Raw genomic sequence first — 72,089 nt, forward strand, 5'->3', positions numbered from 1 at the left:
GGCAGACTATATATTTCCAAAAATATCTACAGCAGTATTTCCAATCCTATAAACTGTTCCAGAATCTTTCCATTTCTTATCATGAACTGGGTCTACTTCTCCCCTTGAACCAAGAGTAGCTTTGTAACTTCTTTGATGAATAGAATGTGGCAGAGTGACACTGTTGACCCCCAATCCTAGGTCATATGGGCAATATGGCTTCCATCTGACTCTTTCATGAGATACTCCCCCTTGAAACCCAGCCACCATGTTGTGAGGAAGCCCAGGCTATGAGGAGAGGTAGTAGGTACATGTTTTGGCCCATATCCCCAGCTTAGGGTCAGCCAACAGCCAGCACTGACCACCAGAAATGTGAGTAAACAAGCCTTCAAATGCTCCCAGACCTAGTGTTTGAGCAGCCCCAGCTTCATTAGGTTGAGCAGAGGTGGCTATCTCTACCAAGCCCTGCCCAAATTGCAGGTTCATGAGAAAAATAATTATGGTCGTTATTATAAGCCTTTATGGGTTGGTTTGTTACACAGTGACTGGTAATAGGAACATTCACAACCATGTCATAGCAGAAATCACATGGTTATGACACTGCTCAGGGCTCTACCACCATTAAATAAATTAGTATGTGTAAAGTACTTGAAACAGTTTCTAGCATGTAAGGAACTCTCTAGGAAACACATTCATTTAGATTTTGATCATTACCTTTATTTTTATTATCAAAATTTCAGCTTAAACATCACTTCCTCAGAGAATCTTTCTCTGGTGCCATTATCTCCCCACCGTCTGGGGACAGATGGCCTTCAGTTTTATTTATTTGTTTTTTGTCATGTGTCACTAAATTTAATTAGCTTATATACTAAAAAATTTGCTTACTTATTTACCTGTGTCTCTCACTTTACTTTTTATACTTTTAAAAATGTGATTGAATACCTCTGTATACGCTTACTTATTTACCTGTGTCTCTCACTTTACTTTTTATACTTTTAAAAATGTGATTGAATACCTCTGTATACTAGCTGGAAGGTAATGGCCTTAGTGCAGGGAACTTAGGATCTCACCACCCTGTCCTTGGGTTGAGCAGACTGCAGGGTGGTGGACAGACAGGTGTGCTATCCAGACCATCCATCAGTGGAGGACTTCTTTCCCCAAATGCTAGAAGTGCTGTCTGCAGACAACCCTTGGCTGTCGGCCACTTTCAGAGATGGCCTTAGCTGTAGAGCTTCCCAAAGTCATACTCATTTTGGGCCAAATTGGTGGCAGATGGTGGCAGATAAAAAGGCCCAGCCATCTCAGGTAAAGCTGGGATAACTCTGACAGGTCATTCTAGCTCGAGAGCTGCCCATGGATGTACCCAGGCTGTCACTGGGCCTGCATCATGGGTTGATTTCTCCTCTGGCCCCTTCTCCTCCTTCCAACCCCCTCCATGAGGTTGATCCCTAGGTCACCCCTCAGTCAACAGCCTGCACCCTAAGTTCTATCTCAGAGTCAGCTTCCTGGGAAGCTCAGTCTAGGACAGCAGAGCTTAAGGGAGATGGGCAGTTGGTGTTTGCAGGGAGATTGAGATATCTGGGGCCCCCATAAGAGGAGACCATCTTGGATGATACATGGAGCCTCCCTGCTGACAGGAGTGTCCTTTGCAGTAAGAGTGGGAGATGATCTTCTTCCCTGGTGGCAGGTGTTCAGCAGAGCTCCTTCTGTTCTTGGCAAACATGTAAGAGAAGTGAATGCACAGGGGGAGGAGAGAGCCCTGGTCAGCTGCCAGGCTTTTATATTTATTCCTGGAGAAGTGGGCTGTGAGTGCACACTCCCACAGAACAACAGAGCTGGAAGGATCCAGGACTTCACCATGCTTCTCAAATATTTCTTCTCAAGTACCTCAAAGGGAAAGGAAGGTGAACTCAGACCCCTGGTGCAAGAAGACAGGTCATGTTTGCTAAATGACATCAAATATACTGAAGGAGTGTGTGGGTCCTCATTTGAGAAGCTTGGATCTGGATGAGAAATCCAAAGCCAAGGCCTCGAGCTCCATCTGGCTGGGGTCTGACAGAGGTCAGGACTTGGAATGAGGCTGGGTCAGGGCTTAATGTGGGGTCAGAGTTCTGTTAGGGACCAGGATTCAGCCTGGGTCCAGGAGTTAATCACAGGTCAGGATTAGAGCTGTCTGGGACTAGGATTGTCTGGGGCTAGGTCAGGGTTTGATCTAGGGTTAATCAAGTCATGATTTAGCTGTGGTAGGAGCCAGGACTCAATGTGAGGCCAAGATCTAGGACTCATTCTAGCATCAGGGTCTAACCCAGTCTAACCAATCATGACTAGTGATGGTTCCATCTAAGGTCATGAGCACAAGCTGGAACCTCATCTGAGTTCCTTGCGAGGCTTGCTCAGGGCTTGGCCTCAGTCCAGGTATGGGCTTGATCTTAGGCTGAGTGTAGCCTGGCATCAGGACTCAGTCCTGGAGCAAGCAGCTAAGCCAGCCTGTTGTTCTGCAGCAGACTCAGCAAATCACAACCTGTGGGCCAAACTTAGCATGCCACCAGTTTTTATAAATATAGTTTTATTGCAACACATCCACACTTATTTGTCTACCTTTTGCTTATGGCTGCTTGCACGCTATGACAGCAGAGTGCAGTAGTTGGAACAGAGATTATATGGCCTGCAAAGTCCCAGATATTCACTATCTGGTCCTTGACGGTAGAAGTTTGCCAACCCCTGATCTGAAGGCCTCTCTGGCATGAGAAAGCTAGATCATGCCCTAACTCAGTGTTGGGAGCCTCCCTAAAGGTTATGGTGATGTTTAAGAGACCACTCAAAGGACCATGGAGGCCTGAATCATGGTCCTGACAGCCAACTGACTAAGGTTTTGTAGTCTTAAAATCCCTGTTTGGCCTTTCTCCACGAAGGGTGCTGTCAGGGTGTTGCCCTACCACCCGACAGGTAATCCCTATCTGTACATTTTTCTTTGCAGCTTCCAAAGTAGCATTTCCATCCACACTCTCCCTTGAGCCATCTTCTCTCAATGTCCCCACCTATCCATCCCATGACCATGGTGCTCTTATTGGCTGCTGGGGTGTCTTCTGCTTTTAGTTGGAGCTGGAAGGACCTGTGAGGTCAGTTTTGTCCCAGTGAAACACTACCTTGGCCCAGCTGAGAGTGCAAAGGGGTTGAACTAGAGACATGACTACCTGGCAGGTACCCCCATCACCTTCAGCTACTTTCCCTTCTTCAAACACACATACTCTGACAGGCCATGCTAGCTCCAGAGCTGCCCGTGGGTACATCCAGGCTGTCACTGGGCCTGTATCATGGGTTGATATCTCCTTCCTCCTTCTTCCTCCCCGTCCCTTCCATGGGGGTTGATCCCAAGGTCACCCTTCAGTCAACACCCAGTATCCTAAGCCCCATCTCAGAGTCAGTTTCCTGGGAAGCTCAACGTGTGACAGTTGAACTTAAGGAAGACAGACAGTTGGTGTTTGCTGGCAGAATGAAGTGTCTAGGGCCCCCAGCTCCCAAGGCCCCTTCCTGTTGCTCAATCTTAAAGAAATGGCTGCCTCCTCTGAACCTCCACCTACCTTTCTTACATGGGTTGTTATTTAGTTGCTAAGTTGTGTCTGACTCTTTTGCAACCTCATGGACTGTATGTAGCCTGCCAGGCTACTCTGTCCATAGGATTTCCCAGGCAAGAATACTGGAGAGGGTTGCCATTTCCTCCTCCAGGGGATCTTCTTGACCTAGAGATAGAATTCACGTCTCCTGTGTTGTAGGTGGATTCTTTACACTGAGCCACTGTATGGATCAGCATTCAAAACCTCTGGATGGTTTGGAGAGGAGTTCTGGAACTGAGGACCTGATTCATTAAATGTACCCACTCATCTGGATTCTCCAAGCTGTTCCCGTGCTGTGTGGAATCATCAGAGAGATAGATGTCTTCATAAGGCTTTGGTCACTAAGATCACCATCAGACACTGTTTATGTGTTTTTCTGACCACCTTTCTGCAGAGACCCACTACATGAATCGTTCTCACCCAAATCATGTCCAGGAGGTGTCTCACTGCAGAGGTGCCTGTTTTGTTGTTGCTCAGATTACTTAAATTATATGCTTAGTTATAATTCCTTGGCTATCTAGAGCATTTCGGAGCCGATTTCCATGTCTGATGCAGTCATCTTCAGGGCCTGGTGGTGTCCTCTCTAGTCCTCATCCTAGTAGTTCTCATTCTGCTTTGACGTTAAGAGAGTATGTAATTGTGTGTAGGGTAAACTGCTGGGGAGATTTTTCAAAGTCAACACTACTCTAGTTCCAAAGAAGTAAATAAACACTTGGTGTACTGAGCTGGTCATATGTGACCATAGCTAGATTACATTTGGGGCTCTATCCCCCAACACTCAATGATCCCTCCTCTATCTTCAGCTTCTTTCAGGCAGCAGTAACTCTCTCCGTGGCCCCCAGCTGCTAGGCCTGTGTCTTCACTGAGGGAAATTCTCACATCACTTTAAGCCCAATGCTTTTCAGGAACATGAGTTTGGGGTATAATTTTGCTGGTGTAAATGGTGTGTACACGGGCCCCAGATCTGCCTCTAAGCTCACCCCATGGTCATAAGCAAGGTTCTCTCCTCTGTGTAGGATGGAAGTGTTGAGGAATGTTTAGGTGTCAGTGCCAACACGTTTGGGTTCTCTGTCAGAGCTAGGGGGAGTTTCTTGATCTGGCTGTGGTCAGAGCACTGAAGAGTTGAGAGACAAGCAAGGTGAGCACAGGAATCAGCCAGGGTGATGGTGAACTGGCAGGAGGTGGCACAGCTGGGTGGGCTAAGGTTACTGTGACACTCAGTTCATCAGTCTCCAAGCAACGAGGGTGATGAGATGGAGGTGGGAGACCCAAAGTTTAAGGGTTACTGAGTCTAGCCCCTCAGTTTACAGATGAGGAGACTGAGACTCAGGAAAGGAGGGACTTGCCCAAGCTCACAGAGTAGGGCAGAAGCTGAAGCGGGACTGGAATCCAGGCCTCCTGACTCCCATATGAGAACGGCAGAGAAGTGGACAGGAGAGGCATAGGGACTTTCTCCTCCCTTCTCAACCCTTCATGCCTGTCATTTAGCTGTGGCCACATGAACGATCACAAAGCCCTTGATGTCTGGGAAGTGGGGGCTGACGAGGTCTACTTGCAGTTGCCGTGGGCCGCTCTTGAAGGGGGTGATCTTGAATTGGACTGAGGCCTTCTCTTGGGGCTCCAGGCAGGGCACACTGGGCAAAGAAGATGGGAGAAAGACCATCAGTCATGTCTCCTTCCTGAGCCTGGTCTGCCAGTCCATGGCTCTCCAGAGCCCTCAGGATCAAGGTCATACCTTGTGGCTTGACATTCAAGCCTTTCAATATGCTTTCAACTTAGTTGTCCCTTCCACTACTTCTCACTTATTTCAACCAGTCAGGCTAGTCTCCTCCCTGTGCCCTGAACATACCTTACACTTACCCTCCTCTAGGGTTTTGGATGGATTGTTCCTCCTACCTAAGGTTCCCTCCCCATTCCAGTTACACCCATGGCCCAGATTAACTTTTTCTTCTTCCAGGAGACCTTCCCTAACAACACCAGCCATGGAGACCTTTGACTGGGAAGGTCTCCACCCTTCCTGATACCTGAAAAGCTCCCCAAGTCATCATTTAAGACCCAGCTTAAATATCAGTTCCACCGGGGCTTTCCCCTGGTCCCACCCCACTCCCACTCAAAGGCTGCCTCTGAGCCCCTAGATTTTGGGGAATCCATCCTTTTGCACAAATCACACTGTCTTCATTTGAAGGGCCATATGTTGCTAGAGTCGTTCTCCAGGCAGAACTTCATCTGTTCGTCTTGGTGTTTCCAGCAGTTGACATATGGGTCAGGGTACAGGACCATAAGAGTGTGACTGAGTGAATGAATGAAAGAATGAATGAGCGAATGAATGACTGGGAATGAATAAGCAAATAAGTGAGTATATGGGTAATTCAAATATGTGTGAATGAGTGAATGAATGTATTAATGAATGAATGAGTGAATGAATAGGTAAATAAGTGAGCAAATTAAAGAAATAATATGGATGAATGAACCAGTCAAAACTGAGTTGAGTAGATAAATGAATGAATGAGTGAAAATATGAATAGGAGAATGAATGAGTGAGTGAAAGAGAGAGTAAATGAATAAGAGTGAGTAAATGAATAAATAAATGGGTAAATGAGAGAAAATATGGATGTGAATGAGTGGATGAGTTACATGATTGAATAAGTTAAATGATTAAATAAATAAATGAAGAAATGAAAGACTAATGTGTCTAGGCAGTGGGCTGGTTTCTCCCTCTTCCCCTTGGTGGCCCATTTTATAAGGAAGGCAGCCCTCCCACCCCAGGCTGACACTTAACTCGATGCTGAGCTGTCCCTGGAGAAGGCCACTGCCCTCCACCATTAGCATACAGTCTTTCACTCTCTCCGAGAGAGGGTTAAGCACCATCACTTCCACTGCAACTGCCATCCCCACCACGGCTGGGCCAAGCACCTAGAGGGACAATATCCATAAGTCATACTCCCTCCTCTGCATTCTCCCAGGAAACCAATGATCCTGGCTGGGTCAGGGAATGGGGAGTTAAACTTGTCTATCCTTTGCTTCTACCTACCCCATCACTGAGACCTATCATTATATCCACCCCCCTCCATTCACACCACTTGTCCCCACCCTTGAGAGCTGAAGTTAGAGCTAAAAGAACAAATCCTTAGCCTCTGATGCCCTCCTTCAGATCTGAAGGGGGCCTGCCAGGAACAGGTGGCAGATTCAGACAGTTGTCACCTTGATGGTAATGAAGTCCTCCAGAGTAATGTCCTTCTCCACCAGGAGCTTCTCTCCTTTGGTCACAAGGCACATGGCAGCCAACAGGATCTTCTTGTCCTCTGTAAGGTCTTCCTTATATTGAGAATAAGATATTGCAATTGGGATCTTTTTCTCTGGAAGGGAAAGCAGATGTGGGAATTGGGAGTCCAGTGTTCTTTTTCAAAGAACCCAGAAGAGGAAGGGAAGGCTCAATTCATAGTCACACTCTATGAACCTTGCAACCAATGTGAGACAGTCATTATTATCATCAGTTCACAGATTAAGAAACCTGAGGCTCAGAGAGGGTAATTTCTTGTCCAATGTCACATAGCAAGTACATCAAGGAACCAGGATAAAGTAGGATTCAAATTCAGGCCAGTCAGCTACTGTGACACCAGACTGTCTCTCTAAGAGCTTCTGGAGATGTGTTTAAAATTCCCTCAATCATTTCAAATGGAGATATCACAATCCATCAATGATTCATCCATCAGGAATTCACTCACTGTTCAATGAGCACCTACTATGTCCCAGGTGCAGAGAAGAAGGAGGCCAAAGGCCTCCCTCAAGCTTCCTACTCAATGAGGAGGCCAACTCCTTACAGCTTCTCTAAATCCTCTCTCCCCATTAAAGCCCAGTTCTAGTCAGGGGGCTTCCCTGGTGGCTCAGATGGTAAAGCACCTGCCTGTAGTGCAGGAGACCCGGGTTCGATACCTGGGTTGGGAAGATCCCCTGGAGAAGGAAATGGCAACCCACTCCAGTACTCTTGCCTGGAAAATTCCATGGACTGAGGAGCCTGGTAGGCTCCAGTCCATGGGGTCGCAAAGAGTCAGACACAACAGAGCAACCTCACTTTCACTTTCACTGTCTAGTCAGGACCACCAACTGTGGAAAGCCTTCACTGATTCACTTACCCAATGATCTTGTGCCCTCTGCCTTTGGAGCGCCTATGGTTCTGACCATTTCTGTCTCTCATCAGCCACAAACTCCCTGCTTATGTAATCTCTTCTTTTGAGCATGTGTCACACAGGCCATAATAGGTGACTGTTAGTCATATATATATCTGATCACTGTATATTTTTTCTTTAAGGTACAACACATTCTTTACAGTTTGCCTAAGCTCTACCATCCCCTACCGCTCTATCGCCACTGCTTCCTTTATTTTTGTTTCCTTCCTGTCCCTAAAGGCATCTGAGTATTCAACCTGTGGAAAAGATCCATAAATGTTTCAAACTCTCTGTTCCTCAGAGCTTTGCATATAATACATGCTTCTTGAATGATCCATGAGTCAAAGTTCTACCTTATTTTAACAGGTTCTCTAAGTCTAGCAGGTCATTACCAGGAGAACCTTTACTACAACAACAATAATAATTAATAATTTTAAAAGCTAAATTTTACTGAGAGATTAAAGTGTGCTAGGTACTTGCAAGCACATTCATGGATTAACTCATTTAATCCTCACAACAATTGCATGAGCAAGTAATATTTTCTCCATCTTATAATAATATTAACAATACTGATGATCACTACCATAAATTAAATATTCTTTAGTGGTAGGAATTGTGAGAAATACTTTATATATGTTATATCATTTGCTTCTTATATGGTGGGAGATGAGTGGTTCTCAAAGTGTGGTCCTGGGGCCAGCAGCATCAGCATCTCTAGGGAACTTATTAGAAGTGCAAATTTTAAGGCTGCAGAGTAAAGAATCACCAGATGCTCCCAATTATGCACATGAAGAGAGCTTTGGATATTAGTTCAGACCATGGGAGAAGGGAAGAGAAAGACTGTTCCATACAATATTCAGAACAGAGCTTCATTAAGTTCTCTGGATCATGAACTCCATTGACAATCTAATAAAAGCTGAGACTCTTTTCATTAACAAATGTTCTCAACAGTCCCATCAACCATTATATATAACTGATTACTATAGACTACTTCATCCAACAAGAGCAGAATACACATCCTTCTCAAGTTCATATGGAATGTTCCCCAAGAATGATCACATTCTTGGCTATGAATAACACATCAACAAATTTTAAAGAATAAAATTTACACAATGTATCCTCTCAGATCACAATAGAATTAAACTTGATATCAGTAACAGAAAGACAGCTGGATGACTCCAAAATATTTGGAGATTAAGCCACATACTTCTAAATGACACTTAGGTCAAAGAACATACTTCAAAAAATTTAAAAACATTTTGAACTAAATGAAAATATAACTTAATTTGTGGAATGCAGCAAAGCATTGCTTATGTAGAAATTTGTAGCACTGAAGACAGATATTAAGAAAGAAGAAAGACCTAAAATCAACAAATCTTAAATTTCCATCTTAAGAAATTAGAAAAAGAAGAGCAAATTAAATCCAAAGTAAGCAAAAAAAAGAGAAATAAAATTTAGAAAAAATTTAAATCAGAAATCAATAAAATTGAAAACAGAAATCAAAAGAGAAAATCAACAAAACCAAAAGCTGTGTTCTTAAAAAAAAGATCGATAAAACTGATAAGCCTCCAGCCAAGTTAAATAAGAAAAAAAGAGAGAAGATACAAATTACTTACAACAGAAATGAAAAAGGTGATATCACTATAGATCCCATGGACATTAAGAGGATAATTAATATTATGAAGAACTATTTGCCCACAAATTTTATAACCTAGATGAAATGTACCAATTCCTTGAATAGATTATTATCTGCCAAAAGTCACAGAAGAAGAAATATACAATCTGATATTTCTATTTCTAGGTCTATTTCTATTTAAGAAATCAATAGTGAATCAAAGAATCAATAGTGAATAACCTTCTAAAACAGAAAACATTGTGCCCAGAAGAGTTCACTGGCAAATTCTTCCAAGCATTTAAGGAAGAAATGACATCAATTCTCTACAAACTCTTCCAGAAGATGGAAGCAGAAGGAATACTTCCTAACCCATTCTATGAGGGCAGCATTACTCTAATACCAAAACCAGACAAAGACATTACAGGAAAAGGAAATTATGGACCAATACTTCTCATGAATGTTGATGCAAAAATCCTCAACCAAATGTTAGCAAATTGAATCCAACAATGTATAAAATGAATTATATATCTCGACTAAGTGGGATTTATTACAGATATATGAGGTTGGCTCAACATTCAAAAGTCGACTAATGTAACCTATTACATCGATAGACTAAAGAAAAAAAGTCACGTGAACATATCAGTAGATGCAGAGGAAGAATTTGACAAAATCCAGCACCTATTCATGACTAAAACTCTCAGAAAACTAGGAATAGTTGAGGAAGTTTTCAACTTGACAAAGAACATCTACATAACTATTACTCTAAAAAAAAAAAAACCTGCAAAAACCTGCAACTAACAACATACTTAATAGTGAGAAACTCAAAGTTTTCCTACTAAGAAGGAACAAGGCATGGATGTCTCTCTCACCACTCCTTTTCAACACTGGACTAGAAGTCCCAGCTAAGACAAAAAGACAAGAAAAGGAAATAAAAGTTATATATATTTGGAAGAAAGAAATGAAACTGTCTGTTCACAGATGACATGATCATCTATGTAGAAAATCTGAAAGAATCAGCAACAAAAAACTCCTCGAAGTAATTATACTAATTACTAATTATAGCAAAGACACAAGATATAAGGTTAACATACAAAATTCAATCACTTTTTAAAAATACCAGCAATAAACTAGTGGAATTTGAAGTTAAAAATGCCACTTATATGAGCACCAAAATGAAAAACTCAGGCATTAATCTAACAAAATATGTCAAAGATATACATATATGAGGAAAACTAAAAAAAAAAACAAAAACTGATGCAAGAAATCAAAGACTAAATTAATTAATGGAGAGATTTTCCATGTTCATGGATAGGAAGATGCAATACTATCAAGATGTCAGTTCTTCCCCACTTGATCTACAGACAAGGCAAACCCATCAGAATCCCAGTAAGTTATTTAATGTATTTCAACAAATTGATTCTAAACTGATTTATGTGAAGAGGCAAAAGACCCAGAATAGTCAACATCATATTGAAGGAAAAGAAGAACATCAGAGGATCAATATCACCTGACTTCAAGACTTAGTATAAAACTACAGTAATCAAAACAGTGTGGTATTGATGAAAGAATAGACAAATAAATCAGTGGAACAAAATAGAGCCCAGAAGTAGATCCACACAAATATAGCCAACTGATCTTTGACAAAGGAGCAATGCAAATAAAATGGAGGAAAGATAGTCTTTTTAATACGTAGTGCTGGAACAGCTAGACATCCACATTTAAAAAAAAGATTCTAGACACATACCTTATACACTTCATGAAAACAAAATCAACATTGATCTTAAGCCTAAATGCAAACTGTGAAACTATAAAATGTCTTGACAATAACAAATGAGAAAACCTAGATGATCTTGGGTATGATGATGACTAATTTTTTAGATACAACACCAAAGGCATGATCCATGAAAGAAAAAATTGATAAGTTGCACTTGATTAAAATTAAAACTCCTGCTCAGTGGAAGGACTGTCAAGAGAATGAGAAGACAAGCCACAAACTGGAAGAAAATATCTGTAAAATATACATCTGATAAAGGACTATTATACAAAATATACAAAGAAATCAAAATTCAACAATAAGAAAATGAACAACATGATTAAAAGATGAGCAAAAAAATCTATACAGACAACTCACCAAAGATGTATAGGTGCACAAGAAAAGATACATCATACATCATTGTGAAATTTCAAACTGAAACAACGAGATAGTACCACATACCTATTAGAATGGCAAGAATCCAAAACACTGACAACACCAAATGCCAGAAAAGATGAGGAGCTCTCTGTGAATGAGGAACTCTCATTCATTGATGGTGGGAATGCAAAGTGTTACAGTCACGTTGGAATATACTTTGGCAGCTTCTTAGAAAACTAAACATATTCTTATCATACTGTTAGCAATCATGCTCCTCAGTATTTACCCATATAAGTTGAAAACTTATCTTCACACAAAAACCTGCACATGGATGTTTATAGCAGCTTGATCTATGATTGCCAAAACTTGGAAGCAATCAAGATATTCTTCAGTAGGTGAATGGGCCAGTCAACTGTGATATATCCATATAAAGGAAATTCACTGATAACAAGAAATGAGCTGTCAAGCTATAAAAAGCCATGGAGGAATCTTAAATATACACTTCTAAGTGAAAGAATCCAATGAGATATGGCTACACACTATATGATTTCAACGATATGACATTTGGGAAAAGCAAAACTATGGTGACAGTTAAAAGATCAGTGGTTGCCAGAGATTTGAGGAAAGGGCGGGAGAAGTGAATAGATGAAGAGCAGGGAATTTTAGGGCAGTGAAACTATTCTGTGCGATATTCTAATGTTGGATACACGTCATACATTTGTCAAAACCCACGGAATGTACAATATGGAATGAACCCTAATGTAGACTCTGGACTTTAGTTAATAATAATAATGTACCAGTATCAATCAGTTGTAACAAATGTACCACACTCATGCAATATGTTAGTAACACGGGAAGATGGGAGGTTGTGAGGGAATATATGGAAACTCTTGGGACTTTCTGATCATTTTTCTGAATCAAAAACTGCTTTAAAAAGCCTGTTAATTTAAAAATTATAAATTTTTAATAAATTACACATATTAATAGTTATACCATTTAGCTTAGTAATTCCATTTTTGTGAATCTATTCTGAAAAAAAAGCACTCAAAAAATCTAGACCAGAATACAGGAATTTTTTTTACCAGAGTGCTTACTTTAGAGTTTTTTAAAAAATAGCAGGATGGGGGACACATGTACACTCATGGCTGATTCCTGTCAATGTATTGCAAAAACCACTACAATGTTGTAAAGTAATTAGCATTCAATTAAAATAAATGAATTAATTAAAAAATAGCAATAGATAATAAGTACCTTATAGAAGGTAACAGATAAAATAAATCACCATATATTTATTTACAGACTATACATCTATTAAAATGATGTGAGTGAAGAGCTTATAAAAATATTTAAATTACAATGTAATATGAAAAGAGCAGAGCACTAATGAGTGTTTGTGATATCACTAGAACTGTTTTTCAAAAAGCAACAGGCTTTAAAAATTTGGAAGGAAAACATGTTAATTTGTAGGTGGGTGGCAGGATCATAGGTGATCTTTTCCTTGTGCTAAATCTTTAATGAATATGCATTACTTTTAATAAGAAAAAAAGTCAGGAAAAAGTGTATGTTAATTAATATTTCCTTGTGAAGTGTTATTTTGTGGTTTAGTTTTTGTGAAAAATAAGTGAGAGAAAAGCAAAAAATATGGGACACCTCCTTCACATATTTTCACACCTTGTCAAGAAACACAAGCTTCACTTACTGGAAAAGTGGTTCAGAGAACAATGTCTTTGTTTGATTGAATCCTTAGGGTTCAGAAAGTATATGAGAGAGAGAGGGAGAGAGGGAGAATGTATGGGACGAGAGGAGTGGGGAGAGGATTTAGGGTGGTTGTAGGTTGTGGCTGATGCCTGCAGAATTCTCAGGACAGGGTCTCATGTATGTAGGCACCTAATAAACACCTCTTACTGGTCTCTTGAGAAACACTGGAGCCAGATGAGCTCCAAACTTTGTCGGATTTTAAAAAGGTAACACAAGACATATTCCACATGTTATGAAATGCTCCCAGCAGGTATTTATGCAGTGGGTAAGTATTCAAACTGAGTGGAAACACTTGACCATTCCGTGTTTGCCACTAGATGATTGTGAACTTCTATTATTATCCTTATTATTCAGTCTCTCTGAACCTCAGTTTTCTCATCTGCAAATGCTCAGAAATATCCCCTTCTCTCCTGGGAAAAGGGGCTGGGCCAACCAGGTTCCATCCAGCTGGGGCGTTCTTACCTTCTTCTGGCCCTAGCTTCACGGTGTGGGATTCGTGCAGGATCTCTGCCACTGGCCTGCGGGTGTAAAGGATGGTGGCACCACTCAAGTTGACTTGGACCCGCTGGGCCCGGGAGGTGAGGCTGGTCAAACACAGGGCCAGCTTCAGGTCATGGCCCAGCACGGGTGGCTCCAGCACCTTGAACTTGCCGGTGATGCTGGGCTTGGTAGCAGGCTCCAGGAGGTCATCACGCCAGAGACCACGGCTGCCCCCTCTGCGGACCCGGGCCCTCCTTCCAGAGGCTTCCACACTGAACAGCTTCTTCATGGCATTGCTGTACACCTGCCTCTCCTTCCGGGACCCTGCAGGGCATGGGACATCATGAGGCAGGCACCCTCTTCTCTGCCACCTGTCCCAGGGCCAGCTCTTCTCATTGCCCTCTTCTCTAAGCACAACCACTACTCCATCCCCACTTTAATTTACCATGGCTGTCGGAAGTCTCAAATTGGCAGCCCAAAAGCCACATGTAGACCTCGGCCATATGCATTGTGTTTGGATCTGGGACTACTTAAATAAATTTTTAACCAGTTACCAACTTCAGATTAGAAAATTTCACATAACAGTAGACATTAGTAGCTCTTTGACTTATGGATGTGAAGTCTCATATAATAAAGATAGCTGACACTTTTGTAGACTTACTATGTGCCAGGCACTGTAGTTCTAGATGATATATATGTGTGTATATATATGTATGTATATATATATATATATATTTCCTTCCTGGCCCAGGATGAAGATACTATTATCATCCCAATTTTACAGATAAGGAACCCAAGGCACAGGAAATGAAGAAAACTTGTAAAAGAGCTAAAATTTGAACCCAGGCAGTCTGGTTCCAATTTCTGTATTCTTAATCACCCCCTCTTCCCAATCTCTCCATGGCAGTCACGGTCTCGAGCTGAGGAAGCTGTGCTTTCTCTGGAAGGGGACATACTCGCTGGTTCTCCACAGTCTCCACCTGTAATCCTCCTGCTGCTGGTCTGCCCCGCTGGGGTGCCGCCTGCAAGGTCCTGAAGACATGAGTTAGGATCCCTGATCTCCTATTTTCCCTGTTGCTAGCACAGACCTCTCTTCTCTTTTTTAATCTCCAGACCAATATATGACTGGTCCACTGGCCCACTTCCAACCCCGGGATGTCCCACAGGTGCCTCCGACCCAACCAAATATGCCATCTTCTGCCTGGCAGCATTCCCATGCCAGCAAATGGCTCCACTGTTTACCCAGCATACAAGTCAGAAACCGGACATGTCCTCGACTCTTCCCTCAACCTTACCACCCACAACTGGTCAGGCGATAAGTTCCTCCCAACATCCTCACTGATCTCTCGAATCTGCCCCCTTCTCCCCTCACTCCTTTCCCCTCAGACCACCATGTAAACTGTCTCACCCTCAGGTCCGTTTGCCGCCAGGTGACTGGGAACTTTATTATCATTCACAGTTCCTCCAAGTCTCTGTTTCCCGTCTATGAAATGGGGACAAGAGGTGCACAGGCGAGGCCTAAGCACAGAGTTCAGGAATCTTCCTCCTTTCTGGAGGATGTGGGCTCCACGTCCACTCCAGTCTTTTTCTGCCCTCATCTGTTCAAGACCCAACTCTGACGGTTCCTCTCCCTTGAGCTCTGGGCTGTGCTCCCTCCCAAACGTTCTTCCAAGTATCTCATTACTGTGTGGCCTGGGCTTGAAGGGACTCGTGTGGGCCTAAAGGTCATGTCATGTTTTGTTATTAAAATTTATGTGAAGTTTTCAGTTTCATCCATAGTTTACTTATAAAATATTTTTACTAAGAAAATGTTTCCTTTCTCCGCCAAAAATTCTAATGTGACTTTCTCAGGGAGGCCTTCTCTGACCACCTGATTTTTTTAAAACAGCTTTATTCAGATATATGTTAACTTGCCAACACACAATGTACAGATTTAAAAGGACACAAGCCAATGTTTTTTAATACATTCACAGAGTTGTGTACCCATCACCACAATCTAATTTCATAACAATTTCTGTCACCCTTAAGAAACTCTATAATCATTAGTGGTCACTTCCCATTCCTTCCTGCCCTGCCCCAACCCTAGGCAACTGCTATGTTAATTTCTAATTTGCCTATTCCGGGCATTTCACATAAAGGGAATCATACAGTATGAGGTCCTTTGTGACTGGCTTTTTTTCACTTACTATTTTTAAGGTTCATCCATATTGTAATACATACCAGTACTTTATTCCTTTTTATTGCTGAATAATATTGCATTATATGGACAGACCACATGATGTTTATCCATTGATGTTAGGGTTGTTTCCACTGCAGCTGTTTTGAACAATGTTGCTGTGAATGTTCATGTGGAAGATTTTGGTGGATGTTTGTTTTCATTTCTCTTGGGTATGTATCTGAAGTGCATCTGCTCGCTGGTGTGGTACTCTGTGTTTAAGTTACAATTGTGAGGAACTGTCAAACTGTTTTCCAAAGTGTTTGCACTGTTTCACATTCCCACCAGCAGTGTATGAGTGTTCCAAGTCCTCCACAACCTCACCAGCTCTTACTGCCTGTCTTTTTGATTATAGCAGTTTTAGTGGATGTGAAGCGGTATGTTGGTGTGGCTTTGAATATTATTAATGATGTTAAGCATAATTATTAATGATGTTAAGCATCTTTTCATGTTTTTTGGTCATTTGTATATTGTCCTCAGAGAAAGGTCTATTTAAATCCTTTGCCCATTTAAAAATTGGGTTATATATCTTTTTATTATTGAGCTATAAGGATTATTTATACATTCTGGATACAAGTCCCTTATTGGATACATGATTTGAAAATATTTTCTGTTCCATGGGCTATCTTTCTTCTTTCTTGATGGTACCATTTGTAGTACAAGTTTTTAGTTTTAATGAAGCCCAACTTATCGATTTTTTCTTTTGTCATTTGTATTCTTGATGTCATATCCAAACAGGCTCTGTTAAACTCAAGCTTATAAAGACTAACTCCTGTTTTCTTCTAAAACCTTATAATTTTAGCTCTTTGATATAGATCAGTGACCCATTTGAGTTAATTTTTGTGTATGGCCTGATGTAAAAAGCCAGGTTTATTCTTGTGCACGTGGATAATCAGAGGTCCCAACACCATCTATTGAAAAAGGCTATTCTTATTCGCTCTTCACTGAATTGTCTTGACATCCTGTCAAATTCAATTGAGCATAACTACAAGGGTTTATTTCTGGATTCCTCATTCTTTTCTATTGATCTCTATGTCCATTTTCATGATCGTATCACACTATCTGGGTTATTGTATATTTATAGTAAGTTTTGAATTTGGGAAGTTTGAGCCCTCCAACATTATTCTTCTTTTCCAAGATTGTTTGGTTATTCTGGGTCTCTTGATTTCCAAGTGAATTTTAGAAACAGCTTGTCAATTTTGGTAAAAAAACTCAGCTGGAACTTTGATAAGGGTTTCATGGAGACTGTAGGTCAATTTTGGGGAATTGCCATCTTAAAAAAAACTTTCAGTCTGTGAAAATGGGAAATCTTCCCATTTATAATTTCTTTCAACAATGCTTTGTAGTTTTCAGTGTACTAGTCTTGTTCTCCTTTTGTTAAATTTATCCTTAAATATCTTATTCTTTTTTTGCCATGCTGTGTGGCTTGCAGACCCTAAGTTCCCTGACCAAAGGTTGAACCCAGGCCCCACCAGTGAAAACACCAAGTCCTAGCCACTGGACAAACTGCCAGGGAATTCCCAGAGTACTGATATTTTATTCTTTTGGATACTATTTTAAATGAACTTGTTTTTTTAATTTCATTTCATATTATACATTTTTGGTATCTTGAAATACTATTAATTTTTAAAAATTGATTTTGTTTTCCACAATTTTGCTGAAATCATTTATTGGCTCTAGTTACTTTTAGTCGATTCCTTAGAATTTTATGTGTACAAGATTATATCATGTGCAAGAGATAGTTTTACTTCTTCCTTTCCAATTAGGTTTCTGTATCTATTGAGATGATCATGTGGTTTTTGTCTTTTTTTCTGTTGTCATGGTACATTATATTAATTAGTTTTTAATATTAAATCCATCTTACATTCCTGCCATAAATCCCTTCCTCATGGCATATAATCTTTTTTATATGTTGCTGGATTCAGTTTGCTAGTATTTTGTTGACAATTTTTGCTTCTATGCTCATAAGGGATATTGATTTCTAATTTTCTTTTCTTGTGATGTCATCATTTGGTTTTGGTATCAGGATAATACTAACCTCATAGAATAAATTGGAAAATGTTCCCTCCTGTACTATTTTTTGAGGAGAAGTTTGTGAAGAATTGGTATTTAATTCTTCTTTTAATGTTTGGTAGAATATTCACCAGTGACATATGGGCCTGGTCTTTTTTTGTGTGTGGTGGGGGAGTTTTTAATTACTACTGCATTCTCTCTACTTATAAACTTATTCAGATTTTCTAATTCTTCCTGAGGCAGTTTTGGTAATTAGAGAAATTTGTCCATTTTATCTGAAGTTATCTAATATGTTGGTATATAGTTGTTCACAGTACGCCCTAATGAACTGTTTTATTCACCACTCTTCTGACACCAAATGTGTGGGAGTTTCCCATATATATGCAAGAAGGAAGGAAGGAAGAAGGGCAGAGTACAGAAGCCGAGAGACAGATAGCAGACTAACAGAGAGGGAGGGAAAGGGTGGAAGGGGAGTTCCCTAGGGGCTGGTCACTGGGTCTCTATAGATCAGCCTCTGAGATCCAGCCCCACAGTCACTGGATGCACTGTCCTCTGCCTGCCTGGCTGGCCAGGTCCTGATCAGCATGTGCTAGGTCTTCCCTCATCACAGGCTGCCGTGGGCAGAATAGTGTCCCCGTAGATGGTATGTCAAAGTCCTAATCCCTGGTACCTGCGAATATAACCTTATTTGGAAATAGGGTCTTTGTAGATGTAATTAAGACTCTTGAGATAAGATCATCCTGGATTTAAGGTGGGACTGAAAGTCAATGATTGATGTCATTGTAAGAGAAAGGAGATGGTGATTTGAGACACATAGGAGGAAAGAAGGAGGAAAGATGGAGGCAGAGACTGGAGTGATGCAGCCACAAGCCAAAGAATGCAGGGGCCACCAGTAGCTGGAAGGATCAAGGAAGGACTCTCCCCTTAGAGACTTAGGAGGGAGTATGCTAACACCTAGGTTTTGTACTTCTGGCCTCCACAACTGTGAGAAAACAATTTTCCAATGTTTTAAGTAGCTACATTTGTGGTAATTTGTTACGGCAGTCCTAGCAAGCAATATGCAGGCTTGGAGGCAGATGGCTGAACTGCCAACCTGGCTCCCCTGCACTGCAAGCCCCTGGGACCAGCCTCTAACTGAGATCTTGCCTGTGTGCTTAGAGCCTCTGACTAAAGATCAGTGGGGGGAAACTGCCTTCCTCCACTCTACTCTAAAGCCTGTTGCAGAAAGTCCACCTGAATCTGAGGACAGCCAGTGTGTTCTTTGTAAATACAGTTTCCTTTGCTTGGAAAGCTGGTTCTTCTTTGCTCAGCATCCAGGCTGACTCAGGGGTAGGGACAAAGTGCATTGCCCCAGGGGCTCTGAATCTTTATGCTTCAGTGGATGGAGCAAGTAGACAGGCCTTGCCATTTCATCCATGGAATGGGATGCCTGTGGTTTGGATGAAGAGCACTGCTTAGAGTGAATCTGGAGTCAGGATGCAGAGGGTCCTGTCTTCCCAGAATGCCTTCCCAACCCTTTATCTCCTGGCTAAATCTCGCTCCCTTTAGATGCTCTTCATGAACTCTCCTCCCTGGCTGGATTAGCAACCCCTTCTCTGTGCTTCTTCAGTCTTCAGGCCTTCTCTACACTGTACTCATCACCCTGCACTGTCCTTACACCTACCAGATGGTGAGTTCTCTGGGCTCTTCCCTTTCTCCCTTGCCTCTGAATCATGCCTGATACTTAGGAGGTATTTTATATTTCTGGAATACATAAAAGAACCTGGCACAGTGCATGGCACATTGTGGGTACTCATGGAAGAGACAGCAGTCTAGCAGAGTGGAGGAGCAGAGGCTCTGAGATTACACAGAAGCTCTAGTTAGCACCCTGCTCTTCTAGGCTTTGGAAACTTGGAGAAGCTACTTAACCTCTCTATGATTCAACTTGCTTACCTGTAAGATGGGATATTTATGAATGTTAAATGAAACAAGTCATGGACATTGCTTACCACGATGCTTAACACAATTTAGATACTATTATTAGCCTAGATGTAAAATCACCTGCCCACAGTGGACAGTCAATCAACAGTAGATTACATTATAATTAGTGCAGCCAAGTGTAGAGGAAGAGCATGGTTGTGTTTCTTGGCTGAGTCCATTTTCCTCTCTGCACCTCTGCCTTTCCCTCTGTCAAATAAACGTTATACAAGTGTCTACCTTACAAGCTTGCGGGAACTTCTTTGTAAGCATTTGTTAAATAAAAGCATTAAGTAACATGTGAACATGGCCAGCCCACTCGGCACTCAGCAGTGGTGACTGCTGTTATTGTCATCACACAGCAGGGTGTTGATTTCTCTTGTGGCCGTGGCTGATGCTTGGGACAGAACACCCCAAAGACCTCGTATTCTAAGTTCTAGAAACTCCAGCAGATGGGACCAGGCATCAAACTGCGGGATATATGAGAGAAGTAGGAGTTTAGAAGAGGCCTTGCCACATACCACCCCTCTACTCCTCACCCCGTGACAGTGAGGAGAGGCCTGAAGAGGAGAAGGTCATCAACATCAAGGGCCATGTTTCTAGAGAAGGAACTGAGGGAATACGGTAGTGTGTGTGTTTATGTGTACATGTGTGTGCATATATGTGTGGGGAGGTGTTTACAGACAGAATCAATGTTAAAGTTTGGGGTGTTTGCAACAGAAGGAGCTGGCTGGTAAAGGCTGGCAGTGCCTACAGGACGGGGAAGCTGGCATTTCGTTCTGGTGGCATTTCATTTCATTCAGCTCATTACTGAGCTGTGTGTTTCCCTGAGCACAGAGGCGAGAACCGAAGGAAGATGGCGAGTGGATCACGGCCTGTCAGGAACTCTCTCCCCACCAGCTTCTGAAGGGGACACAGCAGCTGGATGAGTCTGGAGGCCACAGCCTCAGAGAGAAGCTGTGGAACGGCCAGTGGGGCGGGAGGGGGTCTGCCGCAAAAGGGGCCAGTGTCTCAGGAATCAGCAGTGCCTGGGGCTGGCACAGGCGTGAGTGTTGAGGCTGCAGGCTGTAACACAGCCACCACTTGTCCTCCCAAAGTTTCGGAGTGAGTAAGACAGCAGCACCCGCCTGCCTTCAGGCCTTGAATCCTTGCGCCATGAAGTCAGAGACATTACCTCTCTCCTCTTCTCCTTGGCCTAACACACTAGAAGACTCAGACTGGTGTTCTCAACTTGGCTGCACATTGGAATCGCCTGGGGTGCTTTTAAAAGTCCTGATGGTTGGGCCACACCCTCTAGAGACTGCAATTCAGTTAGCCTGGGTGCAGTCGGGTTGCTGTGATAGGTTAAAATGGCCATAATACTTTCTTTGCAACTCTTCTTATCAAGAGGTAGAGTGTACTTCCTGTCCCTTCCATCTGGGGTGGTTGTTTATTGTTTGACCCACAGAACGTATCAAAAGTAAGTTCTAAGTAAAGCCTCAAGAGACCCTGTAGCTTTAGATGTCACCCGCTGGGCACACTGCCGCCACGTGGCAAGCCAGGCTGGCTACTGGAGGATGAGAGGCCCAGTCAGCCCAGCAGATGGATGTGAGAACCCAGTGGACACCACGTGGAGCAAATGAGCCACCTCAGCTGATAGACTGCCCAAATAGTTGACCCAGAGAATCCTGAGCAAAGGGTAATTGTTGTTCAATCTGTATAACTAAGACTGTACCCTAGGTGACTCCGATGTACATTCAGTGCTGCAAACCATCATACTAAAGGGGAGATAGTGGAGGGTTGGAGGCAGCCCGAGCGCACTGTGTCCCCTCCTTATACAGCAGCCTTCTGGGGTCACCACCCCAGTTTGTGCTCAGAGGAGGGGAGGAGACTAGCTCTGATTCAAGTTTGAACTTGAAGTCTTGATTACCCAAACAACATTCTTTTAACAGGCAGAAATGGCTGAAAAATGCAGTCAGATCACAGCATTATTAAGGAACCTGTTACTTAGTGGGAAAAGGTGACTTTTAAAGTTTATAGCTGGAGGCAGCGACCAGAAAAAATACATGTATTTTGTGTTTTACCCCAACAAGCACAGAATTTTCAGTAAGCCAGTGATAAATTAGTGACCATGGCTTAGGCCTTGGCAGATGATAAACAGGAGTTACTATTATTATTATTTGGTAGGTCCTACTGCTATGTATCCTAAGTGTTCAATAAATAATACGTTACTATCATCACTATTATTAGTGATTATTATTATCACATGTCAGAATACCCGACAGAGTACGTGCACTATATATGTTAAAGGAAATGTAGCTATTGATATTGTCAGATGTGAGAAATCTATTTAGTAAACAAAGGAAGCTGTTAATATAAGCTAAAGACAGTTGGCTCAAAGCTGTCACCACCACATCTTATGAGAAAAGGCCTGGCCATGTTGCCCGTCTGCAGCAGCCTGGTCACTGGGGAGGCTGATGGAGGCCGCTCTACGCCCTTACCTTCCGGATACTTGTAGAGGCTGGTGATGTCCACGCGGGAGTCGCTGCCCACCGCCTTGGTGCTGATGCACCGCCCGATCTTCTTTGTGTCTGAGTACACACGCTCCCGGCTCTCATCCTCATTCCAGAGCCAGGTGATGTAGTCCGCGTTGACCTCCGCAAACACGAAAGGACCATCGTGAGCCAGATGCACGTCGCCCTCGCGGATGGCGGTGACTGAGGCCGGGCCACACCGGAACACGCCTGCGCAGGAGGGGTGGGCGTGAGCATCTCCAGGGGTCAGAAAGCAGGAGTCCGGGACCCACCCGGCTGAGCCCGTACCTTTGCTCTCCTCCTGGGGGGTGGCATCCAGAACCTGCCAACCATTGTAAGAGGGGCCCAGGTCCTGCCGGGCAAACCAGCTTTCATTCCAGACATGGAAATTCCTGCCGCAGAGAGAGGATGGGGAAGGGTGGCCTCTGGTGAGCAACAGAGGTTCCCCAGAGAGGGCAAGTGCCTGCTGCCAGCCAGACCCTGGGCCCTGCTCTGTGGCTGAGTTTGAGAACCGTCATTTAGCTGTATTGATGAATACGTATCATCCACACAGGTACAGACAGACCTGTTTTATCCCGCTTCATTCACTTTTTCCCGATTTATAGATAACTGTGTTTGTTTGTTTGAACAAATTGAGTGTTTATGGCAACCCTTCCTCATGTCTGTCTCGCCTGTTTTCCCAACAGCATTTGCTTACTTCCTGTCTCTTTGTGTCACATTTTGGTAATTTCTGCAATATTTCAAACTTTTTCATTATTATTATATTTTTTATAGTGATCTGTAATATTTGATGTTACTAGTACGGCTCTCTGAAGGCTCAAATGATAGCGTTTAGCAATAAGTACTTTTAAAATAAGGTATGTATATTGTTTTTTAGACATAATACTCTTGCACACTTACTAGACTATAGTGTAAACATAACTTTTATATGCTCTTTTGGATTAAAAAATTCACGTGACTCACTTTATTGTGATATTCACTTTATTGAAGTGGTCTGGAACCTAACTGGCAATAGCTCCAAGGCCTGCCTGTATGTATACATATGTGTCTATATCTATAGCTATAGCTATATCTATGTCTAGATCACCTATATCTATATCCTGTAGTTCAAGGTCCAAAAATACAACAGCAAATAAGACAGAAGATCCTTGTTCTCATGCAGCTTGCATTCTAAGGAAGGAGACAGATAGGAAGACAGGCAAAATTAAGTAAGCAGGTAATAAAACAATAAAGTAACAATAAATAAATAAAGCAATAAAGTAATAAATGCTGCGAAGAAAGAGAGGAGCTTGAGATAGAGAATAACTTCTGGAGATCTCTAAGTAAATGACATCTAAGATGGGACTTAGAGTGGAAAGAATTAGTCATAGGATGAGTGAAGGGAACAGTGCTCCAGGCAGAAGGAACAGCATGTGCAAAGACTCTTGAGACAAGAAAAAACTTAGGAACAGAAAGTATGTGTCTTTAGGCTATGTCAAGCACTACGGTAGGTAGGTTTCAGATTATGCAGAGTTCTGTAGGCCTTGGTAGGGACTTCAGGCTTAAGTTTCCCACGTTAAAGATGAGAATATGAGGCTAGGAAAAGTGACACCATTTACACAAGGTCACACAGTAGGAAGCAGCAGAGAGAAATCCTTATTGGCTTGAGTTAGTGTCTTTTGTCTTTACAGCTGGCCTTCAAACTGTTCTTTGGGAAAATATTATAAAAAGCCCTTGAAAGTAAAAGGGAAAACATGTGTAACCTGCATGGCGACAGAGATCCCAATAACAAAAGAATGGCCTGTCCATTCTGCATAAATAAAGAGAAGAATGAAAATGTTTTTGGTGCTACTGCAAAGAGAGGGAGTGAAAAGAACCAAAAATAGGAGAAGAAAAGAGGAGTAGAGAGGCAGAGAGATGGTCTGAGGCTGGACACCAGCTTGGGGGGAAGGCCCTGGGGAGCTGAAGGACATCCTAAGAAGAGAGATGCTGAGGCTGGCTGTGTTTCTTTCTGTACTGTATGCTCTTCACTATTCCCCTGCTCTTTAGAAAGTTGGTTTTTCTTGGCAACTTGCACATGTATGAACAGACATTTGGACAAGGTTATTCATGGAAGCCTTGTCTGTAAAGGCAAATGTTTGGTCCGGCCACATGAGGTGGTTAAATAAGCAATGGTTTTGCTGTCCAATTGAAAAGCAGGCCAGGCTTTTAACTTCTTTTCCATTCACTAGCTGTGTGGCCTTAGGCAAGTTACTTGATCTCTCTGTGCCTTGGTTTTCTCATCTGCAAAACAGAGACAACAGTACTACCTTGCTCACAAGGTTGTTTGGAGGAATACATGAATTTGTACACAGGTACGCCTTGGAAATATAGTGGACTCAGTTCCAGACCACTACAGAGATGTGGATAGCGCAATAAGGTGAGTTACACACGTATTTTTGGTTTCCCAGTGTGTATAAAAGTTATGCTTGCAGTATGCTGTCATCTATTAAGTGTGCAATAGCTTTCTGTCTAAGAAAACAACCTTCATACCTTAATGAAGCTGTTGAAAAAATGATGCTGATAGACTTGCTTGACATAGCGTTGCCACAAACCTTCAATTTGTAGAAAAATGCAATATCTATGAAGCACAGTGAAAAGAAGAGTAATAAAATGAGGTAAGCCTGCACTGCAGCACTTAGAACTGGGCCTGGCATAGACTGTGCTCACCGGGTATGGTGTTATTATGTTTAAAACACTGTAAAAATAAAGAAACTTTGTATGTACTGATATGGGATTGTTAAATGTAGTGCAAGATGAACAGTATTACATTATGTTGCTGATATTAAGTAGGAGGAGGAAGTGGGGGGTGCATGGGGACTGTGCATATGTGTGCCCCTGTATCTGCAGGGCTTCTCTCTGAAGAGATGTAAGAAACTAATTTTAGCCTTGCATCCAGGAGGATGGGAAAGCTCGAAATGGGGGAGGGAGACTTAACCACTGTAGCCCATTTTGTACCTTTTGAATATTAAAGCACTGAAAGTATCTTCTACTTTAAAAGATTAAAATGAGTTTTGTGAAGCTTTGTGTAAAGAGTTTTGTTCGAGCTGAGAGAGGAGCTTGTTTCCCACACAGCATAATGCACAAGCAGCTGACAGCAGCAGCAGGCTACAGAGGTGACCCTGCAGAGGCAGTCACGTCACAAGTCTAGGGGAAGGCTCAGAGTCCTGCAGAGTGGAGAGCTGGGGGTACAAGGTCATTCAACCTTGAGCCCCGTTCTTGGCCTCTGAGTTACATGTCCAGAGCCCCCTGTATCTCAGAAGAGTCATCCTGCTGGGGACCACCCCCTTCTCTGCAGGGTGCCTGTCACCCCTTCCAGAACTGGCTCAGACCTAGTGGAGCTGAGCTGCAGATCTGGGTGGGCCACAGGGTGCCCCTTGGACCCAATAGCCGGGGACACACCACATGCTGTCTTCCGTCAGGTCTTCCAGAGTTCGCCCGAAGGAGTCCACGTACTTGTCCACACTCAGGTTCCTGTCCGTGTCATGGGCTGAGTTAAAGTTGGACACAACCCGTGTCGCGATTCCCAAGCACCTGAGGACTGAAGAGCAGGACACTCACGAGGCTCCAGGAGAGGCCGGGACCCAGCCTCAGGGAGGGGTGGTCTGGCCTCCCCTAGCAGGCAGCCTGTCTCACGTCTGGCCATAGCCCCCTCTCTGTCTTTCCCAGGGCTGACTCCTGTCTCCAGGCTCAGAAACACCTCCATCTCCTGTACATTCTCTCAGGGGGCTTCGAGATTCACCCCTGCCACTCCCATTTGAATAGATGGGCTCTGAAGCTGACAGGACCTTGGAAGCTGTATAATAACCCTACAATAGCCATAATAGCCCATGAGGACATGGGGCCCAGGACCACAAGACTCTCTCAAAGGCACTCAATGAGCTTGAGAACCCTCAAAGATCAAAAGTTGCATAGATGAGGAATCTAGTTTCTCTCTTCATTAATCTGTCTTCTAATTCGCCATCACTAATAAAGACATTTTTGGTGTAGGGGAGGGATTCTTATGAAAATATGTGCAACCAAATGCAGTTGAGTTGACCAGGGGTTGGGGATCTTCTTTCTTGGGGTACCTGTGCACATGACTCCAGCGAAGACCCAGCACTGGCCGTATTTGACTGGCTTGAACCTGCCCTTGAACCACTTGTGCAGAATGGCCACGCTGCCACGCCAGTGCAGAGGGCTGATGCCGCCGCCGTACTTGCCCTGCCACTGGCCTTGTACCACGCCCCGGTCGTTGTTGCTGTTCACCTGGGCAGAGGAGGCCACAAGTCCACCATCTGGCAGGGCTTTCCCCTTCAGGAACTTCACCACCATAAAATCTCCAACTTTGGGCCACCCCATTATTTGGGGCTACTCCTTTGTTTTAAACTGTCTGAAAATTGGGGCCATCTGCTGTCTTAAACGGAGAAGGCAATGGCAACCCACTCCAGTACTCTTGCCTGGAAAATCCCGTGGACAGAGGAGCCTGGTGGGCTGCAGTCCATGGGGTCGCTAAGAGTCAGACATGACTGAGCGACTTCACTTTCACTTTTCACTTTCCTGCATTGGAGAAGGAAATGGCAACCCACTCCAGTGTTCTTGCCTGGAGAATCCCAGGGATGGGGGAGCCCGGTGGGCTGCCATCTATGGGGTCGCACAGAGTCAGACACGACTGAAGCAACTTAGCTGCAGCAGCAGCAGCTGTCTTAAAATACTTACCTTTTGGTGCCATTTATCATTTTCAACTACCTTCCTTTGGGATGGTCTATTGTTGGAAGTCAAATACAGTTTTTGAGCATTTCTTGTTTTAAGTGATCTGTTTTTGGGGACTGTTGGTGGTAATAGTTACAGAGACACTTTGTTGTTGTGGTTTTTTAGTCACTAAGTCATATCTGACTCTTTTGCAATCCTGTGGATTGTGGTCTGTCAGGATCCTCTGTCCATAGGATTTTCCTGGCAAGAACACTGGAATGGGTTGCCATTTTCTTCTCCAACGGATCTTCCCGACCCAGGGATCAGACTCGCGTCTTCTGCACGCATCTCCTCCACTGCAGGAAGATTCTTTACTGCTGAGCCAAATGTTTATTATGTGCCAGACACTGTTCTAAGGGCTTGCTGCTGCTGCTGCTAAGTCGCTTCAGTCGTGTCCGACTCTGTGCGACCCCATAGACGGCAGCCCACCAGGCTCCTCTGTCCGTGGGATTTTCCAGGCAAGAGTACTGGAGTGGGGTGCCATTGCCTTCTCCCTCTAAGGGCTTAGTATACACTATATTAATCTTTTAAACCTATGATGTAAATTCTATTATCTTACTTTTTTTCAGATGAAGAAACTGAGATGCATAAAGGTTAGGGAACTTGCTCAAATTGCACAGAAAGTTAGAAAGAGGTGACCTGCGAGTTCAGGACTTTGACTTGGGAGCCTGTCAAATCCCACAGGCTTGTAATGCTCTACTGTTTGGGACTGGTCACTGCTTTTGATTTTCTATGCTCCAACATCTCTCTGGAATCTTGAGGAACTGAGAATATCAAATATGAAAAAAACAGTTTTATCTGTTTTTGGAATCACAGATACCCAGGCACTGACTTTAATAGCTACTTGCTATAGAAAGAGTTAGTAGGCCCTGTGGCTACCTTCTGAGGAGGAAGCACTGGCCTGTAACAGATTAAAGATGGCACTCTTCCCACAGCAAGGTGGTTCCATGTACCCTCTCCCTGAATCTGGGCTGGCCTGTGACTGCTTTGACCAAGGACCATGGTGGAAGTGATGCTGCGCCTGTTCCCAGGCCTAGGTTTAATGAGACTGGTAGCTTCTACTTCTTTTTTTTAGAATAATTGCTTGGGGAGGCACCAGCTGCTTTGTCTGATTACCCTGAGACTGCCATGCTGTGAGGAAGCCCAACCTAGTCACATGGAGGCTCTACATGGACAGACAGAGTGATGACTGGCTAGCCCCAGCTCACGCAACCATCCCAGTCCAGGGGCCAGACATGACAGTGAGCAAGCACCTGGGCATTCCAGCTCCAGCAGACATAGCATGGAAGAGAAGCAAGGAAATTGACTGCTGGAACCAATGCCCTAGATATATAGTCCCCACAAACCATCCCAGACATCTTCAAGCATTCAGACACCCCAGCTGAAGCATCTTGGAACAGAGATGTTCTGTCTTCCCAGTGCCCTGCCAAAATTGCTGATTTGCAAAATTGTCAGCATAGTAAATGGCTGTTTTACACCACTGAGTTTTGGGATGGTTTTTTATGCAACAAGAGAGAATTAAAACAAGAGGTGATGGGAAAAATCTTAGGGTTGTTCCTGGGGTTTGGCCTGGGGATCTACAGAGGAGAGAGCATGCAGGGGTGGCAGGGCTCCTCACCATGGCGCTGATGGCTCTGGTAACGTAGATGGGGTCATGGCGGTGGGACACGTCGGTGGCTGGGTCATCTTGGTAACTAGGGGTTCGGTCCAGGATGGCGAGGCAGATGTTCAGGATGTCCTCCTCAAACTGTCCCCAGAGAGGCTGCTCTTAGAGGTCAGAGTCACACTCACACTTCAGACCCTCTCACAACCTCCCCCAGTCATTTGTGTTGTGCAAGGGAGCTTGCCTACACTTCCTGCCCCTCACCCCACTCCAGGGACACCACAGAGGACCCCCAAGTCTCAAAAACCCTCCCTCAAAGAGCTACCAGGAACCAGATGCTCAGCCTTAATCACCTTCTTCCCCATGATTTTTTAAAATACACTTGAGTTAGTTGATAACATTTAAGAACTGGGAGATTTTTCACATATAAATTAAGGTTTCTGGTCTTTGAAAATTTGGAAGGTCTGGGAACCCTGGGCTGATTTTCCCACATGTTGAGATGGCGTTGCCCCTTAGATGGAATTAAACCTTCTAGAAAAAAAAAAAAAAAACCTTCTAGAATGTCATCCCTGCCCAGTCCCTGAACCCTCAATGCTTTCAACCCCTGCCACTCAGCCTGAGAGTCAAGGTTCTCTACTTGCCTGGATCTCTGGCAGACAGAGCTCCTCCACAGAACCTCTGCTCCTCCCTGACTCCCCTCCTCCACTGCTCTATCCGCTCTTCCTCTGCCTGTCCAGATCCTGCCTGACTTTGGGGACCCAACTCCAATATCTGAAGTCTTCTGTACTCCCTGAGGTGGTTTTCCTTGACAGTCTTTTAAATTCTTTCTACTGCCATCTATACCATTCTGACCGTACCACCCCCACCCACAACATTGCACCTTGCATTGTAACTGTTTATCTAAGCCAGTGGCTCTTGAAGAGTGGTCCCAGACCAGCAGCAGCAGCACCTGGTGACTTGGTTAGGAATACAAACTCTCAGGCCACATCAGACCTAATGAATCAGCAACTTGTTGGGAAGGCACATGGATCCCAGCCACCTGTATGTTTTAATGAGCCCTCCGTGTCCTTCCAGTCCACACTCAAGATTGAGAGCCCCTGATCTAAGCTATTTATGTGTACCCAATGTACCTACCCTTCCCAAGGACCCAGTGCAGGCCCTGGTACAACTAATAGTAGAGATTGGATAAGTGGGCTTGGTCTGAGAGTTGGTCTAGTTGTACGTCTTGGGAAGAAGAGGACACACAGAAGGGCTCCTGCACTGCCTTTTCTCATGTCCCCAGCCCCTCTTCTGCCTCTTGTGCTTCTCACCCCCCTTCTGGTCTGGGCCCCTGGAGACCTGCCCGAAGTTCCAGCCTTGGGCTCGGATGCGCTTCTCCACGCCCCGGAAGATGATCCCGCTGTCATTGAGCACATACTCTTGTCTCTCTTCCTCTGAGTCCAGGAACACATCATCCTCTGAAAGGCAGTGGTCAGGCCTGGCATGAGGGATGGGAAGGTGGAGCCCGGGACTCACCGGCCAGGGGAAGGGGCTACATCAGGCATCAGCTGCAGGATGGTGCCTAGAGGCAGCTGGAGCAGGAAGGGGCAAGAGGGGCTTGCCGGCTCCTAGGCTGCCCCCCGGCCAGGCCCTACTCCACCTGGCTGGTCTTTCCTCAGGCAGGGACCAACCCCACCCCAGGCCCAGATGGAAGGAATTTAGGAGTCCTGATGTCTTTGGATAACCCGACTTAATGCCGATTAAATATTAATAAGAATTGTCATTCAAGTTACTGCTTACTGACTTAACCCTTAATAAGAGTACTGACCCCAGTACTCCTTATGATGTACCTTGCATACTACAAGCATTAAGTGAAGTCGCTGAGTCATGTCCGACTCTTTGCGACCCCATGGATGGTAGCCCACCAGGCTCCTCGGTCCATGGGATTTTCCAGGCATGAATACTGGAGTGGATTGCCATTTCCTTCTGCAGGGGATCTTCCTGACCCAGGAATTGAATCCGGGTCTCCTGCATTGCGGGCAGACGCTTTACTGTCTGAGCCACCAGGGAAGCCCACTACAAGCATTAGCTCTATGGATTCTCACCATAACCCTAGTAGGTAGACACTCTTATTATTCCCATATTACGGATGAAGAAGCTGAGACTCACAGAGGGCAGCAACTCAGCAAAGCTGGGACTAAACCAAGGCTGTCTGATGGCTAAAGCCTGGTACTTACCCACTTTTAGGTCTTTCCTGCCATTAAGCCCCATCTTTGCCCCTGGCCTCCACGCGCTAATTCCTGTCCCTCTGGCATGACAGCTTTGGAGCATCTGCTACCAGCTTCCTCTGCCAAGGCCTGCCCCCATCTGGGCCCCAGGCTCTTGCCAGGCCTTAGCACTCATCTCCTTGCCCCTTAACCTGCCTCCCAGATTTTCCTGAAGGACAGTTTCTGGGTAAACCTCAGCCTCAGGCTCAGGAGCTCCTACCTGGGCACCATGGGTTGAAAAGGAGAACAAACTCGCCCAGCTTCCGGTCACTGTGTTTGCGGCGAGAGGAAACCCTGGCACTCAGCTGGTAACGGCCAATGATGGCATTGGGAGGGCTGGCAAGGCTGAAGGTCGTGATGTTCTCTGTCTGAGCCTCCTTCACTGCCATCCAGGTGTCACCCCGCTCCAGCTCTGACGTCTGGAATACGGCTTTGGTGCGGAGGGCTTCAGAAGCCTGGGGTCCTGGCAGAGAGGAGAGGGAATCAAGAGAGCCAGCCGGCTCCAGGAAGCTCAGCTCTGGAGAAATGGAAAAGCCACAGGCCTGGAAGGCCAACCTTCAGCACCTGAACTGCTGGACACTGCTGTGGGGAAGGACCTGACCAAGACACAGGAGGGCCAGTGGCAGAATGGAGTCCACCTCAGCTGTCCTGACTCCTGCCCAATTCCTGAATCGAGAAGGAAGGGACAAGCCTCTCTGAAACCAAAGAGTGCTTGAGGAACTTCCATACCCTCCCAGAACCCTGGGTTTCTTGGTGTGCATTGAATTCCAGAGTTGTCCTCTCACCTGTCCTACTGTCTGATGGCAGCACCTTCCAACCACATCCAGAAAGCTCAAACCTACAGGGACTTGTTTTCCGCAAAGTCTGGGCTGATGACCACAGGGTTTCAGGTTGCTGGTCACCAGACCCATCTTTAAGACTGCAGATTAGCAGCAGAATGCACTGACCAGTCAAGTACCTGTCTCCACGGTGAAGATGAGGGTCTCCTTGCTCTCCAGGGGTCTGTTCAGCTCCAATGTGAAGGTGAACCTCTGGCCCCTGCGGACCACCAGCTCAGAGCCGGGGTACTCCTGAGTGTGGTGTGCAGTGCCGTTGCTCAGCCGCTGCCAGTCCACCTCGGTGACTCTGATCCCTGGGCAGGGAGAGCACAAAGAGATGGAGATGGGACCCAGCTCTCGAACATTTCCCATTCACGCCTGGCTCACCTTCCGACAGCTTCATCCTGCCTGTCATTTGCTCTTGGAGTCACTATTTACCGGGTACAGTAGTTTCTGGTAAACTATGTACCAGAAGTAGTTATTCTCAGTTGTTCTATAGTGCTCATGAACTAACTAAGTCTAAGTTGATGTCCACTGGGCTAAGCTCTGAACTAGCCAGTACTGAACCATTGTTCCCTGGGCGAAAATACAGGGCTTGGTTCCTGTGAGCCTCTGGTCACAACTTTTTCATCAACTGAACAAAACATAACCTTGTTTTATGTGTTTCTGTTTAAAGACACCTTATTTAGTAAATTGTTGATTCATTAATATTGAACTCATGGACAACAGCACTGGAATTAATGCCAGAACAAAGCTTATCCAACACATGTATTTTCTCCATAAGGCATGTCACAACGTCCTGTGCTTAGGAATACTGGACAGCACTTCAGAGCTAAACTTGGAATCATTTTAAACAGCAAAAATCAGCAACAAAAGGGGCAAAAATGCAAATTACATAGCATCAGATAGACCGTGAAAGCCACTTGTCTGAGAGCTGAAACGAGAAGGCAGAGTGTGCTCATCTCTGGAAGGTACTCAACGAACATGTCTGGGATGAATGTAGATACCGGGGCCAAGGGAAGTGAAGCCACTTTCCAAAGGGCACACAATCAGGCTTGGGCCAGAGTTGAGTCTGTGAGCTGGTTTCCTACTTTTGACCACTGGTCCACTGGCTTTCACACTGTTTCCTTCATGACCCAATGAAGAAATAGTGTTACCTGTTGCCCTAGTGCCTGCAAACATATAAACACGTTCAGATATAGATAAATTGGAAGTTTCACTGATATTTTCCCTTATTTATTACGATGAGTAATGAATGCTGAAATTTTATGTCCTTTTCTGTCAAAGCTCTTGAGCCACAGACCACCAGGGACACAGTAGAAGTTGAACTAGTCTCGTGGCAGTGAGAAAGCTCCAACCCCCTGGGGAACCAGGAAGCGCCTCAGGAAGGGGGTCCTCAAGGGGGCTTATTGTGGGATTTGGGCTGTTTTTAGGTGGTTTTGGTGAGAGTTGAAGGAAGCAGGGCTTTGATCTGGACTGGATGCTGTCAGGAAGCAAGACAAGTCTATGTTTATCTTAATTATCCTTATGTAGAAGGTGGGAGGGACGAATGGAGGCTGAAGCTGTCAGTGGTGGAGTGGCAGCTTTCATTAGCCAGAATACAGGGTGTTTACTCATTCTAGGGTGTGGACAACGTTCGTGCTTTTGTCTAGGTTCACACAGATTATGGAGTGCTCTTTTTTGTCTTGACCAGTCACGGCCGCATTACATTGGTGGTGTTGGTGTTCTCTGAAATTGCTCATGTTCAACAGAGAACACCATGGCCACCTCCCAACTTCACTGAAGCCTGGCTAACATGCTAGGCTGGTTCTTGCAGTCCATGGCTGCTTTTCTCTTTTGATTTTATGTCCTTTTAAAAAGTTGATTTTGCTGCCTATTTGACTCATGGCCCACGATGGGTGCCTTCTGCTGTTTGGCAAACACTTAGTGTGTCCTGCCACAGTCACCTTCTACATCCTGGGCTCCCTCTACTTAGATTTCAAACGTGGCTACACATTGGAGACCTGGGAAGTGGGACCAATCCTGCTCTCTGGGCCCCTTCTTTAATGAATCCAAAGAGTTTCTTGGGCATTGAAATCTGAAGAATCTCTTCATGAGTTTGCAATTGCAGTCTTGGTCTAGAGCCCAGGATCTCATAGACTGAGCACTTCTGAGAGAAGAGTCCTCCTCTAGCTCTGACATTTGGCAGCAGTGGCACAGGGAACATTGCTAAAGAAAGATGGGGCCTTGCTCTAGAAGCAGCTTAAGTTTAATCCTCTTTATCAAGAGCCATTTCTAGTGCAGGTAGTTCAAGGGAGTGGCACTGACTATGGGAGATTTTTGGATATTTGGATGAACTTTGTTTGATTTTTGCAATGATGGCTTTTAGTGAAGAGAGACAGGATGTCAGACACCTGAAATGCCAAGGCTAGGATAGTCATTGCGAGTCCCATGCATCATTCAACTGCCTCGCTGGATATACATATGGAGAAACCTGTTTATTAATATCTGAGCCCAAAATCCAACTCTGTTTTCCATGTATATATTAAGTAAGTTTTGGTTTAAAATCTGCTGAATTCATTAGAATGCAACTATTGTATCAACTGGAAATTGCTCTTTATATTCTTTGGAACTTTCCCAAGTTCTTCATTCTAATTTTGGAAAGTCTTGACACAAATGTCAGTGCTATGTGCATTGAATCCCCACCTCAGGCCACAGAGGTGAGTCTAACTTGTTGCTGTTGGGTCCATGGTGCTCCAACACACAAAGTGGCCTCTGACCATCTCTTGTCTTCTGGTAAAGTGTCAACAAGCATTTAAATAACTAGAAATCCATTTCCTTTTATTTACCTTTTATAGTTAGGATATAATTTTTTGAAAAGTGATGTGTGAGGAAGGTAATATTCATCAATTTAACTTCAGGACAATGAAGGGACATTCTAAAATATTTATAATAATAAGAGGGTATTAGGGACAAGAGAGTTGATGTTTTCAATATCTGCTGCTGCTTAATAAATCTCAGCAGCCCTTGAAAACAATAACCATGTATTACCTGTCATGGTTTCTGTGGGTCAGGGATTCAGGATAGGCTCAGGTGGCCAGTTCTTGCTTAGAGTCCCTTGTGCAGATGCAATCCCATGTCAGCCAGGGCTACATTCATCTGAAGGCTTGACTGGGGCCAGAGGAGCCACTTCGACAGTAGCTCCCTCACATGGCTGGGAAACTGGTGCCGGACGTAGGCTGGGGACTTTGCCTCCTTTCCACATGGGTTTCTCCATGGCACCACAGAGTGTCCCCACGGCATGACACCTGCTTCAAGTGTCCAAGAAACCAAGGTGGAAGCTGCAATCTCCTTTATAACCTCACCTTAGGAGTTGCACATTGACACCTCTGCCATACAGAGGTACATGGATATGACCATCCTGTAAACACCATCTGCCACAGTTGGGGAGCATTGAAGTAATATCAAGTATTCTCTGCTGAAGAGCACCTGCCACAGGACTTTTGACTTTATTTTATTTGGTGCCTAGCATATAGTAAATGCTCAGTAATTGTTTTTTTTTTAATTTTTTTTAATAAATTTATTTATTTTAGTTGGGGGCTAATTATTTTACAATATTGTGGTGGTTTTTGCCATACACTGACATGAATCAGCCATGGGTTTACATGTGTTCCCCATCCTGAACCCCCCTCCCACCTCCCTCTCCAGCTCAGTAATTGTTGACTAGACTATTGAGTAGCTTTTATTTGCTAAAATTTTCCATGAACCAAGCACTTTTCTAAATGTTTTGTAAATATTAGCTGATTTAATCTTCATCAAACTTATGGGAGAGGTATTATTATTATTATAACTGAGGCTCATAGTCACACAGCTTATTAGTGATGGAGCTGGAAATCTGGCTTCTGAGTCTAGGCTAAGTTTCCTTTACCTTTGACCCCACAGGAATCACAAATCCAGAAGACCCAGACTCCAAAACACAACATGGTCTTGGACCATGCAAATCAGAGTGGTGGCTCGTCTGGGCCAAGGTCTGGAGAGACCCAACTAAAGTGCTTGGCTTTTTAAAGACTCTAGGATCTTCATTTAACTTTTTGGTTAGGGAAGTGACAGATTGTTTCCAAGTATTATCTCCCATTCCGCATACTCTTTATAAGATGACGTTGATCCTCTTCTCATCAAGAAGTGGGATATATACTCTCTCCTCCTGAATATGGGAGGACTAGTGGCTAAAGTAGAGTTACATCATGCGGGCTTCCAAGGCTAGATCATAAAAGTTGATATAGCTTCTGCACGGATCCCTCGAGTTCCCTTGATCTTGGAATTTAATGACCACGCCATTAAGAAGACCAAATGGCCCTTGGAGAAGCCCATGTGGAGAGAAACCAAGGAACCTATTCCCTGCCCCTCTCCCATTTTCCCATTTCTGAGTCCTAGAGTAGCAAATCTTAGATTCACTAAGACTTGGGTTAAAATCATAGGTATGCACTCGCTTACTGTGTGTCCTTCAGGATGGGTTAACTTCTTTCTTCCATAAAATGGGTATGATAATTGATTTGTCTCAATTCAATAATGAGGTTGAATAAGATGAAATGTGACCAGAACTCAATACATAGGTGGCGCTCATTAAATGTCCGTTTTGTTCCTCCTCCTGTTACATGATGTGATGGTTAATTTTATGTATCAACTTGGCTGGGCTGTGGTGCTCAGATATTTAGTCAAACATTATTCTAGATGTTTCTGTGAAGGTGTTTTTTTGGATGGGGTTAACTTTTACATTGATGGACTTTAAATAAAGCACATTATCCTCTACTATGTGGGTGGGCCTCATCCAATCAGTTGACGGCTTGAATAGAACAAAGACTGACCTTCCCTGAGCACAGAGGGATTCTACCAACAGACTGCCTTTGGACTTCAACTGAAAGTCTTCTCCAAGTCTTCAGCCTGTCAAATTTTGGACTTGCCAGCCCCCCTAAATATGCAAGCTAATAATTCCTTAAAGCAAATCTCTCTCTCTCTCTCTCACGCACACACACACACACACATACACACACCTGTAGTCCTCTTTCTATGGAGAACCCTGACCAATACACAGGGTGAGTTTGGAATACTGTATTTTTCAAAGATGGCTTCACTAATTTTTATAGATGATACACGAATAGATTCTAGCCTACATGATTTTCTTATAATGTGATTGAAATGTCTTCCACTGAAGAGTCTATGTTTTCTCTTTGATTCTGACAATATATATGGCAAAATATGAATAACATGTGCTTCTAACACTAAGATGTAAACATGATACAGCTTCTGCCTGGCTATTTTTCTCTCAAGACAAGCACCTTTGTATCCCTGAATTTTAACTATCTATTTATCTAATAAGTTGCAGCAACATGAAAACCCCCGTGCTGGAGAGGCCATAAGGAAAGACCAAGATGTACATGTCTGAGGAACCTGACAGCAAGACATAGGCAAGAAGAAGCCTTTGGATGGTTCTGCCCCAGCCATGGTTGGGCTGCAGTGATGGGGAGACCCCAGGCAGGAGGTGCTCTGTCTACTTCAAGAGGTAGAGAGAGAAAGTCAGCTTAGAACAGATTTTATTTGGAATAAATTCCCTTAAGTGGCTTCCTTATATCTGTCTTTGGGCACCAGGTACCCATTCTCTGGGGTAAGGCATACAGAACCTGTGTGGCCTGGCAAAGATGGCTACTCTAGGTCCTGCTTGGTATATGAAACTAAACACATTTCAGGTACGTTTACTATAAGGAGGATCTCAGGAGGAAAAGAATCGAGATCCCTAAGCTCTTGCCTTTTGAGTTTCAATATTACTGGAAGTTTTTTGATAAAATGAACTTGTCTTGACTGAGGTTGGCAGTTGATGTTGCCCAGGTTTATATCTCTACTCTGACTTCTTTGAAATCCAAACGATGCCTCAATCATCTACTTGCAGTCTCCGTTTGCTGGTCTTCTAGGCAAATCCAATCTAATGTGTTCAAAGCAGAACTCTTGATTTCTTCCTCCCTGACCCCCAAATCCATGTTGTCATGCATCTTGGTAGACAGCACCCCATCTTCCCTGGTGCTCAGGCCCAAACCAAAGAATCTTCTTTGATTCCTCTTTGCTCTCACATCCCTCATACAAATCGCCATCAAGTTCAAATGGCACCACCTCCAAAGGTGTGTGCTCAGATGTGCCTGACTCTTTTGCAACCCCATCAACTGTCGCCTGCCAAGTTCCTCTGTCCATAGAATTTTCCAAGCAAGAATAATATAGTGGGTTGCCATTTCCTTCTCCAGGGGATCTTCCTCACCCAGGATCGAGCCTGTGTCTCTTGCATCTCCTCATTGGCTGACAGATTCTTTACCACTCCACTGCATACCCCAATGGCTCAGTGTGTAAAGAAGCTGTCTGCGATGTAGGAAACATAGAAGATGTGAGTTCAATCCCTGGGTGAGGAAGATCCCCTGAAGTAGGAAATGGCAACCCACTCCAGTATTGTTGCTTGGAAAATTTCATGGACAGAGGAGCCTGGTACCGTCCATGGGGTTGCAAAAGAGTCAGACACTACTGTAGCCAGTGACTTTAACTCACCACCTCTAAAACCTGCCCCCAATTTGTCACAGGTCTCCATCTCCACCACCAGCCTGGGCCAAGCTACCTGACGTCTCTCTTGTCTAGATGGTATCAGCCTTCTAACTGCTCTCTACTTGTGAGCAGTTGAGCTGGTGCTACCATCTCAAACTCAGGCCTGGGACTCATAGAAAAGGCTACTCTCACTTGACCTCAGCTGGCAGGCTTAGACTGACATCATGATTTGGGGGTAATGACTGAACATGAGAAGGGAACTTACATACTGACATGTGTCCCAGTTTGAGAGCTCCTGCAGGCACCACTGTGGTGAGTGAGAGAGAATTGTGCAGGACCAGTGTTCACCAGCAACCCCGTGAGTCAGGAGCTCAACACTAGTGCCAGGGACTTCCCCAGAAGCTGGCCCATTCTCCCATTTGAAAGTAGAACTGAAGCCTTCATATGAAGTGAGTCCAGTAGCTCTTGGGCAGAATAGACCACTCAAGCCCCAGAAATTTGAGCTCAGGTGGTCTCTGTTTAGTCTGAAGACACAGGAAGAAACTCCACTTACCTTGTACATAAGATTGTCTAATCTAATACCAGCAAAGCTGGAAGGGCCACAAGAAGCCCACATTTCCATTTTATTGACAGAAACTGAGACCCAGGGATGAGAAGAGAAGGGCTTCCTGCTTGAGGGCAGATTGGAGCCACAGCCTATGAAATCAAGCCACTTCATCTGTGGGGACAGGCTGGAACAGAATGCAATCGCTTTTTTTTTTTTTTCTTTTCAGAAGATGAGTCAGGAGCTAGGGATGAGGCTATTATGTGATAATTATCTCCAGCATGCCCCAGGGCTGTTTGGTGGGTGGGGGAAGGGCTTAGGATGTGGTGAGTGTTCCTGGACCCTGGGTCATGGGTTCAAGCCCTGAGGAGTCCATCTCAGCATCCTCTTTCCCTGTCACAGCCCAAACCAGCTCCCACCAGCCTAGGGGCATCTGTAGGCTCATCACAGGGAGTGGGGTGCGTGTGTGGGTTGCATTTGGGGTTGATGAGTAAGAACTGCCATCATCGCTATCCTCAAATCTCAGAGACTGTCTCTCTCACAACTTCCTGCCCAGATCAATTCCCTCAGCCGAATTCTCAATGGAGACTTGATCATAGATAGTTCCAGCTTCATACGTCCAAGAGGTGGCTCATCTGCTGCCCCGATTTTAAGAAGTATTTTCCAAGGTCTGTTTTCTTACAACTTCTCCCCACTTGTCCCTACTCTTACCCTTACCCCCACAGAACCCACCTGTTCCAGTTGCCCCTTGGTGATTTTATAGTGCTATTACTGAGAAGTCCTGACCTGTCACCTCCACCAGTTCTACATTTGCCTTAACCCAGGAGGTTACAGACCTGATTCCTGGGTGATCTGTCCCCAGAGCTGCTACTTAGATGATCTAAGTCACCTGTACTAGTCAACATTACTCTCCCATGACCTGGCGGGCTAATAGTCAGGGATGGGGGCCAGGACCCTACAGGGAGAAAGCAGCAGGTCTGAAGTTACAGCCAATTCTTCCCTAGGAGAGTCCTCCCCAGCCCTCATGGGGACTGATAGACTCTGGGGAGGGGAGTTCTATCTACGGGGCAGTCCAAAGCAGGGAGATAGATGTATATGTAGAAGGGTTTCTGGGCTCCCATCAAAATAAACCCAGCGGTTACCTCCTCCATGTGCTCAGCTTGAATTTTCTTCACTGAGACTTATGTTTCTGTCTTCAGTGGGATTATAGCTGTTTGCTTACACGTTTCTCTCCTCCACTGAAAGGTAAGCCCCATGAAGGCAAGGTCTGGGTCTTATTCTCTGTGGGTCATTAGAGCCTGGCTCAGGGCCCAGGGCATAGTGGATGCTCAGTGAACATGGTTGGAGAATGAATGGATGAGTGGCTGGGATAAGAGCAGCTGATGCTCACAGCTTCCTGGCACGGCCTCAAGGATCAGCATCCGTGCCTCTCCACCTGCTCATGCCCCAGCTTCCCCACCCATCCATAATCCCTCCCTCTCAAGCTGTCACATTTCAAAGCCTGCCCTTCCTTCCAGACTTCCTTCCCTCTCCTGCCCTCCTTCTGTTCTCCATCCCACCTTCCTCTCTTAGCCTTCCTTCCCACACTGTATAGCAGTTAGGAGCCTGATTTCAGAGACACACAGTTGAGTTTAAATAAAGACTTTACCACTTGCCAGCTGTGTGACCTGAGGCAAGTGACTGACCCTTTCTGAACTTCAGTTTCCTGATGAAAATGGTGGTGATGATAATAGCTGCCTTCTTGGATGATGAGGATTAAATGAAATAATTCACACAGAATAATTAGAAAAGCATATATGAAGTACTCAGTAAATGTGCATGTTATTAATCATATTATTATTGTTATATTTGCACAAGAACTCCTGGCTGCCATTCCAGGGTTCTGATAATCAACGCAATTTTGAACCTTTCACTTATTGGCTATGTGACTCTGGATAAATTAGTAGACCTTTCTGAAGTACAGATTTCCTTACCTGAAAAGTGCCAATAACAATATTTTCCTCATATGATTTTGGGGGAGGATATGATTGGAGAAGGAAATGGCAACCCACTCCAGTGTTCTTGCCTGGAGAATCCCAGGGAGGGCAGAGCCTGGTGGGCTGCCGTCTATGGGGTTGCACAGAGTTGGACACGACTGAAGTGACTTAGCAGCAGCAGCAGCATGATTAAATAGGTTAATGGGGAAATGTATTACCTAAATCTGTAAATTCTGAGAGCGAAAGGAGAAGCCATTAATAAACACTCTAGGACAATAAGCTTCAGCCAGGTGAGTGGTCTACTTACTTATAAGGGACTTAGCACAGCGCTGGGTTCACAGTTACGAGATCTGTAGATGGGGTTTTATATCATCACCTCCTCCTTTCTCCCCCACCACTTTGGCCCTCTTCTCCCAATTACTGCACACATTGTTTTTCTTTTTTGTTCCCTCTTTACCTCTTGCTTAAATTACCTCATGTCCCCAAGAACCTGAGAACATTTTCAACTGTTAGACCCAACCCATTACTATGGAGAAATTGAGGGTCAGTGAGAGAAAGGATTTCCCTGTTGCATGGGGGTCAGCATGTCATTTCCCCTGCTCAAGAGCCATCAAACCCACAACCATTATGCTGGCATTCAAGACGCACCTACCACTCCCTCCCTTGCCAACCTCGCCTTCTGCTCCTTGGCTCAGTTGCTCACTAGCTGGCCTAAGAAAGAGTTCCACTTAGAGAGAAGGGTCCATGTGCAGAAGATTGCCTGCCAACCACAGCCCTAGCTCACCCCGGCTGTTTTTCCTCTTTCCCTTGGGTGACACCAAGCAGTTGATGATGCTCTGCTCCCTGGATCTCTGCTCCAGCCTGGGGATGGAACTCAGTGGGACTGAACCCAGGAGTCTCTGCTAAAGCCAGCAACATCTCCTATACTCTGGACTCCACATAATTGGTTTTTAATGGGTCCCATTATGACCCTATCCTTACTGTGCATTATGGGTGCCTGACCTTCACAGCTAAGTGATTAACTGAGGAGTTGCTGACCTCAGAAGCTGCTGACCTCTCTCTCATCAGTAGGCAGTGGCCCATCAACTCAAACCCGGTGTCCTAGACAGAGATAATCTCACATAGAATATCCTTAGAATTTCTGAGCCAAAAGATTATAGTAATTCAACAATGACAAAAAGGGTCCAATTTCATTTGCTAATCAACTGATCAACTGGTAGGGACTATCTGAAGAACCATGTTGAGAATTCTGCGGCCACATCCAGGCTCTTGTAGGGAAGAGCTCTGGCATCAGCTAGTGATGTCTGTCAGGGACAGCATGAAGGAGGGTGAGAGAAGGAGAGGCCTGCAGGCCACAGACTTTAGATCCAGATCTGAGATCTCAGTCTTTCACACACAGATTGCATAGTAGGGTTGGTCTACCACTCTCAGGAGCAGGTTCCCAAGAAACCAGAAGGACCCAGAAGACTAGGGAATTGAATTCAACCTACTAGTCAACTTATACACTAGGCATGATAGATCCAACCTTGATATTTTACAGGTGGAGAAATCAAGGTTCAGAGAGAGGAACGATCACCCAGCAAGTTAGTAATGAGCTTACATGGAGCTCCCCATCCCCGACTTTGCTCATACAAGGATCTTTTCTCAGCAATTAAACTTGGCCAGATTTAAGGCTGATAGATAGTATGCTAAATACTGAGGGAAGAGGGACCTCTAGGTGAGTCCCAAAATACAGATCCTGAAGGAAGCAAAGCCAGTATCTCTCATCCAGGACTAAAGGGAGAAGCCGCTCCAGTTCTTGAAACTGAAGCCTGGGGTAGCAAGGCCTGGTCATCAGAGAGCAGACCTTCCCAAGAGCCAGAAGGGCCCAGGATGCCAGTAATGTCCCCAGTTGCCAGGCAACAGTATGAAGAGGAAGTTCAAATATGATAAGAAAATTAAAATACCAGCCTTGAAAGTCAAAGAGTAAACAGGACTTGATTCATATAACTGTTACACAATACTGAACAATTGAAAATAGGAACATAGAAACATCTTTTAAAGACCTGTGAAAGTAGGATCCCTGCTTCTGCTGACCTGCTCATCACTGGAGCCCAGCTCCCAGCACAGAGTAGGTACAAAGTAATTATTAACTAAAAGACATATTCCTGAGGAAGGCAGGGAATTTACCTCTCACTGTACTGGGGCCCCAGGGGGAGGTATATTTTCTGAGTGTTATGTTGACAAGGCCCCACATGAGATACTGCTGGGCCTGTGAATACTTGGTCTCATCAGTTCCTCACTGCAGGCCTGTGAGATGATCTGAATTATAATACCCATTTTACAGATGAGAAAAGTGGAGGCACCAAGGGCAAATTCTCTTGTTCGCACTCATATTGCTCTTCTCACCTGGGCCAGCGCTGCGCTCGCCCTCAGCTCTCTGGAGTGGGGATTACAAGAGGATGCAGCCCATGGGTGCCTCACTCTCCTCACCCAGCCCACAACCCCCAGCTCTGCCCAGACATGTTTCTGGATCCTTGTAAGGTACACAGAGTGTGAGAAGATTTCAGACCTTCTACGCTTTCCTTTCTGCTCCCCCTCCTCCAATCAGTCCCACAGAATGTGTGGGGACCTGCCCCCAGTTCAGGAAGGACTTGCTGGCTGGATGGTTGGGACAGGCTCTTACTGTCTCTGGGTCTCTACCTCCTCATGAACATGAGAGAATAGCTCATGGACTGGGCAGCACCGTGGTGTTGAGAAGCAGTGACCCAAGTTTCTTCCCACAGACACCTGCTTCCCGAAAATCCTCTCATGGGCCTGGTGCCCCGAGGCCCCCAGGCCCTGCCCACTCACCTGCCATTACAAGGCTGCCCGACTCCTTGCCTCCTCTGCTTGGTGGTATGTGAACCGTCAGGACAGAGTTTTTGAGCAGCCAACCAGACCCACGTTAACAAGGCAAGCGTTGGGGCACTCCTAGGCAGGACAGTCAGAATTCAGAAGGAGGCGTGGCCCTGCTACTCTATCCGTGACACCTACGAGACACCTAATCACCCAGTAATTGCCTTGGTTTGCACCTAGAATTTGTCCAGTGTGGGAGGGGCTCCAGCTAAGAGGCTTCCAAATGCAAAGTCGAGAGCCAGACTGTGAGAGAAACAATCCCACAAGCCTGGGAACAAGTTTTATGGTCTGCTGTTCTTACAAGAAAACGGAGGCTCAGAGAGGGGGCCCTAAATGTACATGGCTACCAGTTGCAGAGCCGGAATGGGCCCAGGCCTCATGGCATCCAGTCCAGGGCAGTTTTCTCCCCTCCTGGTCAAGGAGAGAAGGTTCTGGAAACCACAGTTCTCTCTTGCGTGGGCTCCAGAGGCATCTACAGGAGCAGTGACCCACCATCCTCTCCCAGGGATGTGCCCCCACCACGCCACACCCTCCTGCACACCTGCACGTTCCCACCCGTAGGCTCAGCCTCCACAGAGGAGCCCTTAGGTTCAGAGGAATAAACTTTAGATCCAGCTGGCCCAGGTTTGAAGGCCAGCTGCTGCCCCTGGTCACTCTGACCCTGCAGAGGTGATCCCCCGAGTTTTAGCAACTTCTCTTTACCTGGTGACTAAGGAAATGAGAGGGGAAACTCTGGGGCAGGGCCTGGGTGCTTAGGGAGCCTGTCTCACTGGTCCCTGGCTCTTACAGTCACCCCTACTTTGGGAGCTGAACCATTCCTGAGCTTGTCTGGCCCTTCACTGTTGGGATCTCTGAGCTCTATAGTACAGAGGTGGGGGCATCATGCTTCCTGGGCTAAATCTACTCTGGGGATTGAAAGGAGACCCTCGGCCTGAGTTCTTGTGGGGTCTTCTATCCTTTGGACTCCTTGCAGGGCTTCCCTGTGACAACCCAACTGCCTGGAGTGGTGTCAACCTAGGCTTTTGGGAGGAAGTGAATAATAAAGAGGGGAGAGGCCCTCTGGTTCAAAGCAAGGCTAATTCATCAATTTTTGTGAGCTGGCTCCAGCCTGGAACTTAGAGACCTGACAGCCACTGGTGCCGCATGACCTTGGATAAGACCTCTCCATCTGAGAATGCTGTCTTCCCACCCTGTGAACTGAAAAGGACTTGGCTAAAGTATTCTCAAAGGCATTTCTAGCTCAAAGTCTAAGATTCTAGGGCCCAAAGACTCTAGACTTGTGTGGAATGAAATGGGGGAAATTTATTTTCAGGGGAGCTGCGAGGGGAGTTTCTCTTTGCTGGGGAGTGCCTTGAGAGGAGGCCCTGGGGCCATCAGAGGCTGGGTGGGGCGGGCCAGGGAGGAAAGAGGAAGTGGGAGGGGGTAGACTCCCTGAGATGGGCACGGAAGGGCAGGCGGTGGTCTATGCCATGCACCCTTGCTCCCCCTCCTTGCTCGTGTGATCGTCATTTGGGAAAGTGTATAAAAATCCCAAGATGTTTGATGTGGTTGGTTTTCTTACAGAAGTGGCCAAGTGGTTGTGTTCTGGCTGCTGGTTTGATGCAGACCAAACATCTTTATGGGCTCTTTGCAGGCTCACATGCCTTTAATTACTGACATCTGGCACCTGGCTCCTTCTCTCATGCCCTGCAGCCTGCTGCCTTGGGGGCTGGGCAGACCTGGGCCCCCCGAAGCTGTTCTTCTGCCTATATAGGGTCAGACTCCTCCCTGCTAATGACAGTCTCACTCAGGGCCCTTTTATCTTTCATCTTGGGTTTGCTTGCCTGGACTGGGGCTTCCAGAAGACCACAGGGCATTCCAAAATAGCCCCTTCAACAAGCCCAAACAATTCATAGTCAGATTTAGGGGAATGCAGCCTGGCGGTAGAGCCCTGGGATGACAGCCAGGAGACTGGGTTCTGTATTTTTGGGCCAAACTGGCTGTGTGTCCCACAGCAAGTCACTTACCTTCTCTGAGACTCTGTGTCCTCATCTATGAAATAAGAGTGTGAGCTGGATCTTATTGGTTCTAACATTCTCTGATTCTATATGATCAGACTAGAGAGGGCAGACAGGAGCCAAAGACTGGGAAAACTCAGGATACTCCAGTGTGTAGCATATAGTGCGTGTTTCACAAGTTAAAATCTGTGCTATGGAATAAATATGCTTTAAAATAATTTAATTATTTTTCTTGCTGTAAAGAAAACTATACTCATAGGAAATCCAAGCAACACAGAGGAAGAAGAAAGCATACATGCATATTGCCTCAAACGTATGTAAAGTAAATTTACATAAAACCCATTGTACAGAAAAGCTCATTTGTTACCTGCCCTTTATGCTTAACCATATAAATGATCATATGATGCTTTCTTTTCAAATCACAGTCTGCACAGGCACTGTCATCAGCAGTGGTGTCTCTTGTGTGAGTTTACATGATTTAGTTAACCCTCCCTAAATCGATGTGGATTTAGTTTGTTTCCAGTATTTTTGTCCTTGTAAAGAAACACAATACTATTTGTCCTGGTATTTGTGAGTGCTTCCTGTTTCAGTCTCCTTGACTGAAGACCATCTTTAGGGCTTTGGAGTTCCCTGTCCTCTCACCTGCTCCCAGCACCAAGCCCCAGATCTGGTGGAGAGGAGGTCCTGCCAAGTTGCCCTGTCCTTTTGGTGGTGGTAGTACAGAAAAACAGAAGCCTCTTGGTGGGCCTTGGAGAATGGGGAAGAGCTTTCTCCAGGAAGCGAAGCAGCTAGAGGACTAGGCAGGGCTCCTGCCCTTTGAGCAATAGTGGGTTATCCACATGCTTGAGGCCAGCAAAATGTGAGCACCAAAAGCAATTTAAAAAATAATTAAAAATTTAAAAAATCAAACTGATCACCTTGATAAAAATAATTTTGTTGGGTTTGTGATTTGCATGCATCTTAAAATTGGAGAAACTCTATTCAGATCTTCCCTGAATGAATAGAATTGGAGGAATTCTATTCAGAATCTATTCAGGGGCTTCCCTGGTGGCTCAATCAGTAAAGAATCTGCCTGCAATGCAAGAGACCTAGGTTCGATCCCTGGGTTGGAAAGATCCCCTGGAGGAGAGCATGGCAACCCACCCCAGTATTCTTGCTTGGAGAATCCTCATGGACAGAGGAGCCTGGCTGGCTGTAATCCATGGGGTCTCAAAGAGTCGGACGTGACTCAGCAACTAAGCACACACAGTTCAGACCAGTTATTCTCAAAAGAAGGTCCAGAGTTCCCAGGACTCCTTTGGCAAATCTGAGTGGTCAAAACTATTTTCGTAATATTAAAACTTTTGGGGGCCTATTTCACTCTCATTGTCCCATGAGTGTACAGTGTTTCCCAGAGGCTACATGATATTGCAAAAAATTGAATGCAAAAGCAGATATGACAATAGAGCCTTCTATTTAAAGAGATTTCCAAAAAGAGCAAAACAATGCTATTCTTACTATTATTTTTTTGAAAATTTAATTATTTTTCATAAATACATGTTATTTGTTTTAAGGTACAGTGAGCTTATTAGTTTTTAAATAAGTTAATTTCCAACTTGGTAACTATCCAGAAATATAACCCACATAAACAAGTGCTCTTTGAATTCTCAATAATTTTTAAGGGTATAAAGAGGTCCTGAGACCAAAATGTTGGAGAACTGCTGGACTAAAATATGGTTCCCCTCTAGGATTTCAGTTCTGTCCCTCAAGAGAAAAACCATAAACTGACAAATCAGAGAGGAGGGGCCTGAGGCCATGCCCTCAAGTACAGATGAGGCCATAGGACAGACGAGTCCAGGGGCAGCTGTGTTGTGCTTGGGGCAGCCCACAGAGCCCCCTCGTGCTGGGAATCCTCATTTCCAGAGCCCCGTGGCTCCAGCAAATACAGACAGGTGCTGCTCATGGATGAATCCAAAGATCTGAGCAGTTGGCTGGAAATAAGAGTCCCTGTGTGCTTAGGATAGAAGTTACCTCCACTGTCTTGGGAACTCATCCTCATAGGATCATGGGACAATGAGTCAGAGGGACCCACCAGGACTAGACCTGGACTGGTCTGGTGGCAAGCCATCCCTTCCCCTCTCTGGGCCTCTGCCAACCCAGACTGTAAAATGGAAGATGATTCTGTTCCCCTCCCACCACTGGGCGAACTCAATGGACAACTAAGACTGTGAAGCTCTAACTCATTGCTGCATCACCTCATCCTGAAAGCAATAACCATGGTGATGTAGACAGAGTTCAGACTCTGAGAAGGAAGTTCTTGCCTAGTAAGAAAGCAAGTTCCTCTTCTACTATCATCAGGAGACCTTGTTACTGCCTGCTGTGTGTGGACCAGCAGCTACAGGGCATACCAGGAGGTTAGAGGTGGCCTCATCTGGCCCTCAGTGTCCAGGCATTACCATGTTCATCCATCTGTACTTCTGTCTAACATCACTGAAACCACTAGGTGTTGTTTCAGGGGGCTCCAAGGAACATCAGTCCTTTATGTTTCAGTGAAGAAAGAATTCAGCAAGAAGCAAAGAGTAATTAGTTAGAATAGGGCACTTGTGAGGCTTACAAGTGGGCGGGTGAGAGGGTGCCTTACCCCGAGAACTTAGTGGACTATAGTTTTATAATCAAAGGAAAAGTGAGGAGGGGGAAAAAACCACTTTCTTCTTGATCGTTGAGTAGATGTCATACTTCCAACATCAGCTCCTCCTCCAGGTTAGGCAGAGGAGCTTTTTTGTCCTTACGTGTCAAACCAGGACTGTCATGGCTCTATGGAAAAATTATTTCAGGTCTCAGTATAATGAGCATCTTTTATTTTGAAATATCATCTTTTTATAAATTATTATTTTATGCATGCAGAGAGCAGGTCCAGGGATGATTCAGTTCCTGAGCTCACTGGGCAGGATGTAGGTCTCAGGCCACCATTTTATTGTTTTGTTATGTCTCAGGCTTCTGTTGCATGGTTTTTTTGCTAAGCAAGCCTGCTAGGTTTTGTGGATAAGTAAACCTGCTTTCTTGAGTAATCATTAACTTACAGGGGTTGCCGATATTTTTTTTCTACTTACAATCCCCTAGTGGGATTAACTATTTAATTATCTGCTTTGTTCCTTTACTCTGTTTCTGTCATCATCAGGAGCTAGAAGCTGCTATGAAGGTATTCAGAGCTCACTGTGTTCTTGCTTTGGGTGCTCATGATCCACTCATGATTAATTTTTCATTCATTCACTCCTTCCAAATTAGTTTGACAAAAACTTGCTCATTCCCACCAAAGGGCAAATCACTGTGAAGTCTCCAGAGATATCTGTGGTTGCTGCATTTTTTCTATCAATGTCTAGATAACAACTGATTTTAGCTTCTCCCCTTGGTTCACATTGATTCACTCATTCTGTAATGGGGACAGTGTTTTGAAGTATTTTGATCTGTATTTCCTGTAAATTACGTTGCCTGGAACTCATCATCCACCAAAGCCAAAGATGGAGGAGGATGAGGACAATGGGCTAATGTTCAGCATTGGCTGCCTGATTGAGTGTTCTGGTTTCTGTTTGTTTTGTCCCTCACAAGACAATGGTTTTCTGGCTTTGCTGGAAAAGGGTTTAATTAACCCTAAACTCACATTAAGAAGAGCCAGACCTAATGGATTTTACCCTCAAGGTTACTATAAGCCAAGGCCAGAGATCTTTGGATGCACCATCTAAGGGAAGATCTTTCCATCCAGGAAGGGAAAGAAACCAACTTCTGCTGATTGTGAGAGGAGGAAGGGGGATCAAACGAGATGAAGCAGACAGATTTATCCACCTGACTTCACCTCTCTGGACCAAGTTTCCAGAGAGGCAGGACGGCAGGTGGGGAAGTGTTGGTAGCTCCTACTTTGAGGGAAAAGCCAGAATTAAAAAGGGTTTTGCCAACTAACCTTTGATGGGAAAAGATCAGAATAGTGGTTGCCTTTGGGGTGAATTTTTGATAGGGGTTGACTTAGAAGGGTCTGGAAGGAATTTTCTACTGTGATGGGTTGATTGAGACAGTTGATTGGGAGTCTCAGGTGTTTGTTAAACTTCAATAAATGTACACTTAGGACTTACATATTTTGTTGTATGTAAACTTAATATCCAAGAAAAAAGCTGTAAGTAAATTTCAAGCTCTAGTTAATGATAGGCACACTAAAGTGTTTAGAGAGAAGTGCATCACCAAAAAATGATATGGATGGGCAGATGTGTGCAAAACAAATATAGTAAAATGTTAAAGGAGAATCTAGGGGATGGTATACAGTACTTAATAAACAATTCTTTTAACTTTACTGCATGTTTGACAATTTTCATGAAAAATTGAAAAAGGGTTTTTGCTTCATGTGATATCACCTGGTGTAGCTGCTAAACCCCTTTTGAATGCCCTTGATGTGTTTTGTGAATTTCCAGGCTTGAATCCCAATATCCAAATGTAGGACACAAAAAACTGAAAGCCCAGCCTCCTTTGCAGCTAGGATACCAGCCTGAGGCCTTTATGCATCAAATTACACCCAGACTGTAGCTTGGAAGTGTGCAGTTTGATGACACTGACTCCTCACACAACCTATGTTTATTGGCATGGGTCGTGACAGGGACCAGCTTCTGTGGTGATTGTATTTTTCCAGACACTGCCAAGATGAGTTCCTGCCCCAAAGGTGCTATTGGCAGGGTGAGGAGGTGGGAGCATCAGTAGCAACTATGGTTTCCTTTTGTGAGGCTAGTTGTGAGGTTCCAGACATTATTCCTGGAAGCTGAATACCTCTGATGATTCTGTGGGTCCTCCTTGTACTTTTAATAAACTCATTTTCTGCTGAAAATAGCAGCTGCAGAAAGAGGATGCCTGAGAGGCAGGCCTGAAACAACCCTGTTTTATATATATCAGGTAGGGATCCAGATGTTCCCACATGTCTCAGGAAGTGGAGATGCTGAAAGGGCCCATGGAGGAGGTCTTCTGGTTACCTGTCTGGCATGTGAGGAGCTTTGCAGTGCTCATGATGTCTTTACAAAAAGTAAACAACCAAAAATCAACAACTCTACTTAGATCCAATAGAGAAATGAAGTTACAGGCCAAACTGCTGCCCCTTCAAGTTCAAGGGACAGACAAGCAGATACAGAGAATGACAATTTACTGGAACAGAAACCTACCAGCAGAAACCATGGCAACCAATCCTGGAATAGAAAAACCTAAACTGTGATTGATGAACTGCTGGAGGCTCAGTGTGGATACGAGAAGGCAATGGCACCCCACTCCAGTACTCTTGCCTGGAGAATCCCAGGGACGGCGGAGCCTGGTGGGCTGCCGTCTATAGGGTCACACAGAGTCGGACACGACTGAAGTGACTTAGCAGCAGCAGCAGCAGTGTGGATAAGGTTTAGAGACACAAACTCCAAGAGGCTCAGTCACAGAGAGGACTATGCACTTTTGTGAGTTTTACCTTTAGGAGCCCCACTAGGTTCCCACAGTGAATAACGGAGGAAAAAACCTCCCACGTTTCAGGCAGAGAGGAAAAGGAACCATTATGAAACATACCCTAGCTTTTCATCCTTAACAAGGCTTGTCTGTAAGATAAATTGTTTCATTAGATGCTAACCTACTAGATAAGAACCTAACTGATCTGGGGCAAGGGAAATACCCAACTCCAGCCCACCCTAGCCATCCTGACTAAAGGGGTGGGGGAGAGACTGAGATGTGCTTGTGAAGGTCACAACCCAGAAACGCAGGCTTACTAAAAGAGTGAGACCTAATCAAAAGATAATAGAATGCTTCCCCACCCCTTCAGCTTTATTTATATCAATAAAGGTGTATTTTACCAGAATTCTTTTTAACCAGTCCAACTTTCAACAAAAAATTGTACGGCATACTAAAAGGTAAAAACACAGTTTTTGAGATAGCAAACGTCATAACCAGACTCAGATATGACACGGATTTTGGAATTATAAGACTGAGAATTTAAAATAACTAAGATTAATATGCTAAGGGTCCTAATGGAAAAAGTAGACAATAAGCAAGAACAGATGGATAATGTAAGCTGCTGCTGCTGCTAAGTCGCTTCAGTCGTGTCCGACTCTGTGCAACCCCATTGACGGCAGCCCACCAGGCTCCCCCGTCCCTGGGATTATCAAGGCAAGAATACTGGAGTGGGTTGCCATTACCTTCTCCAATGCATGAAAGTGAAAAGTGAAAATGAAGTTGCTCAGTCGTGTCCAACTCCTAGCGACCCCACAGACTGTAACCTACCAGGCTCCTCTGTCCATGGGATTTTCCAGGCAAGAGTGCTGGAGTGGGGTGCCATTGCCTTCTCCATAATGTAAGCAGAGGGATGGAAATCCTAACAAAGAATCAAAAAGAAATGTTAGAAACACTATAACAGAAATGAAGAATGCCTTTGAGGGCTCATTAGTAGACTAGACACAGCTGAGGAAAGAATCAGTGAGCTCGAGGTTAAGTCAACGGAAACTCCCAAAACGGAATAACAAAGAGAAAAAAAAGTGAAAAAAGAAAAGAACAGAATATGCAAGAATTATGGGACAATTACAAAAGGTGTAACATATGCACGAAGGGAATGTCAGAATACCAGAAAGAGGAAAAGGAACAGAAGAAATATTTGAAGCAATAATAAGTGAGAATATCTGAAGCTCCAAGGGCACCAAGTAGGCTAAGTAAAAGGGCTGATTGAACTGAGGTGGCCTGGGACTGAGACAGAAGCTGCAGAAAGCAAGAACTTCTAATTGAAGGCACACGGTTGGAACCACAGCCTCCAGTCCTGGGAGCCAGCCTCATTCCCAGAAGGCCAGATGCGGTCAGGGACACATCAGCTGTCACCAGTAAAGACTTATCAGGTCAGATAAATCTCTCTATAGCAGAGAACTCCCTGGTGTAAGCCCCCATCCCAGGGCTCCCAGACACAGTCCTAGAGAGGAACAGGAAGAGGAGAAAGAGATCCGAGAGACTGAGCATTTGTCCTGCAGGGGCTGGATCATTACTGTAGGTCACATGCTCTGGAATTGTCTAAGGTATGGCTGATCCAAGTTTAAAATGTGTTGTTCCTGGGATTCAGCAGGACCAGGGCTCATGAAGATTCGATCAATGATAGAAAATTTAAAAGCCATATTTTCTTATCTTTTGAGAAATTGTAATAGCCACCATTTACTGTGTGCCACTGCTCTACTCTGCTTCTTATAGATCATTTGGCACGTGTTGTCCTCATTTTGCAGAAGAGGAATCTGAGGCTTGGAAAGGATACACATTTCTTAGGGTCACAAATCTAAATATTGGTGGAATCAAAATTTGAACCTGTGTAGCCTGAGTTTGGAGCCTATATTCTAAATATGGTGTTACACAGTGAATTAGCTTTCCAACCTCACTGAAATTCTTCCATTTCCTTATTTCTGCAATAAAAAGCAAGTGCTATTTGTTGGGAAAGGAACAGGTATAGCTGGAATACAGGAATACAGGAATACAAGGAGGTAGCCATGCTCTTGCCTCTCTGGTCCAGTCATCATTGTTTAAGATTTCTCTCTTTCTCTTGCCAGCCACCAAACATATACTAGGTCTCGTGTCAGGAAAGACATTGTGGAAGGTTGAGTTAGACACACTCCTGCCACCAGATGTTATATAGTTCAGAATCCCTTAATTCACGCACTCATTCTGAGACAAGCTGGGACCTGGGACCCGGGACCCTGTGCTGCAGTGCTAGCAGCAAAATGCAAAGAAATTATAAGGGACTAAAAATAACTGCATGCATGCAGAGTTGGGGCAAATTATGGACCACAAGATAAGAAAGACCAAAAAAACCCAACTGCTACTTCTGAAGAATCCAGAGCAAAAGCACAGTGATGGGAGCAAAAGCAGGGTACTGTACATGACCCGTGAACACAACGCTGCCAAAGCAGTGGGAAGACCACTTAAGCCACCCCTCTGGCCTGACCCCTACCTTCATCTCATGTAAGGTACCAGCTTGCCCCCACCCTGGGGAGTGAGCAAGCAAAGGAAGCTGTTGCTTGTTCTCATTCCCCTCTGCTGCAGCAGGGGCCCCAGTGAAACCTTACCTGAATTTGTCTGGCCTCTTATCAATTTCTGTTGATTAAGGAGGCCAAGTAGGCTTCCCTGGTGGCTTAGATGGTAAAGAATCTGCCTTCAATGTGGGAGACTTGGGTTCGATCCCTGGGTTGGAAAGATCCCTTGGAGAAGGGAAAGGCAACCCACTCCAGTATTCTTGCCTGGACAATTCCTTGCAGAGAGGAGCCTGGCCAGCTAAAGTCCATGGGATCACAAAGAGTCAGACACAACTGAGTGACTAACACACACACACAAGGAGGCCAAGAACAACTCAATCATTTATAAAATGCTTACTAATACCTGCTCTTGGCAAAGTGATAATGAAGGTCTGGGGAGGTGGGGGAGATAAAAATGAGTAAGACATACTATCCAGCCTTGAAGAAACTCAGTGTTTATAAGAAAGAGAAAACAAGTAAATAAAATAATTATGGACATGGTAGAAATGGATAATTCCTAAGAAGTACATAAACAGATGGCAGAAAGTGAAGAAGAACTGAAGAGTCTCTTGATGAAAGTGAAAGAGGAGAGTGAAAAAGTTGGCTTAAAGCTCAACGTTCAGAAAACTAAGATCATGGCATCTGGTCCCATCACTTCATGGCAAATAGATGGGGAAACAGTGGAAACAGTGGCTGACTTTATTTTTCTGGGCTCCAAAATCACTGCAGATGGTGATTGCAGCCATGAAATTAAAAGACGCTTACTCCTTGGAAGGAAAGTTATGACCAACCTAGATAGCATATTGAAAAGCAGAGACATTACTTTGTCAACAAAGGTCCATCTAGTCAAGGCTATGGTTTTTCCAGTGGTCACGTATGGATGTGAGAGTTGGACTATAAAGAAAACTGAGCGCTGAAGAATTGATGCTTTTGAACTGTGGTGTTGGAGAAGACTCTTGACAGTCCGTTGGACTGCAAGGAGCTCCAAAGAGTCCATCCTAAAGGAAATAAGTCCTAAATATTCATTGGAAGGACTGATGCTGAAGCTGAAACTCCAATACTTTGGCCACCTGATGCGAAGAGCCGACTCATTTGAAAAGACCCTGATGCTGGGAAAGATTGAGGGCAGGAGGAGAAGGGGACGACAGAGGATGAGATGGTTGGATGGCATCACCGACTCAATGGACATGGGTTTGGGTGGACTCCGAGAGTTGGTGATGGACAGGGAGGCCTGGCGTGCTGCGGTTCATGGGGTTGCAAAGAGTTGGACACGACTGAGCAACTGAACTGAACTGAACATAAACAGAAAATGTGTTAGCTCAGAGGTGAGAGAGGCCATTACCAGTAAAAGTTTCTTGGGAAACAGAAAAAAAGCAATTTAATTCTATTGGGAAAATTATGTTCTTTTTGTGAATCCTTAAGTGCTTTTTTTAAAAAAATTAAATCTCAAATCTAAAATACTCTTGCACCTAACTTCCCACTTTCCTGTCCTGAAGCATTCTTCAAGCTCTCAAGGAGATGAAAACAGAAGATGATGAAACAATTAAAAGTGATAGTCTTTTGGCTCTGACTACATTCAGGCCAGCACAACCTGGATGGTTCTCAGACCAGTAACTTCAGAAAGCCAGACATGAATTCTCCTCTCAAAACCTTATTGAGAACTCTGCGGAACAAAAAAGTGTGAGGGGGGACTTCCAGGTAAGTATGTTAAGAGTGAATATATACAGTCATTTCCTGAAACCCCACCAAAATGGCAGGAAGGAATTACTATGCAAAAATCATAACGCACAAGGATGGGATAACTAAGGTGAAGGTCACAGCAGCAAACCTTCAAAATCTAAATAACAGAAAGAAGAACGGCAACTTACTAGCAGATTTGAAAAAAAGAAAACTTATTCCTTACCTGGCAATAGGGAAAGCCAGGCAGTGGAAGAAACCAACCCAACAGTCATTGTGGAGTTTCCCAAAGACTCCAGAACTGACAGCACCAGGCACCTCTGTAAATGAAGGTTGGAGTTGGAGATGCGGGCTTATGGTAATAAAGTAAGAATTGGTTGAAAATCTGTTTATGAAGCAGTCAGCCCCAGGTCCCTCTCTCACTCTGTGAGCTGAATGATTTCTCCTTCCCTTTGCCAGAAAATCTTTACTCCCTGCATAGAATACAACAGGGACTGGCACACAGCATGCACATTTGAGGTCTAGGGTCCTGCACTGAAGCTAAGGGTACTGAGGGGATGTTTCCATACTAGATGTTGAGATGTTGAGATGCTGGCCCATCCCACCTCTACCTTCTTCTCACACTTTCTACCTATGATGCTGGCAGCTGGGAGGAAGCACTTCTCACAAGGCTGACCAGCTCAAAAGACCTAAAAATACTGAGTTGGAGTTTCCCCAGTGAAACAGGCCTAAGTAGTCATCCTATGACACTTGGTCCACAAGCTTCACTCACCCTCTTGGAGCTTCCCATCAGCAATCACCACTTCAGTTCCCACTCTTTTTTTTTATTTTTTTGAAATTGATGTATCATTGATCTGGGCTTCCCTGACGGCTCAGTTGGTAAAGAATCTGCCAGCAATGCAGGAGACCCAGGTTCAGGAAGACCCGCTGGAGAAGGGAACGGCAACCCACTCCAGTATTCTTGCCTGGAGAATTCCATGGGCAGAGGAACCTGTTGGGCTACAGTCCACGGGGTTGCAATATATCAGACACGACTGAGCAATTAACTTTTACTTTCCATCATTGATTTACAATGTTGTATTAGTTTCCTGTGTACAACAGCATGAATCAGTTATGTATATGTGTATATGTACACACACACACACACACACACACACACACACATACACAGGCTTCCCAGATGGCTCAGTGGGTAAAGAATCAGCCTGCAATGCAGAAGATGGGGTAAAGAATTCCTGGGTTGGGAAGGTCCCCTGAAGGAGGGCATGGCAACTCACTCCAGATTTCTTGCCTGGGGAATCCCATAGACAGAGGAGCCTGGAGGGCTACAGTCCATAGGGTCACAAAAAGTGGGACACAACTGAAGCGACTGAGCACACAGGCACGTATATATATATTCTTTTCCAGATTCATTTCCATTATAGGTTATAGAAGATATTGACTACAGTTCCTTTGCTATGCAACAGGTCCTTGTAGTTTTCCTATTATATATATAGTAGTGTGTATCTGTTAATCCCAAACTCCCAATTTATCCCTCCCCCCTTTCCCCTTTGGTAACAGTAAGCTTGTTTTCTCTGTGAGTCTGTTTCTGCTTTGTTCATTTGTGTCATTTTTAAAGAGTCAACATATAAGTGATGTTGTATGATATTATTCTTTATCTGACTTATTTCACTTAGTATGATAATCTCTAGGTTCATCTGTATTGCTGCAAATGATATGATTTCATTATTTTTATAGCTGGGTAATATTCCTTTTGGAGAAGGCAATGGCACCCCACTCCAGTACTCTTGCCTGGAAAATCCCATGGACGGAGGAGCCTGGTAGGCTGCAGCCCATGGGGTCGCTAAGGGTCGGACACGACTGAGCGACTTCACTTTCATTTTTCCCTTTCATGCACTGGAGAAGGAGATGGCAACCCACTCCAGTATTCTTGCCTGGAGAATCCCAGGGACGGCGGAGCCTGGTGGGCTGCCGTCTGTGGGGTCGCACAGAGTCGGACACGACTTAAGCGACTTAGCAGCAGCAGCAATATTCCATTGTGTATGCACACCACATCTTCTTTATCCACTCATCTCTTGATGGACACTTATGTTGTTTCTATGTCTTGGCTATTGTAAATAGTGCTGCTGTGAATATTGGGGTGCACGTATCTTTTCAAATTAGAGTTTTCATCTTTTCTGGATATATGCCATGAGTGGGATTTCTGGATCATATTTGTAACTCTATTTTTAATTTTGAAGGAACTTCCATACTATTCTCCACAGTGGTTGCACCAATTTGCATTTCCACATTTTCTCCACACCCTCTCTAGCATTTATTGTTTGTAGGCTTTTTGAGGATGGTCATTCTGATTGGTGTGAGGTGATATACCTCATTGTAATTTTGATTTTCTTTTCATTAATAGTTAGTGATGTTGAATATCTTTTTACATGCCTGTTGGCCACCTGTATGTTTTACTGGGGAAAGGTTTGTTTAGGTCGTTTGCTCATTTTTTGATTGGGTTGTTTGTTGTTTGTTGATTTTTGATATTCAACTGTATGAGATGCTTGTATATTTTGGGAATTAATCCTTTGTTGGGTGCATTGTTTGCATATATTTGCTCCCATTTCATAGGTTGCTTTTCACTTTATTTATAGTTTCCTTTGTTGTGCAGAAGCTTTTGCGTTTGATTAGGGCACATTTGTTTACTTCTGCTTTTATTTCTTTTGCCTTGGAAAACTGACCTAAGGAAACATTGGTATGATTTATGTCAGAAAATGTTTTGCCCGTGGTCTCTTCTAGAGATGTTATGGTGTCATGTCTCATACTTAAGTCTTTAAGCCATTTTGAGCTTATTTTTGTGTGTGGTATGAGGGAGTGTTCCTACTTCATTGATATACATGGACTATCCAGCTTTCCCAACACCATTTTCTGAAGAGACTGTTTTTTCTCCATTGTATAGTCTTGCCTCATTTATTGAAGATTAATTGACCATACATGTATGAGTTTATTTCTGGGCTCTCTATTCTGTTCCATGTGTCTGTGTTGGTGCCAATACCATGCTGTTTTGATAACTATAGCTTTGTAGTATTTTCTGAAGTCTGGGAGGGTTATTCCTCCAGCTTTGCTTTTTTTCCTCAGGATTGCTTTGACATTTCTCAGTCTACTTGAAATCTGTAGATGGCTTTGGGCATTGTGGCTATTTAAACAATATTAATTTCTTCCAATCCAAGGGCATGGGATATCTTTCCATTTCATTGAATCATCTTCAATTTCCTTAATGTTTCATAGTTCTCAGTGTTTAAGTCTTTCACCTTCTTGGTCAGGTTTATTCCTAAACCTAGGAAATTTTTTTTGGTGTGATTTTAAATGAGATTGTTTTTTAATTTCTCTTTCCGATATTTCATTATTAGTGTGAAGAAATGCAACGGATTTTTGTATGATAATTTTGTATCCTGCCACCTTGCTGAGTTCATTTATCAGTTCCAGTAGTTTTTGTGTGGCATCTTTAGGCTCTTCTATATAGAGTATCTTGTCATCTGCACATAATTATGATTTGACTTCTTCCCTTCCAATTTGGATATATTTTATTTCTTTTTCCTTTCTAATTGCTATGGCTAGGACTTCCAATGCTATGTTGAATAAAAGTAGTGAGAGTGGGCATTCTTATTCCAGTATTTAATGGGAAGGCTTTCAGATTTTTTTCTTTGGTGTGTTGGCTGTAGGTTTGTCATAAATAGCTTTTATTATGTTCAGATTTTTTTTCTACCCACAGTTTGGCAAGAGTTTTTTTTTTTTTTATTATGAATGAATGTTGAATTTTGTGAAATGCTTTCTTTGTATCTATTGAGATGATCATGCAGTTTTGTCTTTTCTTTTGGTGTGGTGTATCACAGTGATTGATCTGCATATGTTGAACCACCCTTGTGACCCTGGAATACATCCAACTTGATCATAGTGTATAACCCTTTTTGTATGTTATTTGATTCAGTTTGCTAATATTTTGTTGAGGATTTATGCATCTGTGTTCATCAAAGATATTGGATTGTAATTTCCCCTTTTTGATAGTGTCTTTTTCTTGTTTTATTATCCGGGTGATGGCAGCTTCATAGACTGATTTTGGGAGAGTTCCTTCCTCTTCTGTCTTTGGGAAGAGTTTGAGAAGGAGTCATATAAATTTTTCTTTGTATATTTGGTAGAATTCCCAGTAAAGCCATCTGGTCCTGGACTTTTGTCTGTAGGAAGTTTTAAAATTACACATTCATTTCACATTTAGTGATTGATCTGTTTAAATTATCTTTCTTCTTGATTCAGTTTTGACAGGTTGTATGTTTCTTCTTGGAGAAAGCAATGGCACCCCACTCCAGTACTCTTGCCTGGAAAATCCCATGGATGTAGGAGCCTGGTGGGCTGCAGTCCATGGGGTTGCGAAGAGTCGGACACGACTGAGCGACTTCACTTTCGCTTTTCCCTTTCATGCACTGGAGAAGGAAATGGCAACCCACTCCAGTGTTCTTGCCTGGAGAATCCCAGGGACGGGGAAGCCTGGTGGGCTGCCGTCTATGGGGTCGCACAGAGTCGGACACGACTGAAGCGGCTTACCAGCAGCATAGAATAGGTTGTTATTTTTCCTCTTTCAATTCTTCTTTATTTAGCTCCTCTCTTTTCTTGGTGAGCCTGGCCAGAGGTTTGTTGATTTCATTTACCTTTTCAAAAGACCATTTCTTGGTTTTATTGATTTTTTTCCCTATATTTTAACATCTATTTTAATTTATCTCTAATCTGTATTATTTCCTTCCTCTGCTGTGACTTTAGATTTTATTTGTTATTCTTTTCTCAATTCTTTTAGGTAGTAGATTAGGTTGCTTATTTTGTATTTTTCTTATTTTTTTAAGGAAGGCCTGTATCACTATGAACTTCCATTTTAGTATGGCTTTTGCCACATCCCATATTTTGTATGGTTATGCTTTCATTTTCATTTGTCTTATGGCATTTTACAATTTCCTCTTTGATTTCATTGTTGAATTATTAGTTTTTTAGTCTCATGTAATATTTTTTTTTTGTTTCTTACTTTTCTTTCTGTGGTTGATTCCTAGTTTCATGCTATTGTGGTCAGAAAATACGCTTGAAATAATTTCTATCATCTTAAATTTGTTGAAACTTATTTTGTATCCTAGTATGTAGTCTATTCTTGAGAATGTTCCATATGCACTTGAAAAGGATGTGTATTCTGTTTTCTTGGATGTAATGTCCTGAAGATTTCAATTAAGTATAACTATTCTATTGTGTCGTTAGGATCTCTGTTGCCTTATTGATCTGTCTGAAATATCTGTCCATTGAAATCAGTGAGAATGTTAAAGTCTCCTACTATTATTGTATTCCCATCAATTTCTCCCTTTACATCTGTTAGTATTTGTTTTATGTTTTTAGGTGCTCCTCTATTGGGTGCAATATGTTAATGAGTGCAATACTCTCTTCTTGTATTAATCCTTTTGTCATTATATAGTGTCCTTCTTGATCTTTCTTTGTGGACTTTGTTTTAAAGTCTATTTTGTCTTATATGAGTATGGCTATCCCCACTTTCTTGTCATTTCCTTATGCATAAAATATCTTTTCCCATCTTCTCACTTTCAATCTATATGTGTTCTTTGCCCTAAGTTGGGTCTCCTTTGGCAGCATATTGTATATTTTTGTTTTATTATCCAATCTCCCACTGTTTGTCTTTTGATCAGAGCATTCAGTCCATTGACATTTAAAGTAATTATTGATAGATGTGTATTTATTGCCATTTTAACATTGTTTTCCAGTTGATTATGTATTTCTTTTTTGTTATTTTCTTCTTTTTGTTTTTCCTTTTGTGGTTTGACTTTTTTTTTTTTGTATTATGCTTGAGTACCTTTCTGTTTGGTATGGTGAATCTATTGTATGTTTTTGAGTTGTAGTTACCTTGGTTTTCAAGTATATTAACCTGTCATTATATGTGTGTACTTTAGACTGGTACTCATATAAGCTCAAACACATTCTAAAAGGTCTACATTTTCTTACCCCTTTCCCCACATTTTGTAATTTTCATGTCTTATTTTACATCATCATGTTTATCATCTTGCTGTTCACTGTAGTTAAAATTGCTTTCACAGAATTTTTTGATTTTTTTAAAAAAAATGTAGGTACTGGCTAATTTAAGTGATCTTCAACCCTTATATATTTTTACCTTTCCTATTGTCATTTTCACTTTCCTATAGATTATCTGTTTCTTTCTTTAGGTTTGAGAAGTTTTCAGTCATAATTTCTTCAAATAAATTTTTGATCCCTTTTCCTTCTTTTGGGATCCTTATTATACATAGATTGTCATGCTTTCTATTATCCCATAGATGTCATATATTATTTTCATTTTTCTTTCTGCTGTTCTGAGTGGTGATTTTCACTATTCTACCTTACAGATCACTTATTCATTCTTCTGCATTATTCAGTTAGTTATTTATTGCCTTTGGTTTGGTTTTCATCTTGGCAATTGAGTTGTCTGATTTTGATTGGCTTTTCTTTATAATTTCTGGTTCCTTGTTACAATGATCCACATTTCTGTCAATAGTCTTTCTTAATTCCTTCAGCATTTTTACTACCTCCTTTTTGAACTTGGGATCTGGTGGTTTGGAGAGGTCTGATTCACTGTTCTCTCAGAGGATTTCCCTTGTTCTTTTAATTGAGGGTAGTTCCTCTGCTTTTTCATTTTATTTGTACATTTCTGGCTCTGTGAATTTAGAAGAAGCAGTTATCTACTATGGTCTTGAAGGGCTCCTTTTATGTAAGAGTGTCCCTGTTGCCTACATGAGTCCAATATTTTTGGTGCAAGGATTGTTTTTGGTGTGGATGCCTACCACTTCTTTCTTCAGAGTGTGCTGGCCATTATCTCCTTGATGGGGGGTATGTTTGTTGTGGTGACGACAGTGCACACTGGATGCTGGATGGGGCCTCCTGTCTACTCTGTGGATGTCATGGCTCTGTTGGGGACAAGGTCTACTCCCAAAATATCGTAGTAGAAGTCCCCAGATCCAGTTCTAAATGGCAGTGTGAGGTAGGTGGGACTGGAGGGCTCATGCTGGGAAAGGAACTGCTGCATATTCCTCCCCAGGAGCTGTTCTCTGGGTCATGCACTCTGTGACATCACCTGCCACCTGGTATGTGTGCCCACAACATACACTGTTGTCCACAGTGCCCTTAGCCCCACCCCTGCTGTGGGAATGCTGATACTAAGCTTAGATGTCCCTCAGGTGATGTGCTCACAAATCCGCTGGTATAACCTGCTGAAGCCATGCACCCACACCTACTGTAGGAGTGCTGAGAATTGGCTTGGATTTTGGCCCTACTTTCACATGTGTGTGTGCCCTCAAAGCCTGCTGCTGCTGGCTCCAGACGTGCCTCAGCTACAGGTGCCAGTAATCAGCTTGGATGTCTCTCAGTCACTTTGGTCACAAAGCTGCTGGTGTAAATCCACTGAAGCTGCATGCCCACACCTGCTCTAGGAGTGCCAGGAGCTGGCTTAAACTTCAGCCCTGCCTCCACTTGTGAGAAGCCCACTGGCTCGTGCATGGTTCCAGAGCTGGCAGCTTTGGACTCATCCCCTTGTGAGCACACAGAGAGTGAGGCTGCTAAGGCAGGACCACATACTTCCATTTGTGTCCTTTGACAGTGTAGTTCTATGGTGGACCTGGACTCTATCCTGCACACGCCCCAAGTTATGGCCCAGACCACACTAGTCTCTTTGGACCGGCTCCATGCAGCTGAACTCAGTCCTCGCCCTGAGTTTGCCCACTGAAGCTGGAGTTTTAGCATCCAGTTGCTGTGCACTTATTGGGCTGGGAAGTGAAGCCAGATGGCTAGGACCATCTGTGCTGGTTTCTTTCTGTCCTGCCTGCTATGGAGAGGCTGCTGTCCTCTCCTCTAAATCTCTGAAGCACCCTATCCATCCCATTTGACCTTCCAGTTGGTGAAGGAGGTTCCCAGGGTGAGGGACCCTTCCCTCTTGGGAGGATGGGGAGTCATGTCTACTTCATTTCATCCTTGACCCTGATCTCTTTGCTCCCTATGATAATGAGTGGATCCTTTGGTGAAGTTGGCATCTCATCCTGAGTTTTATAGGTTGCACTCTTCAGGAGAGCAGGCTGTTGCCTTTCTTGGAGAACTGCCTTCTGAAACAGCCCAGAGACTTGGCAGCTGTCAGGTGGTGAATAGACAGAACAAATTCACTTTCTCTGCCTCCCTTTAGTAAGCCCATGGCAGACAATGTCCAGGTGTTGGGCAGGCCTGGCACAGTTAATGTCAGGAGGATGCAACAAACCTGCCCTTTGAGCTAGGTCTTGAAAAATGCTTCCAGCAGGTACAGTGTGAGCATCTTCATGACCCTGTCTTGGTTTTCTTCTTTTATTCTCAACTCTATAGATAAGTGTGTTTAAAAAACAAATAAAAGTGTATTTAAAAACAGAAAGTGGGGAAAACAAGATGGGGGAGGAGTAGGTGTATGTGGAGTACATCTCTCTCCATGGATACATCAGGAATACACCTTCAGACACAGAAGTGCATGCAGAACACCAGCTGAGAGTGGACAGGAGTACCTGACCAGCAGAAAAGAATATATAGAACTACACAAAACTCAGTAGGATAAAGGAAATAGGGGGAAAAACAAGAGTGTTACTAGGACTGGACTTGCCTTCAGCAGGTGGGGGAACTGAAGTAGGGGTCTGATCCCCACATCGGGGCAATTGTCTGAGTCAGAGGAGAAACATTTAAGGCTGAGAGTGAAACAGCTGATCTGTGGCAACCTAAATGAAGTGAGAATCAGACAGTCCTTGCCGCAGCCATATGTACCCCGGACAGGGATACAGGTCTCTTAGAAGGTGCAGCAGCTGGGAGCTGGACCTTAGGGATTGCTGAGCAATCCCAGGGCGAGGGCTGCTGTTGACGGCAGAGAGATGGACTGAGGGGATGTGAGGGAGGAGACTGGTGGGAAATGCCTGTGGAGAAAAGCAAGGCAGCCATGGAAGCAAGGTGATACTGCTGAGTCATGCGGAGGGGGTGGAGCCATCACCAGAGCTTCTCCATCCCCACACGCCAGCCTCACAGCTGAACAATAGAGAGGCTGGCCCATCAAGCGCCTGATGCAGGGGACTGCAGAGTAGGACCCCACTGAGGGTGCTCCTTTAAGTGACTGGTGCGCCAATCTACAGAGTAGGACCCCAGTCAGGGGGGGCCCTGTATGTGCCTGGTGTGCTGAACAACAGAGAAGGACTCCAGGCAAGGGAGTCCTCTAAGTGACTGAATGGGTGGAGCTACGGAGAAAGACTAGTCAAAGAGGCCTTCAGATCGCCAGCTACAAGAGGGCTGAAAAAAGACTCTGATAGGTCCATAACTCTAGTGACTGAGGCAGTCTATATCCCTGCACACTTGATGCCACCAGGGTCCCCACAAACCAAGCAGCTGCACTACCTTCATGCTCAACCCTCACTGGGACAGAGCTGCCACAGGCAAAAAAAAAAAAAAAAGTCTTGTGTCTATGCATGCGGGGTTGCTTTGGTCTTGTCCAGCTCTTTGCAACTCTGTGGACTGTGGCCTGCCAGGCTTTTCTGCCAGGGGGGTTCTCCAGGCAAGAATACTGGAGTATATTGGCCAATACTGGTTGCTATACCCTTCTAGAGCACTTTATTTCCTGCTTCCCTAGCCGCCAACTCCCCTGAGTACCTGGTGCTGCCAGAACCCCTGTGACCCAAGCAGCTGCACTACCTCCACACCTGGCCCTCAGTGGAGCAGACCCAAGTCTTGCAGAGCAGCCTCAGGAGCAAACCCCAGTGGATGACCTACATGCAGAGGTGGATATAAAATCACAATTGAAACCCATGGGCAGTGTAGTTAAGGAAAAAGACCCAAAACCCTCCCACTAGCTGTACAAGCTGCAGATTAAATCCACATGATCAACTAGGCAAACTCTGTGTCTACAGAATATGTAAAAGGACACTGAGAGGTCCCACAAAAGAAAACTCACTAGTTCTGATAGCTGTGGACATTGGAGGCAAGAACACACAGGAATAGGACCATATTAGAATCTGAGCTGCCCCCACAGCAGGTCCAGAGACCAGCACAGTGTTGGAGGGCATCCTAGGGAGGTGAGATGGACTGTGACTTCCAGCGAGGGAAAGGATCCTGACAGCAGTGACTCAAGAAAAACATTTATTATTCTTATGTTTTGACTTGTTCTGTAGTTTCATTTGGACTTTTTTCTTTTTCTTTTTCCTCCACCTCCCTCCCTCGTTGTAGTTGTCAATTTTATTGGCATTATGAAATCTAATTAAGCTTTTGAGCTTTTTTTTTTTCAGTTACACTTTTTATTGTTGTTATAAACCTCTGCCTCTACATTGGGCTTTTGCAGTTCTGTGGCATTTTCCGTTTTTTCCTGTCTCTTTTTCTTCTTTCTTTTCTTTAATTTTTAATTTTTTAAATGTAGTATTATTTTTTCTACATTTATTCCTTTGTTTGCTTTTCCTAATGTTCTTTCCCCCTTGCAATTAATCTTCAATATATATAAATCTTATTTATCTACCTCTGTTTAGCTTTGCATGTCTGTTCTTTCTTTCCTTTCTCTCTTACCCTCTCAACATATTTGTTAGTTTTGTTTTCATTGCTTTATTCCTCAGTTGGCATCTAGCTTTAGTTTTGTTTTCCAGTTTGTACTTTAGTTAGTTTTGTTCTTAACTGGTGGATATACGTTTTGGTTTCCTTTGTTGGCTGGGTCAATCTATTGTACTTTATTTTTGTTGGACTGTTTTGATTTTGCTTATGGATGTATATGTATATGTGTATATTCCATTATTTTAATTATTATTTGCCCAGTTTTGTAACTGCCATTTGTCTGGGGTTCATCTTTGGTTTCTCATTTTTGGATATGTGTTTTAGTCTCAGTGCCATAACGAGCTGCTTGTGGAATCTTCATTCCTGACCAGAGATCAAGCCCTGAACCTTTGGAGTGGGAGCACCAACTCCAAAACCCTAGACTACCAGGGAACTAACCATAGAGGGCATCAAATAGTGAGGACTCCCAGAAAGGAAATTACGTGAATACAAGACTTGGCATCACCCAACCACCAGTAGCACCCTGTGCAGGATGCCTCATCCAAACAACAAACAAAACAAAAATACAAACCCAATCATCAGCAGACAGGAGTACCACCTCACTCAGCCTTGCCCATTAGAGAAAAAACAAACAAACAAACAAAAAACTTAGAATAAATCTCAGCCTATATGAAGTTTACACAAACCACTGCACCAACCTTAGGGGAGCAGAAACCAAAAGGAAGAAAGAATTCAGCCTTGAAGCCTGGGAAAATGAGACCTCAAACACAATGAGTTTAAAAAAAATAATGAAAAGGCAGAGAAATACTGCACAAATGAAGGAACAAACTAGAAACACAGAAGTCCAAATAAATGAAGTGGAAATAGGCAAACTATCTGAAAAAGAATTCAGAATAATGATGTAAAGATGATCAAAAACCTTGAAAACAGAATGGAGAAAATGCAAATATCCATTTAAAAAGACCTAGTAGAATTAAAGCATAAACATACAGAGACAAATAACATAATTACTGAAATTAAAAATACTCTAGAAAGAATCAATAGCAGAATATCTGAAGCAGAAAAATGAATCAGTGAACTGGAAGATAAAATGGTGGAAGTAACGACTAAAGAGCAGAATAAAGTAAAAAGAATTAAAAGAACTGAGGGTAGTCTCAGAGACCTCTAGGACAATATCAAAAGCACCAACGTTCAAATTATAGGGGTCCCAGAAGAAGAGGAGAAAAAGAAAGGGTATGAGAAAATTTTTGAAGAGATTATAGTTGATATTTTCCCCAGCATGGAAAAAGAAATAGTCAGTCAAGTCCAAGAGTCACAAAGAATCCCACACAGGTAAACCCAAGGAGAAACATACTAATCAAACTAACAAAGATTAAACACAAAGAATATTAAAAGCAGCAAGGGAAAAGCAACAAGTAACATACAAGGGAAACCCCATACATTTAACAGCTGATCTTTCAGCAGAAACTCTGCAGGCCAGAAGGGAATGGCAGGATATACTTAAAGTACTGAAAGGGAAAAATCAACAACCAAGATCACTGTACCCAGCAAGTATCTCATTCAAAATTGATGGAGAAATCAAAAGTATTTCAGACAAGCAAAAGTTAAGAGAATTCAGTACCACCAAACTAGCTTTACAGCAAATGTTAAAGGGAGTTATATGGTCAAGAAATGCAAAAGAAGAAAAAGATCTACAAAATCAACCCCCAAACAATTAAGAAAATGGCAATAGGAACATTTATATCAGTAATTACTTTAAATGTAAACTAATTAAATGCTCCAATCAAAAGACACAGATTGGCTGAATGGATATAAAAACAAGACCCATATATATGCTGTCTGCAAGAAACCCATTTCAGACCTAAAGACACTTATAGACTGAAAATGAGAGGATGGAAAAATATATTCCTTTCAAATAGAAAGCAAAAGAAAGTTGGAGTAGCAATCCTCATATCAGACAAAATAGACCTTAAAGAATATTGCAAGAGATAAGGAAGGACACTACATAATGATCAAGGGATCAATCCAAGAGGAAGACATAACAACTGCAAATATCTATGCACCCATCAGAAGAGCCCCTCAATATATAAGATAAACACTAACAGACATAAAAGGAAAAATTGACAATAATAGTAGTAGACTATTATAACACAATAACACAGTAAAACAATAATAGTAGGAGACTTTAACAGCCCACTCACATTAATGGACAGATCATCAAAACAGAAAATTAATAAGGAAATGCAAGTCTTACATGATACATTAGATGAGATGGATCTCATTGATATCTTCAGGACACCCATCCAAATGCAGAAGAATACACCTTCTTCTCAAGTGCACATGGAACATTCCCCAGGATAGACCACATCTTGGGTCACAAATCAAACCTCAGTAAATTTAAGAAGATTGATGTCATATCAAGCATCTTTTCTGACCACAATGCTATCAGACTAGATATTAGTTACAAGAAAAAAACTGTAAAAAACACAAACACGTGGAGATTAAACAATAAATTTCTAAATAGCCAATAGGTTACTGAAGAAATCAAAAGGGAAATAAAAAAATTTCTAGAAACAAATGACAATGAAAACACGACAACTCAAAACCTACGGGATGCAGCAAAAGCAGTTCTATGAGGGAAGTTTATAGCAATACAATCCTACCTCAAGAAACAAGAAAAACATCAAATAGACAACCTAATTTTACACCTGAAACAACTGGAAAAGGAAGAACAAATAAAACTCCCAAAATTAGCAGAAGGAAAGAATTCATAAAGATCAGAGCAGAAATAAATGAAAAAGCAATGAATGGAACAGTACCAAAGATTAATAAAACTAAAAGATGGTTCTTTGAGAAGATAAACAAAACTGATGAACCTTTAGCCAGACTCATTAAGAAAAAGAGAGAGAAGAATCAAATCAACAAAATTAGAAATGAAAAAGGAGAGGTTACACCAGACAATGCAGAAATACAAAGGATTATAAGAGACTATTATGAACAACAATATGGCAATAAAATGGATAACCTGGAAGAAATGGACAGATTCTTATAAAAGTTCAATCTTCCAAGACTGAACCAGGAAGAAATAGAAATTATGACCAACCCAACTACAAGCTCTGAAATTGAAGCTGTGATCAAAAATCTTCCAAAAAACAAAAGCCCAGGATCTGATGGCTTCACATGAGAACTCTATCAAACATTTAGAGAAGAGCTAATGCCTATCCTTCTAAAACTCTTCCAAAAAATTGCAGAGGAAGGAACACTTCCAAACTCATTCTATGAGGTCACCATCACCCTGATACCAAAACCAGACAAAGACAACACAAAAAAAGAAAACTACAGGCCAATATCACTGACGAACATAAATGCAAAAATTCTCAAAACAATTTTAGCAAACAGAATTCAACAACACATAAAAAACCATGATCAAGTTGGGTTTATTCCAGGGATGCAAGAATTCTTCAATATATGTAAATCAAGCAATGTGATACACTGTATTAACAAATTAAAATATAAAAACCATATTATAATCTCAATAGATACAGAAAAAGCCTTTGAAAAAATTCAGCAGCCATTTATGATTAAAACTCTTCAATAAATGGGCATATAAGAACCTACCTCAACATAGTAAATGCCATATATGATAAGCCTACAGCAAACATCATTCTCAATGGTAAAAAACTGAAAGCATTCCCCCTAAGATCAGGAACAAGACAAGGGTGTCCACTTTCACCACTATTATTCAGCATAGTTTTGGAAGTCCTAGCTACAGCAAGAAGAGAAGAAAAAGAAATAAAAGGAATCCATATTGGAAAAAAAGAAATAAAGCTCTCAACTGTTTGCAGATGACATGATACTGTACATAGAAAACCTTAAAATTACTATCAGAAAATTACTAGAGCTGAATTTAGCAGTGAATTCAGTGAATTTAGCAAAGTCACAGGATACAAAATCAATACACAGAAATCACTTGCATTTCTATATACTAACAATGAGAAATCAGAAAGAGAAATTAAGGAATCAATCCCATTCACCATTGCAACAAAAAGAATAAAGTAACTAGGAATAAACTTACCTAAGGAGACAAAAGAACTGTACCCAGAAAATTATAAGACACTTATGAAAGAAATCAAAAATGACATAAACAGATGGAGAGATATTATTTCATGTTCCTGGGTAGGAAGAATCAATATTGTGAAAATGACTATACTACCAAATGCAATCTACAGATTCAATGTGATCCCTATCAAAGTACCAATGGCATTTTCTACAGAACTAGAACAAAAAATTTCACAATTCATATGGAAACACAAAGTACCCTGAATAGCCAAAGCAGTCTTGAGAAAGAAAAATGGAGCTGGAGGAATCAACTTTCCTGACTTCAGATTATTCTACAAAGCTACAGTCATCAAGTCAGTATGGTACTAGCACAAAAACAGAAATACAGACCAATGGAACAAGATAGAAAGAACCAGAAATTAACCCATGTACCTATGGATACTTTATTTTTGACAAAGGAGGCAAGAATATACATTGGGGAAAAGACACCCTCTTCAATAAACTGTGCTGGGAAAACTGGACTGCTGCTGCTCAGTCGCTTCAGTTGTGTCCGACTCTGTGCGACCCCATAGACGGCAGCCCACCAGGCTCCGCCGTCCCTGGGATTCTCCAGGCAAGAATACTGGAGTGGGTTGCCATTTCCTTCTCCAGTGCATGAAAGGGAAAAGTGAAAGTGAAGTCGCTCAGTCGTGTCCGACTCTTAGTGACCCCATGGACTGCAGGCTACCAGGCTCCTCCGTCCATGGGATTTTCCAGGCAAGAGTACTGGAGTGGGGTGCCATTGCCTTCTCCAGGGAAAACTGGACAGCTACATGTAAAAGAATGAAATTAGAACACTTCCTAACACCATACACAAAGATAAACTCAAAATGGATTAAATGCCTAAATGTAAGACCAGAAACTATAAAACCCTTAGAGGAAAACGTAGGCAGAACACTCGATGACATAAATCAAAGCAAGATCCTCTATGACCCACCTCCTAGAGTAATGGAAATAAAAACAAAAGTTAACAGTGGGACCTGATTAAACTTAAAAGCTTTTGCACAGCAAAGGAAACTATAAGCAAGGTGACAAGACAACCCTCAGAATGGGAGAAAATAATAGCAAATGAAACAACTGATAAAAGATTAATTTCCAAAATATACAAGCACCTGATACAACTCAATATCAGAAAAACAAACAACCCAGTCAAAAAGTGGGAAAAAGACCTAAACAGACATTTCTCCAAAGAAGACATACAGATAGCTAACAAACACATGAAAAGATACTCAACATAGCTCATTATTAGAAAAATGCAAATCAAAACTACAATGAGATATCACCTCACACTGGTCAGAATGGTCATCATCAAAAAGTCTATAAACAATAAATGCTGGAGAGGGTGTGGAGAAAAGGAAACACTCTTGCACTGTTGGTGGGAATGTAAATTGATACAGCCACCATGGAAGACAGTATGGAGATTCCTTGAAAAATTAGGAATAAAACCACCATATGACCCAGCAATCCCACTCCTAGGCATATACCCTGAGGAACCCAAAATTGAAAAAGACACATGTATCCCAATGTTCATTGCAGCACTATTTACAGTAGCTAGAACATGGAAGCAACCTAGATGTCCATTGACAGATAAATGGATAAAGAAGTTGTGGTACGTATAAACAATGGAATATTACTCAGCCATAAAAAGGGCGCATTTAAGTCAGTTCTAATGAGGTGCATGAACCTAGAGCCTATTATACAGAGTGAAGTAAGCCAGAAAGAGAAAGATAAATATTGTATACTAACGCATATATATCGAACCTAGAAAAATGGCATGGAAGAATTTATTTGCAGGGCAGCAATGGAGAAACAGACATAGAGAATAGACTTATGGACATGGGGAGAGGGGAGGAGAGGGTGAGAAGTATGGAGAGAGTAACATGGAAACT

General features: G+C 43.4%; 1 protein-coding gene and 1 non-coding gene across 3 annotated transcripts; one reads left to right on the forward strand and one right to left on the reverse strand.

Annotated features, from left to right (window-relative positions):
• Window positions 1-4,853: 4,853 nt before the first annotated feature.
• Window positions 4,854-41,835, reverse strand: TGM6 (transglutaminase 6). Of its 2 annotated transcripts, none has more exons than XM_081559064.1 (13): window positions 41,719-41,835; window positions 31,997-32,170; window positions 31,259-31,501; window positions 30,103-30,249; window positions 28,808-28,936; window positions 26,529-26,706; window positions 25,861-25,999; window positions 22,729-22,832; window positions 22,408-22,650; window positions 13,726-14,067; window positions 6,795-6,949; window positions 6,373-6,506; window positions 4,854-5,227 (listed from the first exon to the last, which is right to left on the reverse strand). In XM_081559064.1, exons 4-13 carry the CDS (start codon window positions 30,244-30,246, stop codon window positions 5,074-5,076), a joined length of 1,722 nt encoding a protein of 573 aa, XP_081415190.1. In that variant the 5' UTR covers window positions 30,247-30,249; window positions 31,259-31,501; window positions 31,997-32,170; window positions 41,719-41,835; the 3' UTR covers window positions 4,854-5,073. The 2 variants fall into 2 exon arrangements, with proteins under 2 accessions (XP_081415190.1, XP_081415189.1); XM_081559063.1 differs by having other exon boundaries at window positions 5,040-5,227; window positions 30,131-30,249; window positions 41,719-41,813.
• TRNAY-GUA (transfer RNA tyrosine (anticodon GUA)) lies at window positions 7,467-7,538 on the forward strand. Its single transcript has one exon. It is a non-coding gene; the product is annotated as a tRNA-Tyr (tRNA).
• Window positions 41,836-72,089: the final 30,254 nt, after the last annotated feature.

The sequence above is a fragment of the Giraffa tippelskirchi genome, chromosome 13 (genome assembly GCF_054371585.1).
Source record: "Giraffa tippelskirchi isolate mGirTip1 chromosome 13, T2T-mGirTip1v1.2.pri, whole genome shotgun sequence".
Classification (NCBI taxonomy): Eukaryota; Metazoa; Chordata; class Mammalia; order Artiodactyla; family Giraffidae; genus Giraffa; species Giraffa tippelskirchi.

Excerpts from the sequence above, each read along its gene's own strand:
- TGM6 (XM_081559063.1), bottom strand. The coding sequence starts at position 31,427 with ATGGCAGTGAAGGAGGCTCAGACAGAGAACATCACGACCTTCAGCCTT. Across the intron at positions 6,507-6,794 it reads AGGACTTCATTACCATCAAG|GTGCTTGGCCCAGCCGTGGT; the intron begins GTGACAACTGTC and ends TTGTCCCTCTAG. Across the intron at positions 5,228-6,372 it reads CAGGGACAGCTCAGCATCGA|TGTGCCCTGCCTGGAGCCCC; the intron begins GTTAAGTGTCAG and ends TTCTTTGCCCAG.